The 72,089-nt window shown below is 38.3% G+C and overlaps 2 protein-coding genes across 2 annotated transcripts; both read right to left on the minus strand.

The window, feature by feature from the left end:
* Positions 1-4,554: 4,554 nt before the first annotated feature.
* Positions 4,555-29,754, minus strand: LOC116559878 (actin-histidine N-methyltransferase-like). The gene is given in 3 exon segments (XM_032291059.1): positions 4,555-7,275; positions 15,772-15,778; positions 29,750-29,754. A coding segment is annotated over 1 exon segment (1,785 nt). The 5' UTR covers positions 7,269-7,275; positions 15,772-15,778; positions 29,750-29,754; the 3' UTR covers positions 4,555-5,483.
* A 16,576-nt stretch (positions 29,755-46,330) lies between these two features.
* LOC116559879 (prorelaxin H2-like) lies at positions 46,331-52,485 on the minus strand. The gene is made up of 2 exons (XM_032291061.1): positions 50,783-52,485; positions 46,331-46,968 (listed from the first exon to the last, which is right to left on the minus strand). The coding sequence occupies exons 1-2, from the start codon at positions 50,991-50,993 to the stop codon at positions 46,625-46,627; spliced, it is 555 nt and encodes a 184-aa protein (XP_032146952.1). The 5' UTR covers positions 50,994-52,485; the 3' UTR covers positions 46,331-46,624.
* Between the last annotated feature and the right edge of the window lie 19,604 nt (positions 52,486-72,089).

The following is a 72,089-nucleotide window of genomic DNA, read 5'->3' on the forward strand; positions in this document are numbered from 1 at the left end:
GCGATCAAGAGTTGGAATTTTTTATTCCACCAACTTGGTGACATCATTCTCCAAATTTTTTAATTGAAAAATAAAAATTATATATTTTCATGGTGTACAACATGATGTTTTAAAATAGGTATACATTGGGAATGACTAATTGAGCTAATTTCCATACGGTTTATCTCACATAGTTAACCATTTTTTGTAGTGAGAACTTTTAAAATCTACTCTTAGCCAATTTCAAGTATGCAACACCTTATTGAGTTACTATATTGTATAGTAGGTCTCTTGAACATCTTTCTCTTATCTGAAATGTTGTATTCTTAGACCAACATGTTCCAACTCCCTCTCTCCACTGAATAATGTGCTAACCAGTATTCTACTTTCTTCTGCTATAATTTTGAGTTTTTTTAGATTCCACATAAGTGAGTTCAAGCAGTATTTCTCCTTCTGTAAATGACTGGATTATTTCCCTTCAAATAATGTCCTCCAATTTCATCCATGTTGATGATTTTAAAAATTCTGAATAAATGCACATAAATAAAATTATCACCTAAATCACTGTTAAGTGTACAGTTCAGGGGTATTAATTAAGTACATTCATTATACATATACAGAATATATATAAATATATATTTAAGTACTTTCCTCATTTTTGATCTAGGTTGTTTGTTTTCTTGCTGAACAGCAGTACCACCTGACAACCAAAATAGTGATCCTGATACAAGAATGATATGAATCCATTACAACACTACAAGCAATTTTTATAATCATATTCATTCATCTCTCAGTTCCTACTCCTTGTCCTCATCCTTGAAAATAATTATTCTTTCTTTCTATAATTTTGTTCTTTTGAGAACATTTTATAAAATGGAATCAACAGTATGTAATCGGTAGGGATTTGTTTTTTTTCACTCAGCTTAGTTCCTTGGACATTTGTTCAGGTTGTTATGTATATTAATACTTAGCTCATTTTAGTTAATGAGTAGTATTCTATGATATGAATGTACAGATTTTATTTAATCTACCTATATAAAGGATATCTGGGGTGTTTTAGGGTTTTGTTGCTGCAAATAAAATATTATGAACATTCATACATAGGATTTTGTGTGAACATATGTTTTAAAACATTTGGTAAATATCTACTGCAGTTTCTGTGTTTGTAAAGTAGTTTTGTATTAGTTTGGGGTATTTTTAAGAAAATAGTTTTTCATTTTTACTGTACCATTTTATATTCCTTGGAGAAATGTTTGTGTATTTCATGTCCTCTGAGGAATGGTTTATTTTTATTTCTAAGCAACTTGTAGACAAAGGGTGGAGATTCTTTTTAGCAGTGTCCCCTCTGAGAACCCTTCCCGGGTGTCCTCTGCCTGGATGGGCTTGCCTTCCAGTTCCCTACCTGCAGCTCTTGCCACACTGATTTGAACCTGTCCATGGACTTCATGGTTCTTTTACTGTGAGCAATTTGAGTCCAAAATGTATGTTTTTTCTTTCTGTACCCTTTCCAGATTTTCAGTGCCTAAGACATAGCACTCATAAACATTTATTGAATTAATCAATTAATTCAATAATTAAGAAATTGACCCTATTATAAGATATTATCAGGTTTTTCTTGTTTACTCAGTGTACTGAACACATAAGAAATGCTCAGTAAATGTTCTTTGAAAATGAACACATTAGCACACATTGATTTATATGATTATTGAAGTGTCAGCTTAGACACCAGAGAGGAATAAAGAAAAGACAGAGGACAGATTTTAAAGGTAGGGCGATCAAAAGGTTTAGATAGATGACACAGTGGTGAATGGATGAATATTTGGGTGGTGGCAGTCTGTTTTTCTAGACTGTATTAAGATCCATACAAGCATTTGAGCTTCTGATCTGAGCCCCACCTGCTAGGTACCAGAATAGTAGCAATTTCCATGATTTTTCACCTTCTCTCCATGCTGTCCTTGCCTTGCCAGAGCCTGGGTATGTCAGATTATAGTAATTTAAATTCACTTGTCTGATAGTTTTGTAATGGCTGGACCTTAAGTGAGACATTTATGTGGCAAATTTACTGTCTGGTTTGATTGACTCAATGCAGAGTTTTTCTGCTTTTGTGCTTTGGAGAGTCCATTTGAAGATACCTCTTTGTCTTTGATCTCATGAGGTAAAAACTAACAGAGCCACAAAAGTCACATCACCTCTTATAGTCCTATCATAAAAGAGAAGCCTCTTTTATGAGGACATGCACATATTAATTTAAGATCCCACAGAGGACTTCTGTGCATCAAAAAATGCATGTCTGTGTTAAAAGTTTCAAAAGCTTTCTAGATTATCCTAGGAATTGAGATCAGTAATAATGAGAGTGGTGGATTCCAGCCTAGACCAGCCTCAGGGCAGCAGATAAGCAGTGCACTCAAGGCTAACTGGGGCCAAGCACAGTGGCACACATCTGTAGTCTCAGCTACTTAGGATGCAGAGGCAGGAGGGTCCCTGGGGCCCAAGTCTACCCTGGGCAACATAGTGAAACTTCATCTCTAATAATAATAACAACAAATAGCGACTCCTGGATTCAGTCCTTTAAGAAATAAGAAAAACCAACTTGGGTTCAAAGCCTGCCTCCATTATTTCCCAGCTGTCTGAACTTTACCATAAGCCTCAGCTTTCTTAGCTGTAAAGATTGAGAATATGAAAGTATATACTTCATGAGCTGTTACAACACCGAAATGAGATAGAATCTGTGTGCCTGGAACATATTAAGTGTTCAATAAATGTCAGATTTTTGCTTGAAAAAAAGAAAACTGTAACTCGTTCCTTCCATCTGACTGTAACATAATACCCATTAACTAACTTCTTTCCATCTCCCTATCCCCCTATCTTCCCCAGTGTCTTTTGACAGGCTTCAAATTAGTCTTCGAAGGCTTTTGCCTTTGGCAAGATACAATATACCATATTTTTCTTGTACTTTTCCTGCTTTACATACAGAAATACGCATTTCTCAGCTTCTGGTACTCACACAGCTGCCGTGCCAGGTCCTGCTCGGCCCGCTGCAGGGCGGCCTCCCGTTCAGACAGCTTGGCGGCGGCATTCTTAAAGGCCAGCTCCCTCATTGCTCCGCATCTGAGATGGTGGCCTCCAGGGAAGCCCTTTGGCCTTTGAGGCCCTCAAGCTGGCCCTGGACATTGAGAGTGCCACCTACTTGAAGCTGCTGGAGGGCGAGGAGAACCGGCAGGAGTCTGGGACGCAGAACTTGAGTATTCATAAGAAGACCAGCAGCGGCTATGAGGGTGGTCTGAGCTGGGCCTATGGGGCAGCACGAGCCCCGGCCTCAGCTACAGCCTGGGCACAAGCTTTAGCTCTGTCGCGGGCACCAGCTCCTTCAGCTGCACCAGCACCACCAGGCCGTAGTTGTGAAGATCAAAACCCGCCATGGGAAGCTGGTGTCCGAGTTTCCTGACGTCTTGCGTAAGTGAACAGCTGCCCCAACCCCTCCCAGCCTTCCCCTCCTGAGGCTCCGCCAGAGCGCGGAAGGCAGGCCGCTGTGCAGGGGAGCACAGGGAACAGGAGAGCCGCCTACAGGAAGATTTTTAGGAGCAATTCATCCCCATCTGCTGCCTATTTATCCCTGCATATTACATAATATTATAACGTGTTTCCCTAAGGAAACTGATGGCTGATCTGCATCTTGAAAGACATCTAAGCAGAAGAGAGTGCAAAAAGGGATAGGGAGAAGCTCAGGAAAAAGCACAAACCCTGGAAGCACAGCATATGTGGAAATAGCCAGAGAGTCAGTAAGGCAGGAGGGGTTGTAGAGAAAAGGAATTAGCAAGATCTTGTTGGAATAGAGACAGGAGAGAGGATCTCAAATGATCCCACACAGTGCAGCAATGGGGTTTAGGCTGCATCCTGGATAATTGCAGGTCATCATACAAGTATCCAGGAAGAACTGCTCGTGATTTTAATGTCTCTCCTAAAGAACTTTTTCCTACCAATACTCTGTTGAAGATGAAGAGAGATCATGGGAGTGACAGGGCAGAACTCACAGATTATATTGTACCACCTCTAGACTCCTCTAGGTTGTTCTTTGAGAACAAAGGGGAGGAGCACATAAGATGTATTTCTTGACATTAGTGATGATCAATATTCTGAGTCTCTGCATTATTCATAATCAATGATTGAGTTTCTTCTATGTGCCATTCACTGTTCTGGGACCTTAGGATTCACGAGAGAAAAAATAATATTAATGCTTACATGGAACTTCTGCATAGGCACTTGACTGTGTCTAAACTTTCCCTTGGCACATGCGTTCTATACATGGTTCTGTTTTTTTAATTAAAAAAGGACTATGAGAAGGAGATAATAGAGAAAGCTCTATAATCTTATCTGCTGTCTATTATTGTCAGTCTCTTAACCAGGAAATATCCAAAGACTGCCTCCACATGGATTTTTAGAAGATGCAAATATTCCCTCATTCTTTGTGCTATTATTTATAAAGCTGTATGACAGCCTAATTAATTCATGAATACATGAATATATTAATCCATTTATGAGGGCAGAGCCCTCAGGATCCATTCACCTCTTTTTTTTTTTTTCTTTTAATAAGGGCTTTTACTCAAAAGTGTAGCTTTGAAAATCTCTAGCTTGTTGTGAATACCAGGAAAGCCAGGGAGCTGCCTCACACTGCACACCACCACGTGAAGCTGTGGGCCGCTGTGTGTTTGCAAACTCTCCATTACCAAGGCTGGAATCAAATGCACCACTTTAAAATCAGAGCCAACATTTAAAATTAGGAGGATGATGCACGTCCTACTTTGATTCAAGGAGAAAGGATAAGTTCTTAGTACAGTAAAACAAAACACAAAAGTAAACAAATCTTTAGAAATCACTAGATATATATATGTGTGTGTTTATATATAATTTTTTATATAATTAGGATTATCATCAACATTTAAACTATTAAAAATAAGGTTGCCACCTTACCTTTTCTTTTGGTAATGGGGTGTTATTTTTTAAGGAGAAAAACCAAAGATTTTACCCAGACTCTACAGTTTCCCAACTTCAATTCTGTTTTCTGCTGTGCAATTCCCCACCTTGATGCTGAATACCCGAGTCCCGCCACCAGCTCTGGCTGGCAGGAGGCAGAGCAAGCTTTCATTCTGGTCATCAAGATGACAGGCCCACAAAAGCACAGCTGAGAGAGGAACTGAATTCTTCCCCAGGAAGAAAATACCTTTGCCCACAGTGGGTCTGCAGATCTCCACAGGCACCTCTTCCCCATTTCTTACTGCTGTTTGTTAACTCGCTTGTTTTGCCCAAAAGCAAGATGGCAATCTTAATCAAAAAGGGAAGCTAGATTTTTAAAATAACTTAAAAAAACCATTTTTATATAAAGCAGCAAAAACATTATCTTCCTCTCTGCAGAAAGAAATATGTTAACAAGGAGACACAGCGATGTGAACGGACCGTCCGTCAACTCCTGCTCCACTGGGTGCCGACGACCCAGCTTCACCTCGGCGCTACTCCTTCACCGCGCCAGTGCTGTCTGAAGAAGACCCTTTGGCCTCTGCAACTGCTCTTTTACTTCCCTCTTGATTGAGATTTTCATTTTCGGACCTGGTCCCATGAGGGATAGAGTTTTCACCGTTTACAAGCCCGTTTTCTGTGGTCTTTGCTTTGCTGATGGCCTCTCTGATGTTCAAGGCATCCTGCACTCCAGCCTCCTCCTCGAGATTTCTCAAGACCAGGGGGAGCCTCGAGTCCCCCACGCTGCTCTCCAACAGCCCAAGGTTACTCTCTTCATATTTGGGAAGCGGAGCCTTCTCCATCTGCTGGCGGTAGTATTCCCGGTTGACAGCTGCACTCTTTACTGCTTTTTCCAAAATCTCTTTCTCACCTAAGGGCAATTTGATGGCCATTTTTGCACGAACAGAAAGATCCTGGTTTTTCAAGATGGATTTATCTTCCTCAATAGTTGTTTTATATGTTTTTAAAAGAAGCGAAGCTCTATCTTCAAGAAATGTCCAAAGTTTGACCTCATTGTCCCAGCTAACAGGAAATTCAGAGTTCCCCAAGGTGAAGATTCTATCAATAGCATTGTCTCCCAGCAAGTGTTCTTTCAATTCATCTTCAGTCATGCAGAATACTCGGAGAAAAGCCAGAAGCTGAGCAGAGATGGGCGGCTCCGTAAAATGCAACGCAAAAACGCTGGAAGTGGGGATGTCGGCATGCGCTAAGACCTCAGCCTTCATGGCGTAGAGTCTGTCACTTTTACTCACTCCAAGCTTTATTTTCACTCTGTCATGTGAGTTATTGTCAAAGAAAAAACCACTGTGGATCACAAACTCTGCATTTGATCGAGTGCCGTAAAAAATGTAAATCTGCTCTCCAGTCTGAAAATCCTGCAGAGCCACACACTCACAGCGGTCATCTTCCAGGTTGTAACCAGTAGTGATCAGGCCGTTGGTGTGGTTACACATGTCCCATAAAGGAATCAGGGCCAGGGTCACCTGGGAACCGTCCTCGGTGGGAATTTGGTTTTGCCTCGTCATAGCAGAAGAGACTGCCCACCTGTAGTCCTCATAAGTGAAAGAATCCTTCAAGGGCAGTTTGTTGGCATGAGGATGGGTCTGGATGACTTTACAGAATGAGGCATACTGTCGAGCTGTGTTTTTATACTGGCTGAAGACATCATGTATAGCTTGTGTGGACTGCAGATACCGAACTTCTTCTTCTTCAAAGTAGAGAGGAGTGTCATATTCACTGGGGAGAGTTTGAATGTAGGGCTGTCAGAAGGAGTTAGGACTGGCTCGCTCACACAGCAAATGAAAGGCCAGTGCGATGTTTCCCATGGCTTGAAGGATTCGGTCTTGAGAATATAAAGGCCCCAACACTGAATTTTTAGCAGATTCAACAGTCATTAGTAATTTTCGTGGATCCCATAAGAACAATTCTTCTGCCTTGATATCTCTTGTTGCTCTCAAACCAAAGCCCTCTTCTTTGAAGTTAACCATTTCAAAACCCTCGACGGAAGCCCCATTTTCAGAGGCCCATTTAATTAGATCAGGAAAGTAATCTTATCTTTTTCCATCAAAAGTAACGGACAGACCTTTTTGCTTTTTCCGTATTTTCTCGACTAGAGTCCGGATCTGCACATACTCTTCCCACTCTTTTCCTGGGCCAGGCGCAGGACTGCTGCATTTCTGCAACAGCTCACTGGTCAGGTTCAAGATTTCCTTCGGTGACACAGTTGCTGTAGCACCAGTGCCGGATTTCTGAGCTTTTACTCGACTTTTCTTACCCATTTTCTGACTGCCCGCTTGCCCTAGCGCAGCGGGAACGACGCACTCCGGCCCGGACCCCGCCGTCCGCCTCAACCAACCCCCAGGTGGTGGCAGTGGCGGCGGTGGCGGCGGCGGCGGCCCCCATTCACCTCTTAAAAGCTCCATATAATGTGTTATACTGTGTATACCAATTGTTATGGTTTGTATCTGTGTCCCCACCAAATCTCAAGTTGAATTGTAATCTCCACTGTTGGAGGTGGTGCCTGGTGGGAGGTGACTGGATTGTGGGGTGAATTTCTCATGAATGGTTCAGCACCATTCCTCTGTTGGTACTGTCCTCATGAGAGTGACTGAGTTTCTATGAGATCTGGTGTTTTGAAGGTGTGTAGTCCCTCCTCCCTCACTCTCTTGCTTCTTTTCTAGCCATGTTTCTGCTCCACCTTCACCTTCTGCCATGATTGGAAGTTTCTTGAGGCCTTCCCAGAAGTTGAGCAGATGCCAGCATCATGCTTCCTGTACAGCCTAAAGAACCATAAGTTATTAAAACTCTTTTATTTATAAATTACCCAGTCTCAGGTATTTCTTTAGAGCAACGTGAGAATGGACTAATACACGAATCATAGTAACACAGGATGAAATATGAAAGACGAGTAAAGGAGAACAAGCACCAAGAGTCACCACTGGATTTGGGCACTGGGGGCCATTGTGGCATCTGACAGTGCCAGGGTAACTTCTTGAGTTATCCTGGCTTGGTCTGTTTGTACCTTGCAATTCTGTCACATCTGTCCCAACCAGGCTTTTATGTCCCTTGGGTTATCATTCAGCTCTTGAATCAATGGTCCCAGCTCCACCCCTTTCCCCACCCACCTTCCTGGAATTTTCTCAGCTAATGTTTATCCTCCCTCCCTCCCTTCTCACATCCATGTTTGTTCATCCTCCCATTGTTCTACCTTTTGCTTATTTTAAAGTTCAGTGCTTATTCACATATTTGCAATGTTTTTCATGTTTATTTTCTAATTAAAAAACATGGCATTGTCCTGATAGAAAATAGAGGTGAGCAAAACATAAATATGACTTGTAAGCTCACTGTCAGAGCTTATCTCAGTTTAGTCTTGAGTTATAAACTTAAAATTTTCATCCAGCTCTCCTCACATTTATATAATATATAAGATATATATATATATGGTATGCATATATATATATATGATATATATATATATATATATCTTCAAAGCATTAAAAGATTATAATTGAAAAATCCTACAGGAAAATCTGAGAAATACCCTTCTTGACATTGGCCTTGGCAAAGTATATTTGGCTAATTCTCCAAACGCAATTGCAACAAAAACAAAAATTGACAAGCAGGACCTAGTTAAACTAAAGAGCTTCCACACAAAGTAAATAAACAACTATTAACAAAGAAACTATTAATAAAGTAAATAAACAACCTAGAGAATGGGAGAAAATATTTGCAAATTATGAATCTGAAATAGATCTAATATCCAGAATCTATAGGGAACCCAAATAAATCAACAAGCAAAAAACAAGTAATCTCATTAAAAAGTGGACAAAGAACATGAACAGACATTTCTCTGAAAAGACATATAACTGGCCAATAAACATATGAAAAATTCTTATCATCACTAATCATCAAAAAATGCAAATAAAAAACACAAGATACTAGTTACACCAGTCAGAATGGCCATTATTAAAAAGTCAAAAAACAATAGATGCTGGTGAGGCTGTGAAGGAAAGGGAATGCTTATACATTGTTGTTGGGAATCTAAATAGTTCAGCTCCTGTAGAAAGCAATTTGGAAATTTCTCAAAGAAGTCAAAACACAGCTATTATTTGACTCAGTAATCCCTTTACTGAGTATATACCCAAAGGAAAATAGATCATTCTACCAAAAAGACACATGAACTTATATGTTCATCACAGCACTATTCACAACAGCAAAGAGGTAGAATAACCTAGGTATCCATCAATGGTTGTTCAGGTGAAGAAAACATAGTACATATACACTATGGAATACTATGCAGCCATGAAAAGGAATAGAATTATGTCCTTTGCAGCAACATGGATGGAGCTGTAGGCCATAATCCTAATCGATTTAATGCAGAAACAAAAACCAAATACTGCATGTTCTCACTTAGAGAGCTAAACATTGAGCACCCACAGATATAAGCATGGGGACAATGGACGCTCTAGACTACTAGAGGGTGGATGGATGGAAGCAGAAAATGGGTTAAAAAACTACCTCTTGTGTATTATGCCACATGTGAATGCAGTATACTCTTGTAACAAGCCTGCCCATGTATACACTTTTTATTTAAAATAAAAGTTCAAAAAGAATTGTAATTAGATTATTAGATTCTTATACTGCTTGGTATATCCATCCATAGTATTGTGATGGGTAGATGAATACATTTTTCACCAATGAAAGAAAACTGATGATGTTTAATCAAGTCCTGTGAAAAGTATTAAAATTTCCAATAACATCATTTTAGGTTTCTATAATAATGTTTAAAATTTATAATGCACATTCTCACTCGCTATTGAAGAACACTGGAATCTTAAGCTTACAGGGAACTCAAACGTCAGTAATTACATCTGCTTTTCAAAGATCCTGACAAGGATGAGAAAATATAGGGGCCTCTAGGGTTGATCTTAAGTCTTGAGGAAGCATCAACTGGAAGTATTTTTACACTGGTCGGAAATCAGATTCCATCATTTTCTAGTAATTTCTTCCTCTCTTTTGACTCCAGTGGACAATTGGTTGATTGGTATCAGTCGTGTGATTTATTTAAATTGGAAATTATATTCAGTGAAGACTGGAGAACACACACACACACACACACACACACACACACACATACATACTCACCATAAAAGTACAGGGAGAGCCAATCATAATCTCAAAAGGCAATCCCAAACAAATCATATCAACTGCTGAAATCTCAAAAAATCAAAATCTCTAATGCTTAAGTTACTGAAAACCACAATCTTAGAAGATCAAAATCACCAAAAAACATAATTCTGGGAAAAGTCATATAAAATTCCTTAAGACACATTTATTTACATTTTTAGGGGGAGATTTATCTGAGTAACATAAAAATATGATGGAATAGTTTATAGGCCACTTCACACAATAAAATAGACAATAATAACATACATATTTTTTTCAAGCATAAACACCCAGTTATTTGGGTTGCATAGGTTGCTCAATGACAGATGCACAGGTATGAGCAGATGAACCATATTTCTAAAGAATGAGGTCAAAAAGTGAACTCTACAGTGTATTTCACCATGATCAATGATTGTGTGCACCCAGCTTTATAACTGCAATCATCTGAAATGCCATGATGAATACTTAAGTATTTTGAGGAGAACAAGTAAAAAAAACCATGAAGGATCGCTACAGCTCTTTTAGTGATCTCAGCAACGTTTTTACCTACATGCACAAAGCTAACACGCAAAGTTAAAAGTGTGATAAAGTGATGCACTTTAATGGAGTCAAATTTCTGATATCCAAGGAGCAGAAGAAAAGTCTGTTCCAGCTCTGAGAGAGAAACAAATTTGCCCTCTGTATTTGTTCTCTTCCTGCCCAGGCTGTTGGGTTGTTGCCCACCAACATTAGGCCAGATCTTCTCCACATAGTCCACTGAGACTCACACACTAACCTCCTTTGGAAAAACCCTCACAGACACCCCCAAAATAATGCTTTGCCAGATTTTTAGGTATTCTTTAATCTAGTCAAGTTGACACCTAAAATTAGGTCCACAAGTCCTCCCCTTGTCAGGTTGGCACCTACACACATCTTCTGAAATCATAGTTGATTTCCAAATAAAGACAATAACAAGGCCTGGTACGGTGGCTCATGTCTGTAATGCCAGCACTTTGAGAGGCCAAGGCAGGCAGATCACTTGAGGTCAGGAGTTTGAGACCAGGCTGGCCAACACGGTAAAAATCCATTTCTGCTAAAAAATACAAAGATTAGTCAGATGTGGTGGTGCATGCCTGTAGTCCCAGCTACTTGAGGGGCTGAGGCAGGAGAATCACTTGAATCTGGGGAGGCAGAGGTTTCAGTGAGCTGAGATCATACCACTGCACTCCAGAGCAAGACTCTGTATCAAAAAAAAAAAAAAAAAAAAAACAGTAACAAGGTAATAGTGTCACTTAATATAATATATCTATTCTGTGATAGTGCTTTCAGCGATTTTAGATATTAGAGATTTCAGACTTCAAGGATTTAGACTTTAGGGATATTAATCTTTAGGGATTTAAATATTTAAAATTAAGGTGTCCAGGATTGTCTTTTGGGATTATAATTCAAAGCAAGTAAAGGAAAAAAAAAACAGTAGAATCTCACAATCCAGAGAGAATGTGTTGGGAAAAACACGGTCTTGCAAAATAGTTAAAACACTTATGATCAACTTCTAGTATTCTCTGTGTGTTTTATGTGTGTGAGAGAGAATAAATTTTTATCATTTAAAATTCCTAAACAAATCTACATGGTTTTCTAGGCACTGTGCCCTGCGGATGACTATCACATCAGACACTGATCTGTATATGCAAACAGAACCAATGATTATAAGCCTGTTGTGTTTGCATTCAAAATCTTGTTAAACTAGCTCTGCTCCCTCAGGGGAGTCTAAAAACTTGATATAAGTTAGGATACTTCTCAGGCAAACTAGTAAATTCATTTAGTTCCAAATAAAATTAGGACCTAATTTTCTGCAAATTGGAGGAAGGTCTTGTCATCATTTCTCAAATGGTATGCACTGTGTAATTGGTCAAAGAATAACTGTTTAGAGCTAAGGAATAGTTGGAGTCAGGAAGTTTAGATGTGTTTTCCCTATGACGAGCAGTTTTGAAGAGGTTTTCCAGATCTGAGGTTCTGAAGGTGGTTTTACAGTGTGACTAACTTAGAAGAACAAGTCATTGCTTATTTAAAAATGAATTGCTCAATGTCTCTCCATTTCATACTGAAATTCTTTTTAAAAACTTATTTTTGGAAATTCAGTGTCCAGGCTAGCATGCATGGAGATGGAGGTCCCTACTTCATTCTGACAATAAGAAAAAAGCTTGGCGAATTAAAAAATTAACAACTCTTTACACCCATGACAGAAGTGAAGATTTACGGTAAACTGCTGCCCGCAAAATTGTAGAGAGGGACAGGCAAATACAGAGAATCACAAGTTAACATAAGAAGATATCCATGAGCAGAAGCCTTCATGATAACCAGTGCTGGGTAGGAAACCTCAACTGTAATGGATGAATTTCTGGAGGGTCCCTGTGGACAATTCTCAAAGTTAGCATCCCCATGAGGTTTTAGTTACAAGAGGCCTGGCACACTTTTGTGAGGCTTAACTCTAGGAGTTCTACCAGGTCCCACAGTGAATATTTGTGAAAAATCATCCATTTCTTCTAGCAGAGGAGAGGAAATATAATCTTTTTGCAATATGCCAGAGTATTCTGGTCTTCTTAACAAGGCCTGCCCTCAAGAGAAACTATTTTACCAGAGCCTAAAATTTCGGTTTGGTTTAGTTTTTCCAGAGCCTAGCAACCAAGGGAAAAGGAAATACCCAACTCAAGCCCACTCTAGCCATCCTGTCACACCTAAAGGGAAAAGGAAATAATGAGGAGAAGTTGTGAAGTTCTCAGTCCAGAGACAGGACTCACTATACACTCAGAGCTAATCTTAGAACCACAGGATGCTTCTCCTTCCCCTACGTCTTAACCATTGCAAGTTTTACTCTTTACCACAGTTTCTTTTGCTCAGTACATTATGACTGACCACCAAGAAAAAATTACAAAACATACTAAAAAGCAAATACACAGGTGAAGCAAAATAGCAGCCATCAGATCTCAGCTCAGTTATGGCAGGAATGTTGGAATTCATAGAGTAGGAATTTAAAATATCTATGATTAATATGCTATGGACTAATGGATAAAATAGCACGCATGAACTGATGGGCAGTATTAGCACAGAGATTTAAATTCTAAGAAAAAGTAAAAAATAAATGCTAAAATCACAAACATTGTAACAGAGATGAAAAATGCCTTTGATGGCCTCATTAGCAGATTGGACACAGCGGAGAAAGAGTCTAAAGCATTTATCTTTTCTTTGTGTTACAAACAATCCAATTATACTATTTTAGTTGTTTTTAAATGTATAACAAATTATTGTTGACTGTAGTCACCCTGTTGTGCTAACATATGGTAGATCTTATTCTATCTAACCATATTTTTTTACCCATTAACAATCTCCTCTTTCCCACCCAACCCCTGAACCTTCCCAGCCTCTGCTAACCATAATTCTACCATCTCCATGGGTTCAATTTTGTTGGTTTTTAGCTCCCACAAATAAGTGAGAACATGCAAAGTTTGTCTTTCTGTGCCTGGCTTACTCCACTTAACATAATAACCTGCAGTTCCATCCATGTTGCTACAAATGACAGGATCTCATTCTTCTTTATGGCTCTACTATGTATATATATCACCTTATCTTTACCCATTCATCTGTTGATTGACACTTACGTTGCTTCCAAATCTCAGCTATTATAAATAGTGCTCCAATAAACATGGGAGTACAGATATCTCTTTGACTGTTAGTTCCTTTCTTTTTGTTATATATCTAGAAGTGAGATTGCTAGACCAGATGATAGCTCTACTTTTACTTTTTGAGTTAACTCCAATCTGTTATTCATAGTGGTTGTACTAATTTACATTCCTACTAACTTTCTATGAGGGCTCCCTTTTCTCCACATCCACTCCAGCATGTTATTGTCTGTCTTTTGGATAAAAGCCATTTTAACTGGGGTGAGATAATATCTGATTGTAGTTTTGATATGCATTTTTCTGATGATCAATGATGTTAAGCACCTTTTCATAGAACTGTTTCCCATTGGTATGTCTTCTTTTGAGAAATGTCAGTTCAGATCTTTTGCCCATTTTAAAATCCAAATACTAGATTTTTTTCCCATAAAGTTGTTTGAACTCCTTATATATTCTGTAGCATTATTCTGGTACCCCTTGTCAGATGGGTAGTTTGCAAATATTTTCTCCCATTCTGTAAGTTGTCTCTTCACTTGGTTGACTGTTTCCTTTGCTGTGAAGGCGCTTTTTAACTTGATGTGGTCCCATCGATCCATTTTTGCTTTTGCTGTCCGAGTGTGTGGGATATTACTCAAGAAATCTTTGCCTGGTTAAACGTGTTGGAGATTTTCCCGGATGTTTTCTTGTAGTAGCTTAATAGTTTGAGGTCCTAGATTTAAGTCTTTAATCTATTTTGATTTGATTTTTGTGTATAGCAAGAGATAGTTGTCTAATTTTATTCCTTGGCCTGTTGATATCCAGTTTTCCTAGCATTGTTTATTGAGGAGACTGTCTTTTCCCAAATGTATGTTCTTGACACCTTTGTCAAAAATGAGTTCACTGTAGATCTGTGGATTTGTTTCTGGGTTCTCTGTTCCACTGATCCACGTGTCTGTTTTTATGCCAATACAATGCTGGTTTGGGTTACTACGTCTCTGTAGTATAATTTTAAGTTAAGTATTATCATTCCTTCAGTATTTTTTTTCTTTTTGCTCAGGATAGCTTTGGCTGTTCTGGGTCTTTTGTGGTTCTAAGTAAACTTTAGGATTGTTTTTTCTATTTCTGTGAAGAATGTTATGGTATTTTGATAGAGATTGCTTTAAATCTGTAGATTGCTTTGGGTAGTATGGACATTTTAACAATATTGATTCTTCCACTTTATAAACATAAAATGTCTTTCCAATTTTTGTGTTCTCTTCAATTTCTTCCACTAATGTTTTATAGTTTTCACTGTAGAGATCTTTAACTTATTTGGTTAAGTTACTTCCTAGGCATTTAATTGTATTTCTAGCCATTGTAGGTGGGATTATTTTCTTGCTTTTTTTTTTTTTTACATTGTTTGCTGTTAGCATATAGAAATGCTACTGATATTTGTGTATTGATTTTGTATCCTGCAATTTTACTGAATTTGTTTATTAGTTCTAATAGTTTTTTGTGGAGTCTTGAGGTTTTTCCAAATATAAGATTATATCATCTGCAAACATGAATCCTTTGACTTTTTCCTCTCCAGTATGGATGTCTTTTATTTCTTTCTCATGTCTGATTGCTACAGTATCATAACTAAGGTATTGACATTGATATAATTAAAACATTAAAACCGTTTTAATGCTACAAGCATCTTCAGAGTCACACTCACTTCTTTCCTTTACTTCACGCCTTTGCCCCTGGGAAAATGGTTCTACAGCTCTATAATTTTGTCCTTTAAAGAATGAATTATGAAGTTATCATATAATATAATATTTCAGCATTAGCTTTTTTCACTCAACCTTATTCTATGATGATTCTCCCAAGTTGTGGTTTGTGTTAATAATACTTGGTTAATTTTTATTACTGACTACTATTCCATGATATGAATATAACTCACTGGATTTTTTTATCTACAACTATTTATTAGAAAGAAAATCATAAACTTCATCCTGTACACCTGGATGCTCTTTTCAATAGCATGATGGGTACTTCAAATCTCCCAGTAGTCCATAGTACCCCGCTCCCAAACTAAGCAATAATTCTGCCCAATGATTCTCCAATGTCATGGCACATTAGATTACCTTGGCGAGCTTTTAATAAAAATCTCAATGCTTTTGATGCATGCTGAAATAATCAAATGAGTATGTCCCTGTGTCAGAGCTAGGCATAAGTATTTTAAAAGATCCCCTCTTGTCTCCAGTGTCCTAAGAAGCAAAAAACAACTGCACAGCCACTGCCAAAGACCCTGTTTCAGTATCTTAAGAGTATTTCAATTGCTTTTGTTGCCTATATATCCCTCAAGAATTGACAAAGAACCTTATACACAGACTCAGAGAGGAGTCAAGGGAATCTTTTTAAAGATGCTCTTTCTATCATTTCTAAATGTGAGATGGGTCAAAAGGTTTTCCAAGTATCTCTTACAAGGTACAAGGCAAAGAGAGGAACACAGAGGTACATATAAAAGGGATCAATTTTCATTTTGAATCTATACTTATATCAAGTCCTGGTTTCTGCTTTACACTGCTCAGTAGTGGTGCCATGGGGAGTTGAGGACCTCAGTGGGAGACATCTAGTAGTCTAGGGAATAGACACCAACTTTCGACAAAGTTATTTTGCACTTAGGAGGAGAGGCAAGCAGTGAGTGAGGGAACCATGCAGACTAACACTGAATGTGTTAAAGCAGGAGCCATTGAACACAGAGGCTCCATTGAGGCTAAATGGGTAAGTCACAAAAAAATCATGTATGTGGGTAAATTTTCCACCCAGTGACACCTTGATTTCTCTTCATTTGTTAAAAATAAAGAAGTAGGATTTTTTTTGCACACCAGAGACTGTGCTTATAAATTCATACCTTTATACACAGAAACAATCTCTTTAAGTCACCTTTTGTTTTTGCATTTAAAAATAATACCTGTGTTTCCTAGAAACATGAAAGAACCCTAGTTTGAACCATAATTGACCATTTACAAAAATTGCAATGAACTGCATTTTATGTCCAATTTGATTGTTTTCAAAGAATATGGCAATAAGACAAAGTCTGCCCATTTTGACTCAAGTAGAAAATTGCAAGGTTGTGGAATTATGTTTGAAAAAGTTTTATGAACCAATTTTGTTGACTTTTATGTACCTAGATGTAGGCAGTATAAATGTTATTATGTTGGTTAATGTGATAAAGACTTTATAATCACTTTAAGGTCAATAGGTTAAAAATAATTGATGTCAGTATGCAATTAACAAATAAGACAGACTGCATTTATTAAATAAAAGATTTATCTGTTGACAAAAATTACAGCCCTGGGAAGACTCTTTCTTAAAGAAAAATATAAATGCAAACACTAGGAACAACGGTTCATGTTTCTAGTCATCTATGATGATTAACCTGGACATCAGTGAAGGGATAATTGAGATTACAAATGAAGATCACATATCAATAATTACTCTAGTGATTTACAAAATTTCTTTTGAAGTGTTTGCACACGTTGTTTTTTTTTTTTACAACACTTTATACTAAATGAAGTAATAAAAGTGTTTAGGTCCCCTGAATCCTGTTGTTTCCTCAATGATGACTGCCTGTCAGAAAGTGCTGCCTTCATCTCCTGTAGCAAATCAGGAATGAATCCCACCAAAATATTTAAGGCTTCTGCATTTGTGTGGAAGGAGGACTGCAGGAATCCTGTCAGGCTAAAAAAGTGAGGGAGGAGTAAGTGTGAAAAAAATATTCATGTCAATGAGAGTCAAGAAAATTACTATAGTTTCATAGTGACAAAGGACACCACTGCCTCAATATAATGTAACACCAAGACAGTGCTGCAGTGCACCCCACCTCCTGCAGGTCTCTGAACAGCATCACCTCCTTTGAGGATTCACTCTAGATCCATCATTTTGCACTGGCTGCCATGAAGGGCAGCCAAGAACCTCACAGTGAGGCACCTTGCTATTCCCCAAGCTTTCCTTCCCTTGGTGAGATTCCTGGTGAAATCCTTACAATAGAAATAGAAGAAAAGTCCAGTCTTTTTTTTTTTTTTTTTGAGACGGAGTTTCGCTCTTGTTACCCAGGCTGGAGTGCAATGGCGCGATCTCGGCTCACCGCAACCTCCGCCTCCTGGGTTCAGGCAATTCTCCTGCCTCAGCCTCCTGAGTAGCTGGGATTACAGGCACGCGCCACCATGCCCAGCTGATATTTTTTGTATTTTTTGTAGAGACGGAGTTTCACCATGTTGACCAGGATGGTCTCGATCTCTTGACCTCGTGACCCACCCGCCTTGGCCTCCCAAAGTGCTGGGATTACAGGCGTGAGCCACCGCGCCCGGCCCCAATCTTTTACCACCACAGTAGAGTGGAAACTGAGTGTTGGCATCCAATGGGATCTCCTGAAGAGTGTGTAGACTGAGGTTGCAATTGGAGGTAGGGAAAGGAAAGGTAGGGAGTGGAGGGGTGGAAGAAAAGGTGTGGTCTGGGCTTTTCAGCCTTTCTCTGGGGATTGGGCTGCTGTGGCCTACAGACCTAGGCCTGTGTGCCTATCTTCGGCTTCAGGCTTGTTTTCCTACCTGGCTCAACCACGCTTTTATGTCCCTTGGGCTATCACTCAGCTCTCGAGTCAGTGGTCTCAGCTCTACACCTTTCCCCACCCACCTCCCTGGGATTTTGTTTCTCAGCTCATATTTACCTTCCCCACCTCCCTTCTCACATCCATGTCTGTTCATGCTCCCATTGTTCTACTCTTTGCTCCTTTAAAGGTGAATGTCTACTCAAATATTTGCACTGTTTTTCATGTTTGTTTTCTAACTCAGAAACATGACATTGTCACTATAGAAAATAGAGACAAGCAAAACAAAGGTAAATATGACTTGCAAGCTCACTGTCAGAGTTTATCTCTGTTTAGTCTTCCTGTATGAACTTTTATTTCTCATCCAGTTCTCCTCATGGTTATTGTATATTTCTCCTAAAGAGCATTAAAAGATTATTATTAGATTTTCCTACTCCCTGGTATAGCCATCCATAGTATTGTGATGAGTGGACAGGTATATTTTTCACTGATGAAAGAAAACAGATGATGTTTAACGAAGTCCTGTGAAAAGCATTAAAATTTGCAATAACATTTTAGGTTTCTGTAATAATGTTTAAAATTTATAATGAACATTCTCACTAAGTACAGTAGAAAACTGGAATCTTTAGAGAGAACTCAAAGGTCAGTAATTACATCTGTCCTCCAAAAATCCTGACAAGGATGAAAAAATACTTGGGGGAGGAGTGTGGAAAAAATATTCATGTCAAGGAAAGTCAAGAAAATTATAATAGTTTCATAGTGGTAAAGGAGAGTATTGCCTCAATACGATTGCAACCACCCGAGGGGGTTCTTACTGCCCACTGCATAAAGACCACAGCATTTTAGTAGAGAAAGAGTTTAATAGACACAAGGATGGCCATGCCACGTGGGAGATAGAATTATCTCATTCGAAACTCTTAGGTTAGAGGTTTCTCAAGGGCAGTTTGGGGGAGGGGGTGGGGACCCCCAGGTAACAGGTGCTTGCTGTTGATTGATTAGGGTAGAGAGGAAATCAGAAGGGGCTGAAACTGTCCTTTTGTTGGCCAAATCACTTCTGGGTGGGGCTACAGGAGTGGGGGTTGTTGGTCCAGGTAGAGCCATGGGTGTCAGACATTCAAAAAACCTGGAAAAATACCTCAAATGGTCAATTTACAATAGCAGTGTTTTTGTAGGAGTAATTGGGGAAGTTGCCTATTTTATAACTTCCAGAATAATGTCTGCACCTTAGCAGGACTCAGACTCCTCTCCCCACCTCAGCTAGATGGCCTCCTATTAGCTTTACATAAGTGGTTGAGTTTTGGGCAAAGCCAATTATCATTTAAACTGTAGTCTAAATGTCTTCCAAAGTTAGCATGGCTCAATAGCCCAGAAACAACAAAGGGAAAGACAAGATGGGGGTTGGGTTAGCTTAGCTTACTGTTATAATTTTCTCACTGATGTAACTATTGCAAAGGCAGTTTCACTAAGTTAGATTAAAACTCAAGTTTGAAATTGTATATCTCAAACTCTTGTTCTATGGTAGTGTGAAAGGAAAATAAATCTTGGGACCCCAAAATCACTAAGCCAAAGGGAAAAATCAAGCTGGGACCTGCTTAGGGCCTGCTGCCCATTCTATTTCTAAAAAAGATAGCTGCTAAGATAGAAAGCTACATACCTTCCTCATAAGAAAATTCATCTTGGACAAAATGACTCAATGACTCCAAGTCATCCCTCTGCTCAGTGGGATAAATGCACATCTAATTGCCTCCTTTGGAAAGGCTAATCAGAAACTGAGAAGAATGCTACTATTTGTCTCTTATCTAACTATGACCTGGAAGCTCCCTCCCCACTTTGAGTTATCCTGACCTTTCTGGTTGGAACCAATGTAAATCTTACATATATTGATTGATGTCTCATGTCATCCTAAAATGTATAAAACCAAGCTGTGCCCTGAGCACCCTGGGCATATGTCATCTGGACCACTTGAGGCTATGTCATGGGCGAATGTCCTTAACTTTGGCAAAAGAAGCTTCCTAAATTGACTGATACTTGTCTCCGATATTTAGGGCTCACATTTGGTAACAACAAAGGGATTCTGGGTTGAGGCGCCTCTGACCTTTGACAATCTCCTATTGGTTCTTGGTACTACCTTGAGTTGTCTTTATGACTCAAACCAATAAGACAATTTTCTGAGACCTGGAAGTGCCCTTCTAGACAATCCCTGATCTCCCAAAACTTAGTTGAGATGTAAAGTTTATTTTGCTGAACAACTCCTTATTTGAGTTTTACTTGCTTTTAACATGGAAGGCAAGTTTTCCTGCTTTGATGATGATGGAAGCAGGTAACTCCTTTCTGGGGTTTGAGCTTACTTCCAACAGGGAAGGAAAGTTGAATTTTTTTCCTGCTTTCATTACTGGTGGTGAAGCAGGAGCAGCCACGAACGAGGAAGGAAGAGGTGATTTATTTCAGCCAGGAGCAAGGCAACATGTTTGTTTAACAGCCATGCTCCCCTAACAAAGAGAAGCTCTGCCTTTATATAGGCTTACAGCTCTAAATATTACACATGAAAGCGTTTTGGGTTTACAGTTTTAGAAATTACATGTGAAGGGGTCTTGGTCCATGGAGTAGGTGTGGGGTGGGGGTTTGATCTTGTTTAAATAAAAACAATGCCTTCTGGAGAGATTCACCCATACTATGCCTGCTATCTATAGGAAGGTGATTTAGGAGGCACCAGTGGGTAAGCCTTTTCTTCTACTGAAATGCAGTGTGGAAGTCAAGGGGGAGATAATATTAGATGCTTTGGTCTCTTTCCTCACCGGCAGGTATCTGAGTTACCAGCGGTGAATCTTTATGGGTCTGCAGCAACTTCAGTTCTTGCCTCCCCAGTAGAAAGAATTTGACTGAGCGTCATAAGGTAGAAGAAGATACCAAGGGGAGTTTCAGAGCAGAATTAGAAGTCTTTTTAAAAGGTTTTAAAACAGGAAATAAAGAAAAGCTCACTTGGAAGAGATCCAAGAGGACACTTGGAGAACAAGTGCTAGTTCAACTGCAGTGATTAACCATGATCCTAAGACTTGGAGTGTCCCAAGAAGGTCATACTTTGCCATTTTGTGTCCTAAAGTGCATGCTCTGGAAGTTACTTCTCCCTGGCATACGCATTCAATTAACACTTTAATGCTAATAGCTGTGGATCATCAGGAGATTGTCTCTCCATGGTACCCTGGTTCCAGCTGCCAAATTATCATTTTTAGAGAGGCAGTATGATAATTATCAAATTGTCACTTGATATTCCTAGTTGGTGGGGGAGAAGAGCCCTCTACTGCTCTGCTCATGCCTATCTAACTACCTGTAATACTTCTAGAATAGTAGAGAGCAGTCTTCAAACTGAGACCCATCCCTAGGTACATAGCTGAACTGGAGTTTTGTCTTGACTAAAGTTAAGATTAACAACTAGCTGATCTTAATTTCTCCTTAACATCAGAGCACTCAGTGATCATCCTGTTTGGGTTTTTGTTGTTGTTTGTTCCAGTCTTTCTCTCATCAGATTTGACTGGTCAAATCCAAATGAGAATTCCAAATTATGGGTAAAAAGTTCTCTCTGAATTGGCTAAAATTCCTTGCAGCTGCAAATGAGGGGGAAAACACACACACACACACAAAAACCCAACATGTGCTTGGTTTCTGTTTGCTTCCTATATTAAAAAACAATTGTTCTTTCATTTACTTTTCTTCTACTCTATACCTCCTTCCCCCTTTGCCATCTTCAGTACCAAGAAAAACCTAAAGAAGGCTTCTTATGAGTTAAACCTTCTAAAGAACTCAGAAAAAAGGCACCACTCACCCTTTTTGGGTTGTTCTGTTTTCTTTGTGGAGTTTCAAGAGTCATGGGTACTTTCTTCTTAGGTCTAAAGCTCTACTCTCCTGTGTTGCATTACCTGACCCCTTTGGCTTTGGGGCTACCAGAGATTACCTTGTACTGTGAGAGGCTTTGACCTTGCTGTGTGTAATGGCAGATGAGAGCTACAAAATTAGGGGTGGCTAAGGACAGTTTACAGGAAATGGTCTTGGCTGTTGTTTTTTCCCCCCTTCTAGGAAGTTATTATTTAAGGATCCTACTTCAGGTTTGGTGATACATTCTAAAGGGTCTTCTCCATTGCTTTTTCTCCCCCAAATTAATCTTGATTTGGCTTGTCTGTGTGCATTTGCATGAGGAACTGAGCTGTTGTTTTCATAGATAAATGAGAGACTGAGTTTCCTCAGCTGTGAAGAGAAAGGGCATTTTGCTCCTACCACCCTAAAGGTGTCCTTGGGTGACCAGGGGCCTCATGGGAGTGTCTGGGGGCTTGATTCCCCATGACATGCAGCAGCCCTACAGGGAACACAAAACAAAATTAGTTTCAAAAAGACTCATCCAGGAAGCACATATAGGAGCTGGTCACTCCACGCTTTCAGCCCTCCTAGAGGGGCTTATACCTTTGGAGAGAGAAACTGAGATAAGTAAGAGGGTAGCAATGATTCAGTGGGAATATACTGTGGCATCTCATCCACAAGCAGTGCACTTCAACCCACTGCACAAAAACCATAGACCACAGCTTAGGTCCTCCTTTTTTTTAAAAAAAAAAAAAAAAAAAAAGGGAAAAAGTGAGAAACAAACAATCTAACAATTAAGAGAAAATAGGGAGAATGACCTTCTTTCAGGCACCCCATTGGTTTTATGGCATCTCTACTTGCTAGGGTTTGTGTAAAATGAAAATATTATGGTCTTTGTGAACATTTACATCAAGGAAAAAGAGCCCTAAGTTGACCTGCAAACTAGAGAGTTATCTTTTTCTCTATTTTCTTTTCTTTTAACAGTAAAGCTGCTGTTACCTTTCTAATAAGATAAAATCCACTGAGCTTTTGTTGTATGACTGTGTATGTGTGTGTTTATGTGTACTACATGTATTTTGTCATGCTCTGGCCACAAGGTACCAAATTGGCTTAAAAAGGATTCATAAATTAAGTAATATCCCAAATGCTTTTCAAGTTCACATAACTTAAGTAAAATCTTTAATAAGCTAACTTTAAAATTATTGCTAAAGTAACATTAGAAAGGTCCTAAGAATTACCAGCATACATTTTTGTTTGCACGTATTGATCAAGGAATTTCATACTTATTTTATCCAAATATGATTAAAAATTTTTAGCATAAGGGTTACAAAACTATAAACCCAGCCCAAAACGGAATAATTTTGCTTGTGAAATATTGGTTTAATGAAACTGGCTAAATCTTGCATTATTTAGTAAAGTAGCCATATATTTAATCTTAAGATTCTTACTTAGGTACACACCTGAAATTCACAGCCTATATAAAATGGTTGACAAGGAAATAACTAATCACCCAAGGGGTTCACTTCACCTGCTGCCTAGACACAGCTGATTTATCAAGACAGGGGAATTGCAACAGAGAAAGAGTAATTCACACAGAGTCAGCTATGTGGGAGACTAGAGTTTTATCATTACTCTCTGAGAATGCAGGGATCAGAGTTTTTAATGACAATTTGGTGGGTAGGGGCCCAGTGAGCTGGGAGTTCTGATTGGTTGGGTTGGAGATGAAATCATAGGGAGTCTAAGCTGTCCTCTTATGCTGAGTCATTTCCTGAATGTGGGCCACAAGACCAGATGAGTCAGTTTATCAATCTGGGTGGTAGCTTCTGATTCATCAAGTGTAGGGTCTGTAAAATATCTCAAGCACTGATCTTATATTTTACAAGAGTGATATTATCCCCAGGAGCAATTTGGGAAGATTAGAATCTTGCAGCCCCTGGCTGCATGACTCCTAAACCATAATTTCTAATCTTCTAACTTTAGGCAGTCTAGTCCCCAGGCAAGAAGGGTGTTTGTTTTGGGAAAGGACTGTTATCCTCCTTGTTTCAAACCTAAACTATAAACTAAGTTCTTCTAAAGTTAGTTTGGCCTATGAACAAGGAAAGATTGGAGGTTAGAAGCAAAATGGAGTCAGTTAGATGAGATCTTTTTCACTGTCTCAATTATAATTTTGCAATGGTGGTTTCATAACTTTAGATGATGACTAGCATAGTTCTATAAATAATCTAGATAAACTATTAAAATAATTAGGTAAATGTAATAGGATAAATACAGACAAATGCTATAATTTAGAATCTAAAGTTATATTAAATTAAATAATGGATATTTCATTAATCAGGTCTTTTCCAGTTTTAAAAAAAAATATTATGGGGAAACATTTTTTTCTGAAAAAAATGTGTCCCTTTAAAAGGTGAAAAATTTTTTTCTAATTGAAAGCTTATTTAAAGTTTATATGTAAAACAAAATAAAAGAAACCTGGAAATTTAAAAAAAATTACATGAGAAGGAATCTTGTATCGTAAATTTTGTCCTGGAATATGATGATTGGTTGTTTAAAAAGGAGGGATGTTCCAGACAAGCCAGACAGTCCAAAAATGTCATGAATGGTCTGTGTAAGTCATAAGAAGAGGATTTACGACCAAAAAAAAAAAATTCTTTTATCTGACCAAGTTGTCTATAATTAAAGGGAAATTATAAAGGTCTTTCTAAAGATTGAATTCTGATTTTTTAAAATGCACTAAAGAATTGGTTCAAACTATGAAATTGTCTTAAGGTATTGCTTTACCCTTAATAAATTACAAGATATTATTATTTTGTTTTTATAAAAAGTTCGACTTTTATTGCATTTCATACTTTTCAGCTTTCTCTCTTCTGGTAAAAGGCCTGAAATAATAACTCTATCCTTCAACTCATTTTCGGCTCCTGTAAGTTATTTCCCTCCCCCCACTTCAGATTCTAACTATTGTGGCCTGATGCAAAAAAAAGAAAAAAGGTTTTATCTTAGAGGTCTAAAGGAAATGTTTTCTTCCACAGTAATATCCCCCATAGAGAACAGCAGTCACACTGCAGATGGTCTTTTCTTTTGCCTTTACGTAACTGGCCTAATAAACAGATCTTGCTCTTTATTGAAATCATTTCTATGTAATTATTATTAAGTTTGATTTGCTTAGAAAAAAACTGAAATTTAAAAAAAATTTTAGTTAAGGCTATTACATTCATGTAACTTTATGCACTTTTAGAGTCCTTGTGGCATCAAGTTACAGAGCTTTGACTCCTGGATTTAAAAAAGACATGCTAAATCTTAAAAACTGACAGAATTTAAATCCTCATCTTCAGACCCAGTAGAAGATGCCAATCAAAATAAACTGCATTTGTGAGACACAGGAAGAGAAATTAAAACTATTCAACACCTCAAGGCCCAGGGATCATTGTAGAAGAGTTGCATGCATGAGATTGTAAGGCCAATTTTGCAAGATAAAATAAGTTCAGTTTCTCTATAAATAAACAATTAATTGTCAAAGGTACATATGCAAGACCAGCATATATGAGCCCCTGTATCAGATTAACAAGGTTTTTTTGGAGCACTAACTCACTCTTAAATAAAGATTATATAGGTTATAAAAATCCTATGAAAGTTATACCTTACAGTCAAGATGATTAAAATTTTATAGATTGTTTATAAAATTAAAAAACAAATTTAATTGGCCTCATGCTTTTTTATTAGGGCTTATTGTTTGGGAAATTAAGTCTCCTCTCTCAAAGAATAGAAAAAATTTCTGGAATTCCCTTATCTACTTTCTGGTTCTGGTCTGTCTGAGGTTCTATTCTGTTTGAGGTCTTTGTGACAGCAACCAGCATTTTTCATGTAGTGGAGGTCCTTGATTCTGAAAAAAGCTAAAAGATATATGTCAAGATGTTATCACTAGTTTATACAGGAAACCAAACATCTTGTGACTCTAATTTTCATAGGTGATGATTGTTTAGGTTATTAGCTTCTAGCTTAGCAGGTTACTCATTCATGTCACCAGTTGCTGGTTGCAAAGGTAGCTAAATGAATAGAATTTCCCTTGAAAGGACTCAAATCTTTCTTTATTCCCATGCTTTGAAGAGGCAATAGGAACCTGGCAGGCCCCTAAGAGGCATTTCTACTCCATCTAATTTGCAATCTCCCTCTCACTGTAGGAAAAATGTGCCAAATCTCCTTCAGCAATTCACATTTTGATTCGCCAACAGGAGCTAAAATAATGGTGTGCAAATGTGCTCTAGTGAAAAAAAGTCGGTAAGATGGATAATAATAATAAAAGCTAACATTTGATACCTTTTGTTGTAATGGAGTGGGCATAGAAAGTCAACACCAAGACAAAAGTATGCCAAATTGCAGGGTCTTTATTGCTGGCGGCCACAGAGGACTCATGTCTCTCCAACCCATGGCCCCGAAAGGAGGGTGTCACGACCTTTTATGCCCATAAAACCACCTCAGGGGTGAAGGTGAGGGGCAGGGGTGGGGGTGAGGGGCTTCAGACATTCCAAAGGCTAGTGGATTCTGTAAATCACATCCTGGGCCGAGATGAGGGTGAGGGACTCCGGACATTCAGAGGGCTAGGGGACTTTTGACGTTCCGATTGTTACTTAAGTGGTCCACAAAAGTCAAGATTCGTTTACACATTGTCTGGGTGGGGTGGAAATTACAGACCTTAATTACTTATTACAAGTCACAGGGGCCAAGATGGCATGGGTTTGGACTGCTTGCCTGCCACATTAGGGGTTACAGGGAGCAGTTTCAACAGACAGCCGAGTATGGTTGAGGTATGCAGTTTTATGGGGCTTTTACCATGTCACACTTTTTGCTAAATATCAAGCATTATGCTAAATGCTTAACATGATTTATCTAACTTAATCCTTTACAACAATACCACAGAGTACATATTATTGTCCCCATTTTCCCAATGAGAGGACTGAGACACAGTGAGGCAAAGCCAATTTCTTAGGGTAACACAACTAAGTGGTTGAGTAGGGATACAAAACGAGCAGTCTGATTTCACAGCTGTCACTCTCCAAAATTTTTTACTGCCTGCCAAATCAAATTTATCTATGTAACTCATTTCCATTTCACATATTCCTTAAGATGTTATCACTTTATAAAATAGCTTGCTCCTTTCTTTCCTCGGACCCTCCAGTAATCCAGAGTTGTTTGAATGGTGTCTCTGTATAGGTGAGTATAGTTCTCTTTGAGGGACTGTATTAAAGAAACTTCTCTTCCAGAGTCCACTAGGGGAGGGGTTTCAAATGCAGGAATTTCCTGGCTCCACACCTCCAGCGGGAGACCAGAGGGGTTTCAGATATAAAGTTCTTTGTCTGGTTTTCCTGGGCAGGCCAGGTAGGGAAAGCCAGGTGAGGCTCTTTTGTCCCAAATCTCCGGGAGGAGGGGGCTCTATAACTCAGGGTTGTAGAATAAGTAGCCAATCCGATATCACAGTCAAAGATCAATCACTCCAGAAGTTTGAAAGAACTCCTCTCATTGGACGAGAACATGAACAGTAAGGGAATAACTCAAGGGTTAAAACTTCAGCTGTTCCTACCTAAATGGATTTCTGTTCTGGGTTCCCCTCCCACAACAGTGTGGAAGCTGTCTCTCTGTGTCTCTGTCTCTGTCTCTGTCTCTCTCCTCTCTCTCTCTCTTCCTCTCTAACTCTTCCACAAAACTCTTTGTGTCCACAATATTTATTCCAACGGTAAGCTCACCATGCCTCCAGGGCCCCTTTTGCCATTCCTCTGGGTTAGACAGGCCAAGAACCTATGGGCTCTGGGAGTTGGGTACACCCCCCAGTTACATCTTTAAGAGGTCACCATGAAGTAGAATGGCGTTATATACATCTGCCTCATGAAAGTGGCAGATTTCAACTTTAGATATTTATATTTTTAGGGATTTAAACATTCAGAATTATGGCATCCAGGTTTGTGCCTTTTAGGATTATGATTCAAAGCAAGTAAAGGAAAAAACAGTAGAGTCCCACAATCCAGAAAGAACATGTTGGCAATAAATATTCTTGTAGAATAGTTAATACACATGATCACTTCCTGTATTTTCTGTGTGTTTTGAGTAAGAACACATTTTTATCATTTTTAAATGTTAAACAAATCAACATTGTTTTGTAAGCAATGGACCCTACAGAAGACTATCAAATTATACATTGGTCTTTTAAATGCAAAGAGGTTCAATGTTTATAAGCCTGATGTGTTTGAGTTCAAAATCTACTTAGTTTAGCCTTGTTGCCACAGAAAAGTCTAAGAACTTGATATGTTAGGATGCTTCTGAAGCACACTAGAAAATATATTAGTTCCCACTAAAAAGTATAATCTAATTTTCTGCAAATTGGAGGAAGGTCTTGTCACCATTCCTCAAATGGTGAGCTGCGGGTAACTAGTAAAATAATAACTTTAGAACTAAGGAATACTTGGGAGTTATGGCTTTTAGATATGTTTTCCCTATGGCAAGCAGTTTGGAAGCGGCTTCTTGGAACTGAGGTTTGCAAGGTACTTGTACAGTATGACTATCTTAGGAGAACAAGTAATTGCTTATTTAAAAATGAATTTCCCATTCTCCATTAATGTTACATTTTCTTTTTAAAAAAATATTTTTGGAGTCCAGGCTGGCATGTAAGAAGTCACTACTTCATTCTAACAATAAGAAAATAGCTTGACAAACTGAAAAATTAACAACTCTTCTTAGACTCATGACAGAAGTAGAAACTTAAGGCACATTGTTGCCTCCAAAATTGGAGAGAGAGACAGGTAAATACAGAGAATCACAAGTTACTAGAGAAGAGACCTATGGGCAGAAACCTCTATGGGAACCAGCGCTGGGGTAGAAAACCTCAACTGTAATGGATGAATTGCTGGGGGTCCCTGTGGACCCCCAAATCAAATTTATCTACGTAACTCCTTTACATTAATTCTGAGAGTTAATGCCTCCATGGGTTGGTCACAACTGCTGCAAAGAGAATAAAATACCTTGGAATACAACTTACAAGGGATGTGAAAGACCACTTCAAGGAGAACTACAAACTACTGCTTAAGGAAATAAGAGAGGACACAAACAAATGGAAAAACATTCCATGCTCATGGATAGGAAGAATCAGTATCATAAAAATGGCCATCCTGCCCAAAAGTAATTTACAGATTCAATGCTATTCCCACCAAGTTACCATTGACTTTCTTCACAGAATTAGAAAAAAACTACTTTAAATTTCATATGGAACCAAAAAAGAGCTTGTTTAGCCAAGGCTTTCCTAAGCAAAAGAACAATGCTGGAGGCATCACACTACCTGACTTAAAACTATTCTACAAGGCTACAGTTACCAAAACAGCATGGTACTGTTACCAAAACAGATGTATAGACCAATGGAACAGATCAGAGGCTTCAGAAATAACACCACACATCTACAATCATCTGATCTTTGGGGAAAGGATTTCCCATTTAATGAATGGTGTTGGGAAAACTGGCTAGCCATAGGCAGAAAACTGAAACTGGACCCCTTCCTTACACCTTATACAAAAATTAACTCAAGATGGATTAAAGACTTAAACATAAGATCTAAAACCTTAAAAACCTAGAAGAAAACCTAGGCAATACCATTCAGGACATAAATATGGGCAAAGACTTCATGACTAAAACACCAAAAGCAATGGCAACAAAGGCCAAAATTGACAGATAGGATTTAATTAAACTAAAGAGCTTCTGCACAGCAAAAGAAACTATCATCAGAGTGAATAGGCAACCCCAAGAATGGGAGAAAATTTTTGCAATCTATCCATCTGACAAAAAACTAATATCCAGAATCTGTAAGAAACCTAAACAAATTTACAAGATAAAACCAAAGGACTCCCTCAAAAAGTGGGCAAAGGATATGTACAGACACTTCTTAAAAGAAGACATTTACGTGGCCAAAAAACATATGAAAAAAATCTCATCATCACTGATCTTTAGAGAAATGCAAACCAAAACCACAATGAGATACCAACTCATGCCAGTTAGAATGGCAATGATTAAAAAGTTAGGAAACAACAGATGCTAGAGAGGATGTGGAGAAATAGGAATGCTTTTATACTGTTGGTGGGAAAGTAAATTGGAAATTCCCCAATGATCTAGAACCAGAAATACGATTTGATGCAGGAATCCCATTACTGGGTATATACCCAAAGGATTATAAATCATTCTATTATAAAGAAACATGTACACATATGTTTATTGCAGCACTATTTACAATAGCAAAGATTTGGAGCCAACCCAAGTGCAATGATAGACTGGATAAAGAAAATGTGGCACATATACGCCATGGAATACTGTGTAGCCATAAAAAAGAATGAGTTCATGTTCTTTTCAGGGACATAGATGAAGCTGGAAACCATCATTCTCAGCAAACTAACACAGGAAAAGAAAACCAAACACTGCATGCTCTCACTCATAAGTGAGAGTTGAACAATGAGAATACCTAGACACAGGAAGAAGAACATCACACACAGGTGCCTGTCAGGGGTTGGGAAAAGGGAAGGGGTAGCATTAGGAGAAATGCCTAATACATGCAGGCTTAAAACCTAGATTATGGATTGATGGGTGCAGCAAACCACCATGGCACGTGTCTACCTATGTAACAAATCTGCATGTTCTGCACATGTACCACAGAACTTAAAGTATAATAGAAAAATAAATAAGTAAATTTCATGAAAAAAAGGAAATCAACTCATGCAATACATCATACAAACAGGCTAAAGAGAAAACATCACATGATTATATCAACAAATATACAGGAAACATTTGATAAATCCAACATTCATGCACAATAAAAGCTCTCAGCAAACTAGGAATAGAGGAGAACATCTTCACTTAATAATGAATATCTACAGAAAAACAATAGCTCATATGATACTAAATGGTGGATACTAGAAACTTTCCTTCTAAGGTAAGGAAGAAGGAAAAGATGTTTTCTCTCATCCTTCATTACACATTGTTGGTGGGAATGTAAATTAGTACAGCCATTATGGAAAACAGTATAGAGGTTCCTCAAAATATTAAAAATATAATACTATATAATCTAGCAACCCCACTGCTGGGTATATGTCCAAAAGAAATTAAATCAGACTATCAAAAAGATATCTGCATTCCCATGTTTACTCTAGCAATATTCATAATTACCAATATGTGAGATTAACTTAAATGTCCATCAACTAAAGAAAATGTACTCTATATGCACAATGAAATAGTCATAAAAAAGGAGAAATTCCTGTCATTGTGACAACATGGGTAAACCTGTATGACTCTATATTAAATGAAATAAGTCTGACACAGAAAAATAAATATTTCATGGTCTCACTCATAAGTGGCATCTTAAAAAGTGGATTTCATAGAAGTAAAAAGCAGAATGAGCTCACTAAAAATAAGAGGCCTAATTCTAGGACTATAGAATGTATATCTCTTCCCCCTCCACACACATACCTTCCAATCACATCAATTGCACCCTAAATAATAACAATGGCTTAAAAGCAAAAGAACTATAAGCCTCAGACCTTACTTAAGAAGTCTTTGGGAATATTTAAAGATAATAAGGGAGACAAAAGCAAAAACATCAGAGAAAATTTTAGCCTCTGACACCTACAGCTACAACATAAGTTAAATATGCCAAAGACCTATTTACATTGGATCCTTTACCCATCATGTTCAGCTTTAATCAATATTACAAAGCATACTAAAAGGCAAAATGTACAATTTGAAAATACAAAAAGCATCAGACCAGACCCAGATAAGGCAGAAATTTTGGAAATATCAGACTGGGAATTTAAAATAACTGTGATTACTGTACTAAGTGCTCTAATGGTGTTGACTACATGTACGCACAGACGGGTAATGTAAGTAAAGTGATAGAAACTGTAAGACAGATTTTTTTTAAGTGACAGAAATTTAAAACATTAACAGAAATAAAAAATGCTTTTGATGGGCTTATCAGTAGATTGAATGCAGTCAAGGAAAGTACCAGGGACTTAAGAATATGTCATAGAAACCTCTCAAATGATAAGGCAAAAAGCAAAAAGAACCTTTAAAGAATGGAATACAATATACAAGAACTGTAGAATGAGCACAAAGGGTATAACATATGTATTATGAGAATGCCACAAAGAGAAGGAAAAAAAGAATGAGAAATACTTCAGTAATAATGACTAATAATTTGCCCCCAAAAATATTAGGCACCAAATCACAAATCCAGGAAGTGCAGAGAATGTCAAAGAGGATAAATACTAAGCTACAGCTAGATATAACATATTCAAAGTGTAGAAAATTAAAGACAGAAAATTTTGAAATAAACCAAAGAAAAAACCCTTTACCTATAGAGGAGCAAGAATAGAAATTACACTAGACTTCAGAAGAAAGCATTACCCACCTGGATGTTGTCTAAGAGAAACTCTTTTAGACCTAAAGACACATACAGATTGAAAGTGAAGATGAAAAAGATATGCAAATAGTTTACAAGAGACAGCTAGAGTGGCAATAGTAGTAACAGGCAAAGCAGACCTTAAGTTAAAAAGTGTAATTAGGACGGGTGCGGTGGCTCACACCTGTAATCCCAGCACATTGGGAGGCTGAGGCGGGTGGATCACGAGGTCAGCAGTTTGAGACCACCCTGGCCAACGTGGTGAAATCCTATGCCTATTAAAAATACAAAAATTAGCTGGGCATGGTGGCAGGTGCCTGTAATCCCAGCTATTTGGGTGGCTGAGGCAAGAGAATTGCTTGAACCTGGGAGGCGGAGATTTCAGTGAGCTGATTGCACCCCTGCTCTCTAGCCTGAGTGACAGAGCAAGATTCCATCTCAAAAAAAAGAAAAAAAAAGAGTTATTAATAAAATGATTAATTCATCAAGAAGATACAACAATTTAAAATATAGATGCAGCCAACATTAGACATCCAAAATATGTGAAGCAAATATTGACAGAAATAAAGACGGTGCTACAGTAATTATTGAAGTCTTCAATACTTCACTTTAAATAATGGATAGAACAATTGGACAGAATATCAATACATAATAGAAGACTTGAACAACATAGTAAACCAATTGACCCCTGTGTATTTATGGCATGCATACATAGAGCACTTCATCCACTAGCAACAGAATAGAAAATTTCTCAAATGCACATGGAACATTCTCCAAATGAATTACATATTAGGCCATAAAACAAATATTAATAAAAATTTAAATGCCATAGATATGGTTTGGATCTCTGTCCCTACCCAAGTCTCATTGAATTGTAATTCCCAATGTTGGAGGTGGGGCCTGGAGAGAGGTGATTGGCTCATCAGGGCAGTTTTTCATGAATGGTTTAGCACTATCCCCCTAGTGTTGTTCTTGTGATAGAGTTCTTATAAGATCTGATTGTTTAAAAATGTGGAACACCTCCCCACTCTGGCTCTTGCTCCTGCTCTGGTTCCTGTTTCCCCTTCACCTTGCATCATGTTCAAGTCTCCTAAGGCTGCCCCAGAAACAGAAGTCACTATGCTAACTGTACAGCCTGCAGAATCATGAGGCAATTAAATCTCTTTTCTTTATAAATAAGCTAGTCTCAGGTATTTCTTTATAGCAATGTGAGAATAGACTAATATAGCCATATAAATAATATTTTCTGATCACAATAATATGCAACTAGAAGTCAATAAAGGAAAATTGAAAATAGCACAAATAAATGGAAATTAAATACACACTCTTAAGTGAACAATTCCCAAAGAAATTTTTTTTCCTCGTCTGTAATGAGTGTCTTTATTGCTTGTACCGTACAAATATGAAGACGAGGAGAAAAGCCAGTAGGCACAGATGAGAACTGTCAAATACACGACATCGCGCACAGAGAAAAAAAGACCCTGCTTGCTGGGCTGCCTAAGAAGAACCCCAAGCAGAGGCTTGGTGGGGGGCCCAGCAATGCCCAGGAGGTCATGGAGCACAGGTTCTTCCTCAGCATCAACTGGCAGGACATGGTCCAGAAGAAGCTCCTGCCACCCTTCAAACCTCAGGTCACGTCCGAGGTCGACAGACTGTACTTTGATGATAAATTCACCGCCCAGTCCATCACATCCCCCAACCGCTATGACAGCGTGGGCTCACTGGAGCTGGAACAGCGGACACACTTCCCCCAATTCTCCTACTAGGCCAGCAACCGGGAGGGAGCAGTCCGCCCATGCACAGATGCACCCACGCTGCCATCACCGCCGGGTGGCTTTTTTCCCCCTAACTTTATACTTTGCGTTTTTGGTTAGTGTCCCCACCTCCCGCCTTCTCACCTGTTTTCCAGTTCTTCAGGCGCTCCCGAGACGCTCCCCAACTGCCTCTGCAGCCCCTGCTTTCCCTGCTTCCAGCCTCACGTTTGTGCCTGTACTCGAATTTGGGAGACTCCATCTCCCACCCAGGCCTGGGCTGTTGGGCGGCTGGAGATATTCAGTTCTACTCTACACAAGCCCCAGTGAGGGGTGAAGCATGGCACCTGGGGCCTGCTTGGGTTTCTGGCCCGGGTGCCGCCCCAGTGGCGGCCTCCGCGCTGCTGTTTCCGGAGGAAGCCCGCCTTCCGGTGGGACGCCACACCCGGCAGACAGTGGTGCTGCCTTCCAGGCCCGAGGCGTAGGCTCGAAACGGCCAGGCGCGGGGCGGTCCAACCCTCCACCCGCTATCCTCCCACGGGGGCAGAAAAGCAATACTATCCAGGGACAGGCAGGAGCCCTGGGGAGCTGCAGGGTGGGGTTTAGGGCCGCTCTCTGGTGAATAGAGCCAGGTCCTAGGTTCTGCTCCATGGGGAACCAGGAGGGGCCGGCTGGGTGCTGCCTCCTGGCCTTGCTTCCTCCCCACCAAGCTGCCATCGTCACCCTGTGGATAAGGCAGGAGGAACATTTGGGGGCAAACCTCCCTGCCCCCAGCCCCGTGCCTTACCAGGGCTTCCTTCCAGCTGGCCTTTCCTCCTGCTGGACCCTGGGCCTGGACTGGCCCGGGCTGGCCCCACCCCATTGGGGGCTAGGCTTGCCCCCTTCTCTGTGGGGGCGGAGGGACAGCAGGCGGCTGTTCAGTCTTACACCAGACAGTATTGGGCCCCATGGACTTGGCCAGGGAGGGGTGAGGGTGGGCGTCTCTGGTACCTATTGGAGTGGAGGGGCCTCTGAGAAGAGTGGCTCCTAGACCCTCTCTTCCCTCCTCCTCCCCAGGGCCCCACGTTCTTCAGCCTTAAGGTTGAACGTGAGTGCACGTCCATGTCAGTGCTGTGGGACCCCTGTGCGTGCCTCAGACTGCGTGTGTCGACGTGACTCAGGCACACGTGGGTGTGTGTGTATGTGTGTTGGTGTGTGTGAGGGCAGCGTGTCCTCCAGCGTGCATGGTGTGTGGGCTTGGGACCCATCTCTGGCCCAAGCATGTCATCCTGTGGGGGAAGGGTGCCGACCTAGTGGGAGGAGCCCCGCCACCGGGATCCAGGCGCTGCCACGCCCACGCCTCCCCTCCCCTCGGCAACACCTCCCCGCGGCAACACCTCTGGGTATTTGGAGTCGAGCTTTTGTGGGTTTGATCTCCCTACCCGACCTCCAGTACTATGCAGTTCCTGACAGGTGGGGTTTTGTTGTTGTTGTCTTTTGGCTGTGGGCAAATCTCTTTTTAATTGCAAAAGACTTCATTTATAGCACATTCAATAATGAACCAACAGGAGAGTTGCTGATATTGGAACATATAAATATAAAAAATCCCTTGCAATTCAGGTAGCCAAGATAATAAGGACATACAAGGAAAACAACCTTCACTTTTCTGAAAACATTTACATTTTAAAAAGTCACTAGTCATACTTGGAAGTTCAAAGCAGTAGAATGTACCTTGCAGGGAAGGAAGAAGGAAAACCCTTTTCCATATTTTCAGGCAAATGTATATCAAATATATCCCAGTTCCGCTTGTTAAAGTCAGCTGGATGACTTCCTTGAACCAGGCGAGGGCAGAATACTTAGTAAAAGCGGGCCCTGGGAAGGGATGTGAATCCAGGAGAGGAGCACCAGATCCCATGCAGTGCCAAACACATTGGTCCCACCCTCTAACACAGACGAGGCACGTCACCCCATGTCACTGGACCCAGATGCATGAGAACAGTCATCAGATGGTTACTGCTCCCACAGCCCAGCGCTTTCTAATGGTCTTAATTTAGGCCATATGAAATGGTGCTCAACATCATTGATTATCAGAGAAATCCAAATCAAAACTACAATGAGATATCATCTCATCTCAGTTAAAATGGCTCATATCCAAAAGGTAGGCAGTAAGAAATCCTGGTAAGGATTTGGAGAAAAGGGAGCCCTCATACACTGTTGGTAGGAACGTAAATTAGTACAACTACTATGGAGAACAGTGTGAAGGTTTGTCAAAAAATAAAAAAATAGAGCTACCATATGATCCAGCAATCTCAAAGCTGGGTATATACTCAAAAGAAAGGAAATCAGTATATTGAGGAGATATCTGCACTCCCACGTTTGTTGCAGCACTATTCTCAATAGCTAAGACTTGGAAGCAACCTGAATCTCCATCAGTAGATGAATGGATAAAGAAAATGTGTTGTGTATATATACATATAAATGTGATATATATATACCACATATATATATATATATCACATTTATATATATATGCACACACACACTACATTTTCTTTATCCATTCATCTACTGTATCTGGAGTACTATTCAGCCATAAAAATGAATGAGATCCTGTCATTTGCAACAATGTGGATAAAACTGGAGATTCTTATATTAAGTGAAGTAAGCCCGACACAAAAAGACAAACATTGCATGTTCTCATTTGTGGATCTAAAAATCAAAACAATTGAGCTCATGGAGATAGACAGTAGAAGGATGGTTACCAGAAGCTAGGAAGAGTAGTGGGGGGCTAGGGGTAGTTGGGGATGGCTAATAAGTACAATAAATTGAGAATGAATAAGACCTACTATTTGATAGCACTATAGGGTAACTATAGTCAATAATATCTTAATTGTACATTTTAAAATATTCAAAAGAGTGTAATTGTATTATTTGTAACACAAAGGATAAATCCTTGAGGGGATGGATACCCCATATTCTGTGATATAATTATTTCACATTGCATGTCTGTACCAAACATCTCATGTACCCCATAAATATATATATCTGCCATGCACCCACAAAAATTAAAAATTAAAAAATGAATAATTGATGCAGAAATCTTCAATCAAATATTAGCAAATCATATTGTGCTACATGTTAAAAGGTCATATACCATGACCAAGTAGGATTTATTCTTGGAATGCAACGATGGTTCAGCATCTTAAAAATAAATGTACTATACCATATAAATAGAATGATGGAGAAAAGCTCATATGCTCTTTGCAAGTGATGCAGAAAATAAATGTACTATATTTACATTTAAATATAGTACATTTATTAATAAATATATATAGTACATTTATTTATTAAATATTTATAGTACATTTATTTATTAAAAATAAATGTACTATACCACATAAATAGAATGATGGAGAAAAGCTCATATGCTCTTTGCAAGTGATGCAGAAAAGGTCTTTCAACTTTCCCTGTTTGATATGATGTTAGCTGTAGATTTGTCTTAAATGACCTTTATTATTTTATGTTCTTTCTGTATCTATTTTTTAAGTTTTTATCATAAAGTGATGTTAAATTTCATCAAATGCTATTTCTGCCTCTATTGATATGATCATATGATTTTTGTCATTTATTCTGTTGATGTGACATACCACATTTACTGATGTGTATATGTTGAACCATCTTTACATCCCTGGGATAAATCCCACTTGATTATGGTGTATGATCTTTTTTACTGCTGTTGAATTCAATTTGCCAGTACTCTGTTGAGGATTTTTGCATCTATGTTCATTGGAGATATTGGCCTTTAGTTTATTATTGCTGTGTCCTTTTCCGGTTTTGGTATCAGAGAAATGCTGGCCTCATAGAAGAAGTTTGGAAGAACCATCTCCTCTCTGTTTTCTGCAAGAGTTTGAGAAGAATTAGTTTTAGTTATTCTTTAAAACTGTGGTAGAATTCAGCAAAGAAACCATTTAGTTCTGTATTTTTCTTTGATGGGAGACTTTTTTTTATTATTACTGATTCAATCTCATTATTTGTTATTTGATCTGTTAAGGTTATCTAGTACTTCTTGATTTAATCTATGTAGGCTATCTGTGTTCAGAAATTTATTTATTTTTTCCAGGTTTTCCAATTTGTTGGTGTATAGTTGTTCATAATAGTGTCTAATGACCATTTGTGTTTCTATAGTATCAGTTATAATGTCTTCTGTATTGTTTCTAATTTTATTTATTTGAGCCTTCTCTCCTTTTTATTAGTCTACCTAACTTTTAGTGTACTTGTCGAACTTTCAAACCCAGGGAGTGCTTCTCTCATAAATGAGTTTGGAAGTACTTACTCTACTTCAAATTTTTGGAAGAGTTTGAAAAGGATTTTTCAAATCTTTGGTTCTGTTTATTCACCAACATAAACAGAACCAAAGACAAAAATCACGTGATTATCTCAATTGATGCAGAGAAGGCCTTTGACAAAATTCAACAGCCCTTTATGCTAAAAACCCTCAATAAACTAGGTATTGATGGAACGTATCTCAAAATAATAAAAGCTATTTATGACAAACCAACAGTCAATATCATACTGAATGGGCAAAAACTGGAAGCATTCCCTTTGAAATCTGGCACTAGACAAAGATGCCCTGTCTCACCACTCCTATTCAATATAGTACTGGAAGTTCTAGCCAGAGCAATCAGGCAAGAAAAAGAAATAAAGGGTATTCAAATAGGAAAGGAGGAAGTCAAATTGACTCTATTTGCAGACGACGTGATTGTATATCTAGAAGACCCCATCGTCTCAGTCCAAAATCTCCTGAAACTGATAAGCAACTTCAGCAAAGTCTCAGGATACAAAATCAATGTGCAAAAATCACATGCATTTCTATACACCAATAACAGACTTAAAGGGAGCCAAATCAAGAATGAACTGCCATTCACAATTGCTACAAAGAGAATAAAATACCTAGGAATACAACTAACAAGGAACGTAAAGGACCTCTTCAAGGAGAACTACAAGCCACTGCTCAATTAAATAAGAGAGGACACAAACAGATGGAGAAACATTCCATGTTCATGGTTAGGAAGAATCAATATTGTGAAAATGGCCATACTGCCTAAAGTAATTTAGAGATTCAACGCTATCCCCATCAAGCTACCAATGACCTTCTTCACAGAACTGGAAAAAAACACCTTAAACTTCATATGGAACCAAAAGAGAGCCGACATAGCCAAGTCAATTCTAAGCAAAAAGAACAAAATGGGAAGCATCACACTACTGGACTTCAAATTATACTGCAAGGCTACAGTAATCAAAACAGCATGGTACTGATACCAAAACAGAGATATAGACCAATGGAACAGAACAGAGGCCTCGGAAGTAATGCCACATATCTACAACCATCCGATCTTTGACAAGCCTGACAAAAGCAAGCAATGGGGAAAGGATTCCCTGTTTAATAAATGGTGTTGGGAAAACTGGCTAGCCATGTGCAGAAAGCAGAAACTGGGCCCCTTCCTGACACCTTACACTAAAATTAACTCCAGATGGATTAAAGGCTGAAACATAAGACCTAATACCATAAAAACCCTAGAAGAAAATCTAGGCAAAACCATTCAGGACATAGGCGTAGGCAAGGACTTCATGACCAAAACACCAAAAGCATTGGCAACAAAAGCCAAAATAGACAAATGGGACCTAATCAAACTCCACAGCTTCTGCACGGCAAAAGAAATGGTCATTAGAGTGAATCAGCAACCAACAGAATGGGAAAAAATTTTTGTAGTCTACCCATCTGACAAAGGGCTGATATCCAGAATTTACAAAGAACTAAAACAGATTTACAAGAACAAAACAAACAAGCCCATTTAAAAGTGGGTGAAGGGTATGAACACTTTACAAAAGAAGACATACGTGAGGCCAAGAAACATATGAAAAAATGCTCATCATCACTGGTCATTAGAGAAATGCAAATCAAAACTACATTGAGATACCATCTCATGCCAGTTAGAATGGTGATCATTAAAAAATCTGTAGACAACAGATGCTGGAGAGGATGTGGAGAAATAGGAACACTTTTACACTATTGGTGGGAGTATAAATTAGTTTAAACATTGTGGAAGACAGTGTGGCGATTCCTCAAAGACCTAGAAATAGAAATTCCATTTGTCCCAGCAATCCCATTACTGGGTATATATCCAAAGGATTATAAATGGTTCTACTATAAGGACACATGCACACAAATGTTCATTGCAGCACTGTTCACAATAGCAAAGACCTGGAACCAGCCCAAATGCCCATCGATGATAGACTGAACAGGGAAAATGTGGCACATATACACCATGGAATATTATGCAGCCATCAAAAACGATGAGTTTGTGTCCTTTGTAGGGACATGGACGAACCTGGAAACCATCATTCTTAGCAAACTGACACAAGAACAGAAAATCAAACACCACATGCTCTTTCTTATAGGCAGGTGTTGAACAATGAGAACACATGGACACAGGGAAGGAACCATCACACACTGGGGTCTGTTGGGGGGAAATGGGGGAGGAACAGCAGGGGGTGGGGTGTTAGGGAGAGACAGCATGGGGAGAAATGCCAGATATAGGTGAAAGGGAGGAAGGCAGCAAATCACGCTGCCATTTGTGTACCTATGCAACAATCTTGCATGTTCTTCACATATCCCCCAAAACCTAAAATGCAATTAAAAAAAAAAGAAAAGGGTTGGTATTATTTCTTCTTTAAATGTTTGTTTATAAAAGCAGTGAAGCTATCTGTTCATGAACGATTCCTCATTGAAATACTTCTTATTACTGATTTAATCTCCTTACTCATTATTGGTCTGTTTATATTTTTAATTTATTTATAATTAAGATTTTGTAACGAATTTCTTATTTAGATTCTAAATTGTTTTCCTGATTTCATGTTATTATCTATGTTTATTCTTTTGCATTTCACTGAAATTTTTTAGATAATTATTTTGAATTCCTTTGCAGATATTTCATTGATTTCTTTGTCTTCAATATCTGTTACTGAAGAATTATTATGTTCCTTTGGAAGTGTCATGTTTCTTTGCTTTTTCATGTTTACTGTGTCCTATGTTGATATATGCACATCTCCTGGAACAGATGCTTTTTCTAATTTTATGGAATAGCTTTTGTAAGGATAGACATTTTCCCATAGACATGTCCTATAGCATCATTTGGGTAGAGAGCTTTGGCTTTGGTGCTATGTGGGCACAGTAGTGTAGTGTCCATGTAATTTCATTGGCTGTAATCAATGTCAGAGGTGACTTTGAGTGCTTCAGTGGCCTAGGCTATGTGTTTTTGTGGAAGCTATGTCACAGCTTTACTGGAAGTGGAGACCACCAGACAAGCCAGTCCTTGGGCCCTAGGGGGACATGTGTGGGCACATGACAGCTCCACAGTTTAGGATAGTGGGGTCACTGGTGGCAGTGGGCCTGAGCAAGCCACTCTTGGGACCTTGGGAAAATGTGAAGAGGCTCCACTGCTGTGGGGTAGATTGTCACCAGTTGGTGCAGGCCCCAAGTGGTCTGATCCTTGGGCTCCAGTGGGGTCCAAAAAAGTGCACAGTGGCTCTCCTGCTAGAGAAGGTCACCTCTCAGTCTCTGGGTAGCATGTGCATCAGCTCCTTCTGTTTTGGGCTTAGCCTTGCCCTTATCCTGGATAACGTGTGCTGGGTTGCTGGGTCATGATGTGTGGGCTCAGGTGCCCACACATGGGTTCATGGCTGCACTGGTAGGCCCAGCTGGAGCCATGGTACTTAATGCCACTAAACTTACACTAAAATATAATTTAAATGGCACATTTTTGGTATGGGTATTTCATCATCATAATAAATGCAAAATTATAAAACTCTTAGAATATGACATAGGAAAAAACTCTAAATGACATTGGGCTTGTCAATGTTGAATTTTATCAAAGGTCTTTTCTGCATGTATTGAAATAATCATGTCGTTTTTATCTTTAGTTCTATTTATGTGATGAATCATGTTTATTGATTTGTTTATGTTGAATCAACCTTGCATCCTAGGGATGAAGCCTACTTGATCATGGTAGATAAGGGTTTTGATGTGCTGCTGGATTCAGCTTGCCAGTACTTTACTGAGGATTTTTGCATTGATGCTCATCAAGGATAGTGTCCTGAAGTTTTCTTTTTTGTTGTATCTCTGCCAGGCTTTGGTATCAGGATGATTCTGGTCTCATAGAATGAGTTAGGGAGGAGTCTCTCCTTTTCAATTTTGGGAATAGTTTCAGTAGAAATGGTACCAGCTCTTCTTTGTACCTCTGGTACACTTCAGCTGGTACCATCAGACCATCCATCTGGTCCTGAGCTTTTTGGGTTGGTAGGCTATTTATTTCTGCCTCAATTTCAGAACTCTTTGTCTATTTGTGGATTCAATTTCTTCCTGGTTCAGTCTTCGGGGGGTGTATGTGTCAAGCAATTTATCCATTTCTTCTAGATTTTCCAGTTTATGTGCACAGAAGTGTTTATAGTAATCTCTGATAGTTATTTGTATTTCCGTGGAGTCAGTGGTGATATCCCCCTTATCATTTCTGGTTATGTTTATTTGAATCCTCTCCCTTTTCTTCTTTATTAGTCTTGCTAGTGGTCTATCTATTTTAATAATTTTTTCAAGAACCCAGCTTCTGGATTTGTTGATTTTTTTGAAGGGCTTTTCATGTCTCTATCTCCTTCAGTTAAGCTCTGATCTTGGTTATTTATTGTGTTCTGCTAGCTTTTGGGGTTTGTTTGCTCTTGGTTTTTTAGTTTTCTTAGTTGTGATGTTCAATTGTTAACTTGAGATCTTTTTAGCTTTCTGATGTGAAAAATCCCAATTTAAAAATGGTCAAAATATTGAAGAAATACTTTACCAAAGAAGATAGGCTGATGGCTAATAAGCAAGTGAAAAAAAATTTAATATCTTACATCATTTGCAAATTGTAAATTAAAACAATGAGATACCACTATAGAACTATTAGAATGGCTAAAATCCAAAACACTGACAACACCAAATGCTGATGAAGATGTGGAGCAACAGAAATTCTCATTCATTGTTGGTAGGAATGCAAAATGATACAGCTATTTTAGAAGACAGTTTAGCAGGATTTTTTCAACTAAACATATTTTTAGCATATGGTTTAGCAATCATATTTCTTGGTATCTACCCAAGTGAGTTGAAAATTTATTTCAGCATAAATACCTGCACATGAATGTGTATGGCAGCTTTATTCATAATTGCCCAGACTTGGAAGCAACCAAAATGACTTTTAGTAGGTGAATGAATAAATAGACTGTGGTGCATTTAGACAAGGAATATTATTTGGTGCTAAAAGGAAAGAGTAAACAAGCCATGGAAAATACATGGAGGAACCTTAAAGGCATGTTACTAAGTGAAAGAAGTCAATCTGAAAAGGCTATAGCCCATCTAATTCCACTTGTATGAGGTTGTGGAAAGTCAAAACCATGGAGACAGGAAAAAGATCAGTGATTGCCAGGGATTTGGGGAAGAGAGAGGCACGAAGTAGGGAGCATAAGGAAATTTTAGGGCAGTAAAATCTATTTTGAATACTACTTTAAGGAGAATACATGTCATTATACATTTGTCAAAACCCATAGAATGCAAAACACAAAGAGTAAACCATAATGTAAATTATGGGCTTTGATTAATAATAATGTCAAGGTTCCTTTATCAGTTGTAAGAAAGGTACCACATGCAACAAACATACAGATAATGGAGACTGATGTTAGGGGAAGTAGTTGGGGGAGTATGGAGTAACAATCAGCATTTTCCACTTAAATTTCCTGTGAACTTGAAACTACTTTTAAAACGCCAATTAATTTTTAAAAATCCATAGAACGTACTCTAAACAGTATAATCCAAAGAGTGAACTCTAATGTAAACTATAGGCTTTAATTAATAATAATAATATATCAATATTGGTTCAATTGATGCATAAGTATCACACTAATGCAAGGTGTTATTTATACCTAAAACTATGTGGTGAAGTGAGGGGCCATATGGGAATTGACTGTACTTTCTACTATATTTTTCTGTAAACCTAAAATTACTTTTAAAAATGATTTTATAAATTTAAAAACAAATATAAGTATTTTCTGTCAAAAGAAACAAAGACACCATTTTAAAGACAAAAAAAAATATGATCACACATACAGCTGGTTAGTGCTGAGGCTGCAATTCTATTCATGTCCACTGGATTCCAAAAAGTTCTTTTTTCCACAGCATCCCATGGATCTACCTGCTGTTGAAGTTAATCTAATAGTGAAGGGCAATAGACAAACATGAACGTCTTTCAGAGAGTCACTACAGACACAACAACAGAGCATGAATGCATCTATAGATTAACTGTGCCAACGTCTTTTTTTGGAAACTTCTCCCTGGACTATCTCAACTCTGGAGGTTACAAATGCTAGCTATGATTTCCCAAAGTCTCTTGCAGGTAGCAGTGTCCATGTGACACAGCTCTTGCCAATATATCATGAGTACAAGTGAGAAGGTTTCTGGAAAAGCCTTTGCTTTTCTCTTTCAGGAATTAATCCCTCTTGTTCCTCCTTTCTTTATTGCCTGAAATGCAGACTAAGAGAGAAGCAGCAGCCATCTTGGGACCCACCATGAAGTGGGGAGCATAAGGAGGAAGGCCTCTGTGCTAGGCACAGGTGACTGGAAAGTTGGGAGGAGGCTGCTGCTACCATTCAGCGGCTAAACAGGGGTAGATGCTTATTTGCTCCATGGGCCTCTTAGAAGTACTTGTGTAGGGTATTCTGTTATTTACAGAGAACACAGTCCTAATACATATGTATCAACAGAGTAAATGTTTTGAGACATAAACTTACAATCATCAGTTTCTCATGACCGTTTTAGGTAGACTTTAGTAGGACTTGAAATATACATATTAAAGACTGAAGTAATTATTTGCATATTCTTAGTAGACAGTTAACCACAAGTTATCTTTGAATCACTCAAAAAGTGGACATACCACCAGAGCTGGTCAATATGGATTCTAATTCAGTGACTGCCTCCATGGATTTTGTGAAGGAACAGACGTGAAACATGGGCTGGAACAGGATCTGGGTCTGGAGGTGCCTCTCTGTCCTATAAGGGCTGTATGTTTGCTGGACATTACCCTCATTCTTCTAGGTTGAAATCTCCACATCAGACAGCACTCTTCCTTGCATCATCCAAGTAGGCTATGATCCGTGAGGTTTTGCAGTCATTTATGAAGTTTTGCAAGGTGCCCTTGGTGAGGAATGAATAAATCCTAGAGACTTGGTTATTATTAGTCATGTATGGGACTTTGAAATACAGGAATTACTGTCTTCATCTCTTAAATTTGTTTACAGGCATTTGATGGAGGAGATTCACTTGTCATTCACCTGTATTTCTTCTATAAATGCTGGGTAAAATGCATGCATATATAACAGACGAAACCAGTAAAATCCTAAGTTGATAACTATGTCGATTTACTTTTCTAACAAGTGTTCATATTATTTCAGTAATTTTGCTTACAGAAATAGTTTGTAAATTCTAAAGAAGTGAACATAAAGTATGTTCCCTATACTATTTCTTCTGTAACATATGATATCGACTTGTTTGTTCTCTTTTACATTATGTCTATTCATTTTTCTCCTTAAAAATAATTTACTTTTAAGTCTCTTAGACACTAGAACTGAGAACAGAACCCTAGCTTGAAAAGCACTTGAGTTTCCTTCAGACTATACTACAAAAAATTTTTTTAAAAAAGAAAAAAAGTACTTCAATTTATATGACCTCAACTAAATTAAATTTGGTTTAGTGTCCAATCTGATTGTTTGCAATGAATATTTCAATACAAAAACATTTCAAAATCTATTAGGAAAGTTCAAGTGTTATGGCTTTATGTAACTGGTATTAGGTACTATGTTGTTATTACATAGTTATACATGGTAAAGTTATACATGGTATGGTTAAAGTGGTGAAAGTTTTATTGTAATTTTAAGTTAGCAGCATTAAAAAGAATAACACAACATAATCATTCTGTTAATAAAAAGACAAAAAGACATTTCAGCATAAAAAGTGTCATTTATAGAAAGTACAATCATATGAAGTCTTTTCTTATACATCAAATGAAAAATCTAAACATTAATAAAGATTTCTTAAATTTAAATAATTAATGGGACCTGACAGAAGCATCAGTGAAAATGTCATCAAGAATATGTGTGAATATTAGATGAGATGTGCACAATCAGCTTCATCTCAGCAAAATTCAGCAAGAGCTCTTTTGGTACAACCAATTAGGCAACATTGGTCATACAGTGCCAGGGAGAATTGTCTCTTTCTTCGAGAATGAGCATGCAAGCCTAAGTATTTTAGCTCTGAAGGACTGCTGTGTGGGGCTTCACTTTGTCTATTGTGAATAATTTTCTTAAATGCTTCAGAGCTAAGATCTGAATCCTTTAATATGGGTACATGTTGTTGTAGCTCTGGTAACAATGACTGCCTCCCAGATGGGGCTGCCTTCAGCTCCTGTGGCTTAGCAATTAATTCCGACATCATATTTATGGTTTCTGTATCTTTGCTGTTGAAGGATGGCACAATTTCTGTTAAAGTAAAAAAAAAAAAAAGTGTATGTGAGGTCATATTCATGTCAAAGAGCATCCAGGAAAACTATGAATGTTTACATAGAAAAAAGAAAGCATTGCCTCAATATAAACATTGGAACAAAATAAGCAAGCATCCTAATATCTAAACAACTTAGCTTTCTTACAGTTAGACACCTTCGAGTACCATAATTTTACCAAGGCTCTGATCTACCCCATTGGTTCTCTCTCATCTCTCTTCATGATCCCCTCAATGCTTTTATCACAGTACTTTTGACTCTGACATTAATCTGTCATCTGTCTGAAGTCATGTAAGTCATTGAAAACACTCAGTTTGACCACAGTTAGTGTTCATTTTCTTGGATTCTTCTTAAGTCATTTTCTTCCATTGCTAAGCTATGATTTATGATATTATGAGTTGTAATAGTAAGCCTTGAAAAAGGTATTATTTTAAGCTATTGAGTGTTTCATGGTGGCAAGTTACTCCTGGAGGATAAAGTTAAAGAGGCAGAATTTCCAACACCTCTGATCTAATTAACAGGAGAAGGAAGTCTGATGTTCCTCAACTATCTATTTAACAATTTGTCTTCCCCAGAGTATGTACTCCAAATCAATAGTATTTTATATTAAAGAGAGAAGTGGGTTAAAAGAACACTAACCAAAAATCACTGACTTAAGAAGAGATTCGTATCTGCTGTGGTGTAAGTGTACTGATTAATATTTTGTTTGATGTTTGTTCCAAAGCTGCGGATCATGCACTAAGCAAGATTTGTGTGTCCCCTAGAAAGGGTGCCTGTTCTTACAAGCAACCCAGGCTGGCCAAATGTGAAGGCTGGGACTTGGGCTGGGAACCTGCTGAACACCCAGCTGACATCTTCCTCCATCTTTGTACCCATTCAGCTCAGTTGAACATTCATTAACTGTTTCCATGTCTCTAGCACTGCTAGTTAGGAGACATAATTTTTTTATTAATGTTTCTTGCACTCAAAAAACTTACAGTGAGCTAAACTCTCTCCTAACTATCCTAATTACACAATTTGAGAGTTTTATTTCACAAAGAAATTGGAAACACTGATGGTGTTTAAATTATAGTCTAAACCTAGATCAGGTCTTGCTGCTCTTCTTCCTGGACAGCAAAACTGTCCATTAACAAGGCATTACTCTTGACGTAATGAAAAGAAAGAGATGAGAGGAGTAAATCTAAGTGTGGGAGGCAGACACCTGGTTAACCACTGATGCCTGCTGATAGAGAAAACCATGTCCCTTCACCTAGACAGCACTAGTTTTGGGGCAGAGCATTTCTTGAGTTTTGTAGCAAGTGACTCAGTTGTTCTCCTTTTAGCCCACAACAAACTTCAACAGTTGGAGTTTGACAGAAGAATTAAAAAATAAAACATTTTGTCTTTCTTCCTAACACTCTCCCTCATTCACATTCTTAACTGGAAATGACAGATGTGAATTTATATCATTTTTGGTTAAATAAGAAGTTTTGGTATTTTCTGTCAGTAAGACATCCTAAGTTTAATTCAATTTAATTTTCTCATAAAAACCTCTCTTTACTCCAACCTAAACTTTCTGTAGTTGGGCCTTATCAAATGCTGAGAAAAGCTGAAGGTAATTTTCTGTATACTTAAAGCCAGTTAAATGAATCAGCCAAAACAGTTATAGCTTGTACAGTATTAAGTTGATTCATAGGCTGTGTGTTTTGTACTCTTTTATTAAAATTATATTTTAAACCTGTTTTGAAATATTTCATAATCCATAACACTTTTAGCTATGGATCCTAGGCTCAGAGAAAATATTCTGTCTGAATTCATATAAATACCCTTAATTCACTGTATTATGGATGCAAATCTTACTAAAATAGGCCTCTTATGGTTTAAAGTGTATCTTATTTTTAAAAGGGATGCAGCAAATATTACTTTGGCACACATTGTGGGATAAAATGATTAGCTAACAGTGTAATAATGTGAAAGCAAATAGTAATTACCTTACAGTAGAAGTCTGAAAACTCATAGGAATCACAAATCACATGTACTTCCTACCTAGTAATGGTAAACATTTATCTTACTCCCACCTGCAGGCAATATTTTCTTAGATTACTTTCAGTTTAATTATACTGCATAGCAATAAAGAAAATTCTTTAAAAATACTTTTAAATCTCATGTCTCTTGTAAGGAAATAAAAATATGGCCAAATATCTATATATAAATGTGCTCAGTCAACTATTTTCAGCAACAATTTAGAGATAAACTACATATCCCCCAAAGAATGTTTAAGTACATGTGGCAGATTTATGACAAAAATACTAAACAGGAATTTTGAATTATGTTTTAGGATAATAACAATGTGAGAAACTGCTCAAAGTATAATGGTGAGTGAAAATTCAAAAGATACACCTATCCAAATGTTAACATTTCTTTCCACTTGTTTAATATAATTTCATTTTCTCATAAAATTCACATATATTTTTCAAAGTCTTTAATATCTACGTGTGATTCTCATTTTACTCCCTTCATTAATGTACATTTTTTGTCTTTAATATGAGCATTACTACTTTTATAGTCAGAAAACGTGGAATAATAAAGCAAATGCAATGCAATCTGGTCTTCTCTACTTTGAATCAGTAAATTCCTAGACTTTGTGGTACTTTTGTCCTAATGTTATACAAAAGACATGTAAAAATTGCCATTAAATCGAACTCTAACAAACAATGTAGAAAAGTAAATAACTTTAGAACTATACTTTAAATCTCGTAAAAATAAATATATTTACATTCGAGTCATTTATATACAGCATATGCATATAGCCTATAAAATTTAGTTGTGGTTTATCATAAAATTACATGTCATATAAACATAAAACAAGTTATTGGTTGCAAATTGAGGTTACCTTCTCCGAATTTAATATGATCCATTACACTTTTCAGGCTAGCGTATACCTCCATGAGTTTTCACTGCTACTTTATAAACACAAAAATATTTTTTAAAGCCATTCTAGAATGAGCTGTACTCAACTTGCTTTTAAAGCAAACCCACTGCAGCTCTCAAATGCTTAAAAGCATCAATAGAGTCTTCAGCTGTGATGGTCTGAAGGCCTGCTTCCCTTGTCTCTGATCCTCTTAAGTTTCTCTTGTAGGCATTCAAGCCTTTCCTTTTCTTTCCATCCCAAATGAACTTCAATACTCAGATCAAAGAAGTGGGAGGCCAGACTCTTTCCTTTGGAATTTGTTTTGTTTTGTTTAAAGAACATTTCCAATGGCATAAGCCACAGCCCAACTTTTGGACGAGGAGAGTAATTAAGTGCAAGGCCCTTCCCATCTTCCCATTACCGGATCCTCACAGAGACCTCAGAGTGCTGCCCTGTCCTACGGTACCCAAACAGCCTTGATAACCAGCGCACCGCCTCAGTGTTTACCCCCTTTCCTCTCAATCCGGGATGCCCTGTCCTGGTGCCCCCACCAGCACACCCGCTGTCTGGCCGCCCGGCCACCTTCTCTGACGCTTCCCCTTCCTTTCCACCCTGTCGCTCTGGCTGCCTGGTGGGAAAGGCACCAAGGAACTCAGATAAAGCAGCTTCCTATTCTCAGCGCTTTCCCTCGCTCTGGTGAGATTCCCAGGGAGACTGTTTGAATAAAATCACCTGGCAAAGAAAAAGCCCAAACTTTAGGCACCGGCCGCGGCGGAGCAGGAGCTGAGCGCTGGCAGCCAATGAGATCTCGAGCCGGGTGTGCGGGCCGCCGTTCCGATTGGGCAGCCGCCGGAGAGTAACCAATGGGAAGTGCGGGAAGGCCGGGAGGGTCGGGAGCTCTCACCTGTCACTAGTTTAGGTTGCGGAGGAGCATCTTGGCGGCTCAGAACCCTTTTGTCCACGGTACTCATGCCGCAAGCGTCGATCTGCGCGCGAACCAACTCTCGGCCGCATACTTTAATAACGTCGTCCTTCCCGTTGGCCACCACTGCTCTGAAAATTTGATTCAGGAGTAAACAGACTCCTAGTAGGTGGAACAAGAACAGGCGAGACATCCTGGCCCTGGTCGCTCCTGGAGGTCTGGACGTTGCTGCCTCTCTGATCTGCAGCTGCTGTGGCCTACAGACCTGGACCTGTGTGCCTGTCCCCGGCTTTTGGCTGCTTTCCCTACCTGGCTCAACCAGTCTTTTATATATCTCTTGGGCTATCACTCAGCTTTTAAGGGAAGAGTGCCGGCTCCACCCCTCTCCTAACCCCCTCCACAGAATTTTCTCCCCCAGCTCTTTTCACCCTCTCTGCCTTTCCTTCATTTGCCCATCCCTCTGTCCTTGGCCCTTTTACAGTTGTATTTTTCTCTCTTTTGTTGCTCTCAAACAATTTTGTATATTTAGGTAAAGTTATTTTAGATATGAAGCCTTTCCTTTTACATACATAGAAATAAAATTGAGATCGCCCATATTCTTACACCCCAGTTTTCCAGAGTGAACATTTGCCAAAACCCTTCTAACTTAAATAAGATTATAGTTAGATTATCTTATAAATTGGATTAATTAGTATGGTGTTGGGCATTATCAATCCATAAAAATATAATGGATAAATGAATAAATTGTTGATGAGAGGGAAAACTGATGACTTTTAATCTGAATCCAGATAAAAACATTTAAATCCCCAGTAACATCATTTGAGGCTTGTGCAGTAATGTCTTTAATTTACAACACAATTTCTCCATTTCCTTCCACTCTCTGGGATAAGTTAGATTGTAACTAATCTGAATATTTTAATTTAAAATTCTACTCTGCATCTCTACAGACTAGAAAACACACCACACACATACACACACACACAGAGCGAGAGAGAGAGAGAGAGAGAGAGAAGGAAAAAAAGCAGTGGAAATCCCACAACCCCAGAAAGAATAACAAATTATAGCACAAAGATATGTTTGTATGTTTGTTTGTTTACTGTATTTTGTGTTTGCTGTACCTGTAAGAGGTGATTTTTTATTTACCAGCATCTAATTTAACGTTTTAAAGATCCACACACTTCTGGATAATATGTTTAGTAGAGAACTCTTCTAGCTATAAATTTTTAGTACAAATAGGTTCATTTTAAAAAATAACTTGCTTGTGTTTATAATATACTCAGATTAGTTCAGCTCCACCAGATAAACTGGAGACATGCAGGAAGTTAGGGTAGCTTTGAAATAAAGTAATAACAATCTTTTAGTTACAAACATAAATATGGAATAAAATAATTCTAATTTCTAGATTGCTGGTGATTTCAGTAGGCTCACTTAGTATTGATCAAATACCAAGCAATGTGTAATTCTTCAAAAAATCCTCGACCAAAGCTATGAGATGGTCAGAGGCAATGCTTTCAAATGGATTTTCACTAAAACACACAGTTCGAGAGAGGCCTCTCAAAACTGAGGTTTGAAAATATTTCTGTGGGTTGACAGTCCTTGTAAAAACAATCCACGTGCAAGGCTGTACTCCAAAGTAATTACTTGTTAAAAATGTAAATTTCCAGGGATTTTTTTGTTTTTGAGGTTTTCTTTGAGCAGAGTTTGGCTCTTGTCACCCAAGCTGGAGTGCAATGGCACAATCTTGGCTACTGCAACCTCCACCTCCCGGGTTCAAACGATTCTCCTGCCTCAGCCTCCCAAGTAGCTGGGATTACAGGCTTCTGCCACCACACCTGGCTAGTTTTTGTATTTTTAGTGGAGGCGGGGTTTCATCATGTGGGACAAGCTGGTCTCAAACTCCTGGTATAGGAGGTGATCCACCCCCCTCAGCCTCCCAAAGTGTTCAGGGATGTTTTGTTTTTTTATGTTGTCTACATGGCTTTATACGGTCCCTAAAACTGTCCAGTACAGTACAGTGGCCACTTTCCCATTTTACAGAAAGAAGAAACAGATTGAGAGTAGTCATGCACTTATCCAGGGTAATTTTGGTTAGCACATGTGCCAGATGTGAGCTTACCCTACTGCTATGGATCACAGGCAATGCCAGTTTCAGTCTTTACAGGCACAGCTAAAAGGCATTTCATGTCCTTTAAATAAAAAGGAAACCTTTTTAAGGAGAAACAGTAAATACATCCATGCATACAGCTGTCAAGTGCTGGAGCTGGGGATTCCAACCCATGTCTACTATATTCCAAAGCCCCCTTTCTGATTCAAACCATAAGCCTTGTTTCTCCTTTCTTTTATTCCTGAAGCAGACACAGAAAGGGAGGTGAAGCAGCCATCTTGGGACCACGAGGTGTGGAGCATAAAGAGGAAGGTCTACATGCTTAGACACAGCTGCCTGGGAGGGTGGGAGTAGCCTGCTGGCATCACTGAGGAGCTAAATGGGGTTGGATGCTTTTTCTCATAGGCTCTTATAAGTAACTGTTTAAGGGTTTTCTGTTATTTACTATATCCTGAGATATAGATAGATAGAGATATATGTATGCATGTATATATATGCAGAATACATTTTTATTAAGAAATAAACTTACAGACATCAGTTTCCTATGAGAGCTTTAGGCATACTTTAGCCGTACTTGAATTAGATATTCTACAGATTAAAGTGATTGTTTGAGTGTTGATACTAGATGATTTACTACAGGAAATCTTTGTACCACTGAAAGAGGAGTCAATACTCTTTAAAAAGCAGTGAATACAGCTTCTGGGTCCAGGAGCCCTGCCTCCATGGATTTTGTGTAGGACAGGACGAGGTATGTGGGTCAGGATGGGGTCTGCAGAGCTGCCTTCTACATCTGTGGGTGCATCTTTGTCTTGTCCGAGTTGCAAGTTTCTTGGGCATTGTTCTCGTTCTTCTGTGTTGGAATCTCCATTTCATAGAGCACTCCTTTTGGCTTTGTCTCAGATGGTCTCTGAGCTTCTACAACCCCGTATTAAATTCCCTTGCTTGTGGCCTTCTACCTGCCCCATCTTCCATTCCCGACTTTGTCTATTAGGGCTTGGCCAACAGTTCTAAGAGAAACTTATTTATTTATTTTTTTTTAAGATATAAAAGTCTGCTCGTTTATATTTTACCACTAATCTCTTTTCCTAGCTTTGTTTGTATTTTCTACCAAATTCTTGTTGTTTTCTCTGATCTGTCAACAACAGGCAACTCATACCTGATTCCAATGACAGTCAGTGCTACACTGGATTTGTTTTTGTTTCTAGTTTTTTTTTTAATTATTTTTTCATTGAGATTTGGGGAAAATGGAGTGGAAATTGTTGTTTTCTTTTTTTTTTTTTTTTTTTTTTTTTTTTTTTGAGACGGAGTTTCGCTCTCGTTGCCCAGGCTGGAGTGCAATGGCGCGATCTCGGCTCACCGCAACCTCCGCCTCCTGGGTTCAGGCAATTCTCCTGCCTCAGCCTCCTGAGTAGCTGGGATTACAGGCACGCACCACCATGCCCAGCTGATTTTTTTTGTATTTTTAGTAGAGACGGGGTTTCACCATGTTGACCGGGATGGTCTCGATCTCTTGACCTCGTGATCCACCCGCCTCGGCCTCCCAAAGTGCTGGGATTACAGGCGTGAGCCACCGCGCCCGGCAGGTAAATGCTTTTATTCAGGCCTCCCGAATAAGAAATCAGTGCCGACTCCCCCCACGTGCCTTTGGAACCGCTCCAGATGTTTATGCTTTCCTTTCAGATTATCATGGTTCTTTATCAGAAGAGTCAAACAAGAAATGAAGGGATGTCGTGATCTTCAAAAAGACTTCTTCTCAGCAAACTGCTGGAAATACGTTGGTTAAGAGATTAGGAAAGATAAATAATTTCCTTAGTTTTTTCCTCATTTCTTACTTCTACTCAAGTAATACTGCATGTACTGAGAGAAAGTTCAGAAAGAATCACCCCTGGCCAGACCTGGTGGCCCCAGTAATCATCACGCAGGCCCCAGAGAAATTGAAAAACAAAAACAAAACAATAAGATGTCACTGTTTGCTTTTATTGTGGTTTGTGGTTTTACTGTTATGCTGGGCATTGGCTCTCATGTGTGATCCCCAGTTTGACCATACAATCCAGCCATTGCCACAAGCCACACGTGGAACATCACAAGGGTCCCCTGAGCCTGGCTCCTCCATCAAAATTTTGTTTAAAATTAATGTCAAGACATCAAGCGTTGATCTGTGGTGTAAGGCCTAATTAATCCCAATATTATGGGCTGCCTTGGCATCTGGTAAGACTGGGAAGGCCTCACATGGCCTGACCACAAGTTTCCCTCCTCACTCTGCTCCTGCAAACAACCCTCCGCATCAAGAGAACTAGACACAGTTCCTGCTTATTCTTGAAGAGCGAGTTTCAGTTCTCTGCCAGCCCTGGAATTATTCAAAGAAGGCAGTCACATCCTTTCATGGTAACCAGGGGTCACCTAACTCTTTTGCTACTACAAAGCCTGCCTCACATGCCCCTCTTACTCAGTTTGTTCCCAACTGCAACCCGCATGTGGCCCTGCATGGCATTTAGTGTCCTTGTCCTCCACCCTGTAAGTCTATGTAATTAATAAATTTCTGTCAGTCTCGTTAGGCCAGTGTCACTTGTCATATGTTTGGCCATGTGCACAATTCTAATGCAGGAATCCCTCCTGCTCCAACAGGGTGAATAGGAGGTGATTAAAACAACCAGCTACTACAACAGATCTCCTCCTCTTCTTTGTTCCTAGAGGAACAGAGGAGTCAGTTCAGACTGTATAATGTGTTCTATGGTTCTCAGGAACTCTTTGCTACCTCTTTCCATATCCCTTCTCACTCTGCTCAGTGTTGATAGAAAGTCAGTCTCTCCAATGCAGAAATCATGATCTCTTTGTAACCCCTTCAGCTGTTTCCCATTACCCCCAGCATGTAGTCTAAACTTCAGCGGACTTTAATATCGCCTCTTTCTGTCTTCTCTTTAGCAGCATTTTCCTTTCCCTCTTCCACAACCCAGTCCTCAGACCTACTGACTCACTGGCAGTTCCATCGGCCTTGCCACTACCTTTGCCTTTCCCTGTTCCTCCTCTGCCTCTTTTTCTTTGCTTATTTTCTTTTCAAAAGCAGGTCAAGTATTAACTACATGATGGATCTTTTGCTAACCATCTCTTCCATACTCAGCACCCCCTTCCCAGTCCCTCTACAGATTGTTCCTTCTATCACAGCACTCACAACTCTTTACTTGTAGGTCTTTCCTACTAGACCATGAGCTCTTTTTGGGCAGTGACAAGCACACAGTGGCTGCTCAACACATCTTGTTTGAAGGAAATTTATAGATCTCATAGTGAGGTGTGGCAGCTTCCCTGGCAGTTGTGGGTAGAGGTATGGGAACAACTAGTAGGTCCTGGCTACAGAGTAAAAAATTAACTGAGTCCCCAGGTTACTAGAACTAGGGAAAGGCAGAGCCCCTGTAATTAAAGATCCTGTGACGCAGTGAGGAGATCCAGGCTGCCACAGGAGCACTAATTTTGGAGTGAGTCATATCTTTGAGGAGGGGGAGTGGAGTAGTTGTGATGGATAAAAGAGGAATCCACAGGATTGCGGATGAGAGCAAGGAGCAGGAAGCAGGAGGAATATCTTAATTGGGCTAAGGTCTAAGGAAGCAGGGTTTTAGAGAGGGCTTGGGGTTATCTCAGAGCAATCATGCCTAATCCCTCCCTCCTCCAATTTTTGCACCCTGTTTAGTTCTGGACTTTAGGTAGAGAAGGTTAGCTGCTTTAGCTCTTGCACTCTTTCTACCCTAGAAAGAGAACAAAACCAGGAGATTCTTGTGTGTGAAGTTGTGTTTGTGTGTGGGACTTTTTGCTTTCAGTAATTTCATACCCTTCCTCCCTAAACCTCTTCCCTACACCTTCACCAAAACAAGTTTCACAGGATTTAGGATCTATATTTGTTTCCTAGAAAAAAACTAACATTCCAATGAAGTCCCATTCCTATCTCTTCCCTGCTAGGGTGACTGATCTTTCAGATCCCCTAGTCACTCATGGCTCCCATTCCCAATTGTGCATGGCTTTAATGGAACCTTTAATGTTATTACCTTTTCTCTTCTTTCTTAACATATCATTTATAACTCTTTTTGAACTATTTTTAGAGGTTGCCCAAGAATTTGCAATATACATTTACAACTAATCCAAGCACACTTTCAAATAACACTATCTTACTTCACGGCAGTATAAGTATCTTACAATAAAAAATAATTATAATTCCTCCCTTCCATTTCTTGTATCATCACCGTCATTCATTTCATTTAAAAATAACATATACTAAGATATATATAAGCATACATAATCTAATACATTGTTCCAACCATTTTGAACAAAGTGTTCTATCAATTAAAAATAAGAAAAATGAAATTTTTTTTACCTTCACTTATTCCTTCTCTGATATGCTTCCTTTCTTGATTTAGATCTGAGTGTTTGCTCCAGGAAGTCCCACTTTCAGAAACAAATGTGATTCTAGCAGGAGCTAGATCTCAGTCCAAGACTTCACCATGAGCTCATCTGGCTGGAGAACAAATGCACTCTAAGATGACAGGCCATCACCTGACTCAGATAATTGCTTCTTGACATACCATAACCTGCAACAATGTGAAATCTCTAAGGTTAGGAAGAACTGAAGATTGGACCAACAACAGGAGTAACTGAAGGCCCAAACTAAGATATTTTGAAGAATTTATTGCACACATACAAGATGAGGGTGTGGAGGAGCATGTATGTGTGTGCATGGGCAGGCATGTGATGGCAGGAAGGATAAAAACCTGGCTGGAATTAATGTAGCTGGTAGGGAAAACATCTGGGGTTCTAATTGAACACATTCTTAATATAAGAAAAAAATTTTTAAGTTGACCTTTATTTTTAAAATTTACATCTTTAATTTTTAAAATTCACAAAATTGTATATATTTATTGTGTACAACGTGATGTTTTGAAACATGTACACATTGTGCAATGGCAAGATCAAGGTAATTAACATATGCCTCGCCTCATTCTTACCATTTTTTTGTGGTGGAGAACACATAAAATCAATTCTGTTAGCATTTTTCTAGAATATAGTACATTGTTGTTTACCATAAACATGATGTACAGTAGATTTCTTAAGCATATTTCTCATTTCTAAAGGAAATTTTGCGTCCTTTGACTAACATCTTGCCTATTCCCTCACCCCTCAACCCCTGGTAACCACCATTCTAATCTGCTTCTTTGAGTTCACTTATGAGTGAGATTATGCAGTATTTGTCTTTCTCTGCCTGGTTTATTTCACTTAACATAATGTCTTTCAGGTTAATCTGCATTGTTGCAAATGACAGGATTTTCTTCTTCTTTAAGGCTAAGTCGTATTCCATAGTGTATGTATACTACATTTTCTTCATCCATTCATCAGTTGATGGAGGCTTAGGTTGATTACATACCTTGGCTACTGTGAACAATGCTGAAGTGAACATGGAAGTGCAGACATATCTCTGACATACTTATTTCATATCCTTTGGAGGTATACTCCATAGTGGGATTACTGGATCATATGGTTCTATTTTAAATTTTTTGGGGAACCCCCCCATACTGTTTTCCATAAAGGCCATAATAATTTACATTTCCAACAGTGTGAAAGGGATCCTTTTTACACATACCCTCACCAATACTTGTTATTTTTTGTCTTTTTATAATACCCACTCTAAAAAAACATAAGGTTGTATTTCTTCTCATTGTGGTTTCAGTGAGACGGTTTTCTTGATTTCTTTTTTTTGGATAGTTTGTTGTTAATGTATAGAAATGCTTTGAATTTTCATACATTGCTGTTGTATCCTGCAACTCTAATGAATGTATTAGTTCTGATTGTTTTTGGTGGATTATTTAGGATGTTCTATATATAAGATCATTTTGTCTGCAGTCAGAGACAATTTAACCTCTTCATTTCTGATTTTTATTATTTATATTTCTTTATCTTGCCTACTTATTTTAGCTAGACTTCCAGTATTGTGTTGAAAAATGTGGTGGAAATGGGCATACTTGACTTCTTCCTGATCTTAAAGGAAAAGGTTTCAACCTTCCACCATTGAGCAGGATGTTAGCTATAGGCTTGTCATATGTGGCCTTTATTGTACCAGGGTAAATTTTTCTATACCTAATCTGTTGTGAGTTTTTATCATGCAAGTATGATGAATTTTGTTGAGTACCCTTTTTTTTTGCATCTATTTAGATGATTATATTGTTTTTGTCCTTCATGATGTTAATGTGGTATGGCACATTTATAGATTTAGATGTATTGAACTATTGCAGGGATAAAAACCACTTGATGATGACAAATTATCCTTTAATTGTGCTGTTGAATTTGGTTTGCTAGTATCTTATTCAGAATTTTTGTATGTCTGTTAATCAGGGTATTGGCCTTTACTTTTTTTTCTTGTAGTGTCCTTGTCTGACTTCAGGTTCATGGAAATGCTGGTCTTGTAAAATAAACTGGAAAGTGTTTTCTCCTTTTCAGTTATTTGGAAGAGTTTTTAGAAGGATTGGTATTAGTTTTTCCTAAGTTTGAATTCATCAGTGAAGCTATTTGATCCTGAGATTTTCTTTGATGAGAGGCTTTTTATTAGTGATTCAATCTCCTTGCTCATTATTGGCCTGCTTGGATATTATATTAATATTTCTTCATGATTCTTTAACTTGATAGGTTGTGTCTCAGTATTTCTCTATGTTTTCTAGGATATCCAGTTTTTGACATGTAATTGTCCATAGCAGCTTGTTATAATCCTTTGTATTTCTGTTATTGATTATAATGTATCATTTTTAATGCCTAATTTTATTTAGGTAGTCTCTCTTTTGTTCTTAGTGTAGTTAAGTTTTATCAATTTTATCTCTTAAAAAAAACCCAACTCTTAGTTTTATGAATCTTTTCCATTGTCTTCTATTCTCTATTTTATTTGTTTCTGCTCTGATCTGTATTATTTTCTTCCTTATGCTCACTTTTGGCTTAGTTTGTTCTTTTTTTCTAGTTCCTTGAGATGTAAGTTAGGTTGCTTATTTGGGATCTTTCTTTTTTTTCTCAATGGAAGCCTTTATTGTTATAAGCTTTCTTCTTAGAATTGCTTTTGCTGAAGAAGAGGTGAGAACAACCTAAGGACTGACCAAAGCCCACGCGCCACTGCATCCGGTGCTGAACGCCTACTTCTCGCCACTATCGCCACCACCACCATGCCCTAGAGAAAGTCTGAAGGGGATGATAAAGGAGATAAAGTCAAAGTGAAGGAAGAACCACAGAGAAGATCTGCGAGGTTGTCAGCTAAACCTGGTCCTACAAAGCCAGATCCCAAGCCTAAAAAGGACCCTGCAAAGAAGGGAGAGAAGGTTCTCAAAGGGAAAAAGGGAAAAACTGCTGCTGGCAAGGAGGGGAATAACTGCAGAAAATGGAGATGCCAAAACAGACCAGGCACAGAAAGCTGAAGGTGCTGGAGATGCTAAGTGAAGTGTGTGCATTTTTTATAACTGTGTACTTCTGGTGACTGTACAGTTTGAAATACTATTTTTTTAAATCAAGTTTTATTAAAATGCAGAATTTTGTTCTACTTTTTTTTTTTAAGCTATGTTGTTAGCACACAGAACACTTCACTGTTGTTTTTGGAGAAGGGGCATATGTCATTAATAGAATGTCTCTCAAGCTGGGTTGATATGGGGAAAACACCTTTCCCTTCTAGTTTTGAGAGACTTCCTTTTGGCTCCCAGGAGGAGTGATTCCCTGACTTTGACACACATGGCCTCCCTGGCACACAAAAGCCTTGTGGTATGGAAAAACAAATTCATTTTTATGTCCTTTTATCCTTGCCATCTTTCAGCATAGACTTGACTCCCTTAAACCCAGACATCTGTTGGGACCTAACTGACCCCCAATCATTGGTTAACAGTGTGTCAGGCAATCTGGACTTTCCAGTGATGCCACTGAGATGGCACCTGTCAAAAGGGTGGCAGTTCCATTTCTAGATTGTGGATCTTCATATAAATTCTGCCATTTTTTTTTCCACTTCCTGAAAGTCAGGTTTGCCTTGTGAAAAGTTGTTAAACAACATGCTAAATGTGAAAAAAATGTCAACCCTCACTCTAAGCTTTCCCTGTTCAACACATAAGATGAAGACTTAATTGGGTTTTATAGTGGCTTTCTGATTTTTGGTAGTCCATTGAAGAAGGGAGTTTGAAAGTTGTTGTATAATGTTAATGACTGTCTGCCCATGTCCTGCCTGAAATACCATGATTGTTTATGAAAAGTATCTTTAATAAAATTGGATACAGAGAAAGATCCAAGATGGCCAACTAGCAGCAGCTCAGGATTCTAGCTCCCAGTGAAGGTGCAGGGAGTGAGTGGACGCCAGACTTCCAGACAAATTTTTGTTGCCTACCGACCAGGAGATTCCCAGTGGAGGAGCCCCACGAGTCGCCAGTGTGACTCTTTTGACCGGCACAGCTGTTTTGCTGGCATACCGGCTTGGCGGTTCTCAGTGTGGAGTGTGTGGGACTGGGTGCCCTTTTGGTTGGCATTTGGAGCTCTGGGAAGGCAGAGTCGCCCATTCAGCTGATTGAAAAGGGGACTGAAGCCGGGAGCCAGACCAGGAGATTCCCAGGCAGAAAAGCACCACGAATCTCAGTGCCGCTGTTTCAGCCGGGGCGGTTGCCCCATGGGAAAATGCATAGATCCTGGCACCTTTTCAGCGCACAACTGGGGCATCTGGGAGAGAATCAACCGTTCAATTAGGAAAAAAGGGGGCTCTGAGGTGGGGAGCCAGATAATTGGGCTCGGCTGGTCCCACCCCCACAAAAAAAACAGCAATTGGAAACACTGACGGTTGAGAGTTTCACAGCAATCACAGCTGAACCCAGGAAGATCCAGCTCTGTGGGGGAGTGGCGTCTGCCAAAGGAAAACAAAGAAACAGAAATAACATCACCACCAACAAGCTGGACATCGACACAGAGACCCAATCTGAAAGTCAGCAATTATAAAGATGACAGGTGGATAAATCCACAAAGATGGGAAGAAACCAGTGCAAAAAGGCTGAAAACATTCAAAACCAGAATGCCTCTCCTCCTTCAGGAGATCACAGCTCCTCATCAGCAAGGGAACAAGGCCTGATGGAGAATGAGTGTGATGAACTGACAGAATCAGGCTTCAGAAGGTGGGTAATAAGAAACTTCTATGAGCTAAAAGAACATGTTCTAACCCAACGCAAAGAAATTAAGAACTTTGAAAAAAGGTTTGACTAAATGCTAAGGAGAATAGACAATTTAGAGAGGAATATAACTGAATTAATAGAGCTGAAAAACACAATATGAGAACTTCGTCAAGTATGCACAAGTTTTAACAGTCGAATTGATCAAGCAGAAGAAAGGATATCAGAGGTCGAAGACCAACTCAGTACAATAAAACGAGAAGACAAGATTAGAGAAAAAAGGGTAAAAAGGAATGAGCAAAGTCTCCAAGAAATATGGGACTATGTGAAAAGACCTAATCTATGTTTGCTAGGTGTACCTGAATGTGACACAGAGAATGAATCCAAGTTGGAAAATATTCTTCAGGATATTACCCAGGAAAACTTTCCCAACCTAGCAAGGCAGGACAATATTCAACTCCAGGTAATACAGAGAACACCATAAAGATATTCCTCAAGAAGAGCAACCCCAAGGCACATAATTGTCAGATTCACCAGGGTTGAAATGAAGGAGAAAATGCTAAGGGCAGCCAGAGAGAAAGGTCGGGTTATCCACAAAAGAAAGCCAATCAGACTCACAGCAGATCTCTCAGCAGAAACCCTACAAGTCAGAAGAGAGTGGGGGCCAATATTCAACATTCTTAAAGAAAAGAATTTTCAACCCAGAACCTCCTATGCAGCCAAACTAAGCTTCATTAGTGAAGGAAAAATAAAATTTTTTCTGAACAAGCAAGTACTCAGAGATTTCATCACCACCAAGCCTGCTTTACAAGAGCTTCTGAAAGAAGCACTACACATAGAAAGGAACAACCTGTATCAGCCAATCCAAAAATATACCAAAAGGTAAAGAGCATCAACATAATGAAGAATCTACATCAACTAATGGGCAAAACAGCCAGCCAGCATCAAATGGCAATATTAAACTCACATATATTATTATTAATCCTAAATTTAAATCGACTAAATGCCCCAATCAAAAGACACAGACAGGCAAATTGGATAAAAAGCCAAAACCCATTGGTATGCTGCATCCAGACCCATCTCACATGCAAGGATACACACAGACTCAAAACAAAGGGACAGAGGAAGATTTACCAACCAAATGGAGAGCAAAAAATAAAATTAAATAAAAAGCAGGAGTTACAATTCTTGCCTCTGATAAAATAGACTTTAAAGTAACAAAGATCAAGAGGCAAAGAAGGATATTACATAATGGTAAAAGGATCAATGCAACAAGAAGAGCTAATGATCCTAAATATATATGCACCCAATAAAGGAGCACCCAGATACATAAGGCAAGTTCTTAATGACTTATAAAGAGACTTAGACTCCCACACAACAATAGTGGGAGATTTTAACATCACATTGTCAGTATTAGACAGATCGACGAGACAGATATATAACAAGGATATCCAGGACTTGAACTCAGACCTGGAACAAATAAACTTAATAAACATTTATAGAACTCTCCACCCCAAATCCACAAAACATACATTTTTATCAGTACCACATCACACCTACTCTAAAAGTGACTACATAATTGGAAGTAAATCACTCCTCAGTAATTGCATAGCATTTCACAGGTTTAAATGAAATATAAAGAATTGGTTCCTTGGCTACTCAGAGCAGTCATAAACTAGAAATCAAATTGTCGATTTGGAGAAGGAATTGCAGAAAATTCAAAAATACGTAGAAATTAGACACCCTCATCCTAAACAATGGGTCAAAGAAGAAACTAAAAAGGAAATTAAAAAAATATATTGAGACAATGAAGATAGAAACACAACATACCAAAACTTATGGGATGCAGCAAAAGCAATTCTTTTTTTTTTTTTTTAAGTCAAACTGTATCCAGTTTTTTTTTTTTAAGAGAGAAAAAAAGAAAGAGAAAAAAAAAGAATGAAAGAGAGAAAGAAAGAGGAAGAGAAAGAGGGAGAGAGAACAGGAGTCTTGCTTTATTGCCCAGGCTAGAATGCAGTCTAAAAATGGGTATTGAAAACCTCTTTTATGCCAATAATTGTACTTAACAATGGAGACAAGAAGGAATAAGGGAGGAAAATAACAAACAAGCAGCCAGCCAATATTTCATTTAAACCTGTGAAATGCTATGCAATTACTGAGGAGTGACATTGTGGTATCAAAAAATAATTGATACGATTTCAATTTTCTTACATTTGTTAGGACTTGTTTTGTAGCATAACATATGATCTAGCATGAAAAATGTTTTGGGTGTGCAAGAAAAGAATCTGTATTCTGCTGCTGTTGAATGGAATAGTCTATATATGTCCGTTAGGTTCATTTGACCCAAAGTGTAGTTCAAGTTTCCTTATTTTCTATCTAGATGATTTTTGTGTTGCTGAAAGTGAGATACTGAAGACTTCTGGTATTATTATATTACAATCTATCTATCTCTTCTGATCTTTTAATATTTGTATTATAAATATATAGATTCTCTGATGTTGAATGTATATGTATTTACATTATATTTTCTTCATGAATTGATCTTTTATCTCATTATATAATGACCTTCTTTGTCTCAATTTAGTTTTTGAAAATGTCTGTTTTATCTGATTTAAGCATAGCTACCACTGATTTCTTTTGGTTTCCCTTTGCATGAAATGTCTTTTTACAACCTTTCACTTTAAATCTATGTGTATTCTTAAAGGAGAAGCAAGTCTCTTGCAGGGAGCATAGAGTTGGGTCTTTTTAATCCATTCAGTGACTCTATTTCTTTAAAACGTTTATTTTATTGAGTTGACAAATAATAATTACATATATATTTATTGGGTACAATGTGATGATTTGATACATGCAAACATTGTGAAATGATCAAATCAGGTTGATTAATATATTCATAGTCTAATATAGTTATTTATTTTTGGTGAGAGCAGTCATGTACCCCTTTTCCTGAATCAAAGCAGCACCCTGCCTCTAGGAAATCAGTATCACGGCCAAGCCAAATCAGTTGCACATCTCAGGGATAAGATGACATGGTACCTTACATCTTAGATAAACAGAACACTGACTGAGCTGGGATGCCCCACAGGTTGAATGACTGTAGTACCCTGCTTCCCTGGAACTGAACTAGCCCATTACAGTATGAGCTGCTGAGACACCCCCATCCCTAAGGAATGGAATCATTGCTGCACTGTCCCTTCCTTCCAGGGCCCAAGTGACAGCTACCCTCTGCTATTCCAAGGTCCTTGCTGCTGTCACACCTGGCTTCACAGATTCTGGGATACTGCCATGCCCCACTACTCCTGGGTCCAGAATCCTGACTAATCCTCATGTCCTGGGGCCTAAGATGCAATAGCTATCCCTCCCCTAGCCTCCCACCCCCTATTGGCTCTGTTTCTCAAATGCAACTGTACCCTCTTTCTGGATCCTAACCTTTAGCTGGGCAATGCTATGCCCTGCCTTCCAGAGTCAAAGTCTTTCCCTACTAATGCCACTCTCTAAAGTTTGGAAGAGGTGCTGTTTCACTAGATGCACAGACATCATTTCAGGGACATAAGAAACACTAAAAAGCAAGAAACGTGACAACCACAAAAGACAATGTGCCACTAACTGACCCCAAAGAAAAGGAAGCTTGGGAGTTGCCTAAAAAGGAATGAAAAATAATAATCTTAAGGAAACTCAGAAAGATCTGAGAGAATATGGAGAGACAATTCCGCAAAATCAGGAAAGTAATTCATAATCTTAATGAGAAATTCAATAAAGAACAAAACAGAAATCTGGAGCTGAAGAATTGAGTGAATAAAATAAAAAATATAATAGCTTCAGCAGCAGACTAGATCAAGCACAAGAAAGAATCTCTGCATTTGAAGATAGGTCTTATTAAATTACCCAATCAGAGGGAGAAAAAAACAAAAAAGTGTGAAAATAGCCTATGGGATGTATGGGACATTATTAAGCAAACAAACTTTTGCATTATGGGAGTTCTACAGAGAGAAGAGACAAATATAAGTGCAGAAAGCTTATATAATGAAATAATTGCTAAAAACTTCCCAAGTTTTAGAAGAGATATGAACATCCAGATCCAAGAAGCTCCAAAGTTCACAAACAGATTGATCTCAAATAGGTTGCCTCCAAGGTGCATTACAATTAAAAAGTAAAAAGTTAAAGACAAAGAGAGAATTTCAAAAGCAGCAAGAGAACAGCATCAAATCACATATGAGGGGATTCCCATTAGACTATCAGCAAATTTCTCAGCAGAAACCTTGCAGGTCAGGACACATGAGATGATGTATTCAAAGTGCTGAAAGAAAAAAATGTTCAGGTGAGAATACTAAACTCAACAAAGCTATCTTTTACAAATGAAGGAGAAACAGTCTATTCCAGACAAACAAAAGAAGTTGAGAAAATTCATTACCATTATACCAGCCTTACAAGAAATGGTTAAGGGAGTTCTTCAAGTGGAAATAAAAGGACACTAGTTACTAAGATGAAGACATAAGAAAGTATAAAACTCACTGGTAAAAGTAAATATGTAGTCAAATTCAAAATACTCTAATATTACTATGGTGCTCTGTAAGTTATGTCTATCTTTAGTATGAAGGTTAAAAGTCAAGAGTCAAAAATAATAACTATAAGAAATAATTTTTTGAGTATATATTTGTAAATCTGTATTTATTGAGTATATACTTATCATTGATATATATTATATATGTATATATATGTGCACATAACATCTTTAGGAGTTTATTATTTTATTTTTCTATTGTTTTTATATCTGTGATTTTTTTTTTAATTATACTTTAAGTTCTGGCATACATGTGCAGAACATGTAGGTTTGTTACATAGGTATACACTTGCCATGGTGGTTTGTTGCACCCATGAACATGTCATCTACATTAGGTATTTCTCCTAATGCTATCCCTCCCCTAGGTTCCCACCCCACAACAGGCCCTGGTGTGTGATGTTCCCCTCCCTGTGTCCATGTGATCTCATTGTTCAATTCCCACTTATGAGTGAGAACACGTGGTGTTTGGTTTTCTGCTCTTGTATTAATTTGCTGAGAATGATGATTTCCAGCTTCATTCATGTCCCTACAAAGGACATAAACACATCCTTTTTTGTGGCTGCATAGTATTCCATGGTGTATATGTGCAACATTTTCTTTATCCAGTCTATCATTGATGGGCATTTGGGTTGGTCCCAAGTCCTTGCTATTGTGAACAGTGCTGCAATAAACATACATGTGCATGTGTCTTTATAACAGAATGATTTATAATCTTTTGGGCATATACCCAGTAATGGGATTGCTGTGTCAAATGGTATTTCTGGTTCTAGATCCTTGAGGAAGTGCCATACTGTCTTCCACAATGGTTGAAGTGATTAAGAAATACATAATTTAAAAATACATAAATTGTGAAATCAAAAATATAAATAAGGAAGCTTAAAGTCCAGAGTTGTTGTATGGGTTTAAAATTAAGTTGCTGTCAACATAAAATAGACTTATAACTATAAGATGTTTTATGTAAGCCTCACAGTAACCAGAAAACAAAAGACAACAGCAGATACACAACTGCTAAAGAAAAAGGAATCAAAACTTAGCACTACAGGAAATCATAAAATCACAAAGGTAAACAACAAACAAAGGATCTATAAAACAACCAGAAAGCAATTAACAAAATGGCAATAGTAAGTTCTTATCTTTCAATAATTACTTTGAATGTAAACGGATTAAATTCTCCAGTCAAAATATATAGAGTGGCTGAATGGATAAAAACCAAGATCCAACTATGTGCAGCTTATACAAGACATGCTTTAGCTTTAAGAACACATATACCCTAGGAGACTGAGGCAGGAGAATCGCCTGAACCGAGGAGATGGAGGTTGCAGTGAGCCAAGATCACACTGTTGCTCTCCAGCCTGGATGGCAGAGCAAGATTCCATCTCAAAAAAAAAAAAAAAAAAAAAAAAAAAGCTGGGATAGATCACTTGAACTCAGAAGTTTGAGCCTGCAGTGAGCTATGATTGCACCACTGCACTCCAGCCTGGGCGACAGAGTAAGACTCTGTCTTAAAAAAAATAAAACATAGTTGGGCTACACTGAGAAAGAAGTGCTCTGAGAGAGAACTGACCCTACCAGATATTACACCATATTTTAAAGCCCATATAATTAAAGCAGTTGGTACTAGTATGAGATAGAAAGCGCACACACATTGTAATCAGTCAAAATATGGTATTAAATTGAAAGAAAATATTTGCCACAAATATTACAAATACACATAATAGTTCTAACATACAAAGACCTTTTAAAAATTGAGAGGGGAAAAGACCAAAATTCTAGAGAAAAAATGGGTAAAAGACACAAATAGGCAAGTTGCAAAAGACATAAATTGGTCTGTGAACATGTGAAAAAATGCTCAGGTGTGCTTATAATAAGAGAAATGCAATCTAAAACCACATTAAGATAACATTTCTGAGTCATTAGAATAGCAAAAATTTTCAACTTAATATACTGTTGATGAAGTATGGGAGAGGCATAGATATGCCAGTGGGCTGGTGGGAATGCAAAATCGTACGACCCTTTTGGAGGAGAATTTCACAATATTTAACAAAACTGTGTGTGTGTGTGTGTGTGTGTGTGTGTGTGTGTGTGTGTCTGTATACACAGAATTAACAAAGAATTTTTCTACGAAGGGTAGGTGGAGGAGAGATGAGGAGAGATTCATTAATATGTACAAATACACAGTTTGATAGAAGAAATAAGACCTAGTGTTTAACAGGTCAGTAGGGTGACTTTAGTTTATACATCTTTTTTATATTTCGTAATGATTAGAGAATAATTGCAATGCTTCTTGCATAAAGAAAAGACAGATACTTGTGATGGATATCCCAATTATACTGATTTCTTTACAAATTATGAATGTGTTAAATTATCACATGTGCCCCCAAAATATGTATGTCTGTTAGGTATCAATAAAAAATTAAATTATAAAAAGAACACACATATCCTGATATTGAAGGCATGGAAGAAGGTATTTTATGCAAATAGTAACCACAGAGAGTAGGAGTGGTTACACTTACATCAGATAAAATAGACTTTAAGTTGAAAATCGTAAAAAGAAACCAGGTTATTATATAATGATAAATGGCTCAATTCATCAAGAGAACATAAAAATTGTAAATATATATGCACCCTATACTGAAGCATCTATATAATAAAGTGAGTATTAATGGACATAAAGGAGGAAATAGACAGCAATACAACAGTGATAGAGGACTTCAATACTCCAATCTCAACAACAGACAGATCAAACAATCAGAAAATTAATAAGAAAATATTGGAACTGAATTGCACTGTGGACAAAATGGGCCTAACAGATATATACAGAACATTTTATCCAACAGCAGGACACACATTTTTCTCCAGTGCACATTCTCCAGGATAGACCATTTGGTATGGCATAAAGCAAGTCATAATAAATTTAAGATCAAAATCACATCAAGTACTATTTCTGACCAAGATAGTATGAAACTTATATTAATAACAGGAAAAAAATAAGGAAATTAAGCAACATGCTCGTGAACACCAAATGTGTCAAAACAGAAACCAAAAAAGGAAATTAAAATATTTTGAGACAAATAACACTGGAAACACAATATACCAAGACCTATGGAATGCAGCAAAAGCAGTTTTCAAAGGGAAGTTTATATAATAATAAATGCCTACATTTAAAAAGAAGAAAAATCCCAAGTAAGTAACCCAATATTACAACTCAAGCAAGTAGAAAAAGGAGAAAAAACTAAACCCAACTTTAGAAGAAGGAAAGAAAGAATGAAAAAAATAATAATAAATAAATAAGAAACAGAAAAATCAATAAAACTAAGAGGGTTTTTTGGGGTTTTTGTTTTGTTTTGTTTTTATTTTTTGAGACAGAGTCTCATTTTGTCATCCAGTCTGGAGTGCAGTGGCACGATCTTGGCTCACTGCAACCTTCACCTCACAGGTTCAAGTGATTCTTGTGCCTCAGCCTCCGAAGTAGTTGGAATTACAGGCACAAGACACCATGACTGGCTAATTTTTGTATGTGTAGTAGAGGTAAGGTTTCACCATGTTGGCCAGGCTGGTGTCAAACTCCCGACCTCAGGTGATCCACCTGCCTTAGCCTCCCAAAGTGCAGGGATTATAGGCGTAAGCCATTACGCCCAGCCTAAGAGTGTTTTAAGTAAGCAAACCTGACAAACCCTTAACTAGACTAAGATAACAAAAGAGAGGGCTGAAATATATAAAATCAAAAATAAAATTGGAGACAGTAGAACAGATACCTCGGAAATAAAAAAGGATCATAATGGACTAATTATGAATAATTATATGCCAAATAAATTGATAATCTGGAGGAAATGTATAAATTCCTAGAAAAATACAACCTACCAAGATTGAATCAGGAAGCAGTAGAAAGCCTGAAAAGATAATTAACAAAGAAATTGAAATAGTGATTTAAAATCTCTCAACAAATAAAAGCTCAGGACCAGATGGCCATACAGCTGAATTCTACCAAACTTTCAAAGAAGAATTAATGCCAATATTTCTCAAAGCCCTCCAAAAAATTAGAGCTGGAGGGAATACACACCACCTTTACAGTATCACAATATTCTGAATTTGACTATGCACTTTTACCAGTAAGTATTATACTTTCATGTTTTTATGTTACTTTCAGCCTAAAAAACTTCCTTTAACATTTCTTATAAGATAGGTCTTGGCTGGGTCTGGTGCTTCACACCTGTAATCCCAGTGACTTGGGAGGTTGAGGCATGAGAATAGCTTGAACCCTGTAGGTAGAGGCCTCAGTGAGCCAAGATGGTGCCATTACACTCTAGCCTGGGTAACAAAAGGAAACTGTTTCAAAACAAACAAACAAACAAACAAACAAAGACAGGGCTGGTAGTGATGAACTTCCTCATCTTTTGTTTGGCTGGGAAAGTCTTTAGTTTTTCTTCATTTCAGAAGGACTGCTTTGCCAGGTACAGTGTTCTTGGTAGGCAGATTTTTCATTAGCACTTTGGAAATATCATCCCACTCTCTCCTGGCCTGTAAGAACTCTGCTGAGAAATTCTCTGCTAGCCTTTGGGACTCTCTTATAAGTGTTTTATTCTTTTATTTTACTGCTTTCAGAATTATCTCTTTGTCTTTGATGTTTGGCAGTTTGGTTATAATATGTCTTGATATAGTCTTATTTGGATTGTATCTGATTAGAGACCTTTCATCTTGTTCCTGGGAATTTACATCTTTACTTAGTTGGATGGTTTTCAGCTAATATTTTAAAAATAATCTTTCTGTTTCTTCTTTTTCTTAAATTCCTATAATTTGAATATTTGCTTTTTTGATACTGTCCCATAAATCCTGTATGCTTTCTCTATTCCTTTCCATTCTTTTTACTCTTCTGACTGTATATTTTTAAATATCCTGTCTCCAAGTTCAGATTGTTTCTTCTGATTAATCAATTCCCTGTTGATGCTTTGTATTGACTTTTTCATTTTTCATTATTTTTCATGTCCAGATTTCTATTTGTTTTTTTAAATAATTTCAATTGCTTTATTAAATTTCTCATTTTGTTTATTATTTTTCTGATTTCATTGAATTGTTTGTATTTTACTGAAGTTCACTGAGCTTGCTTGAAACAAATATTTTGAATTCTTTGTCAGAAAGTTCATATAGTCCCATTTCTCTAGGGTCAGAAACTGAAAAACTACTGTGTTCTCTTGGTGGTGATATGTCTGTTTTTTTTTGTTTTGTTTTCTTTTGTTTTTGGTTTTTTTTTTTTTGTTTCCTATTGCATTGCATTGATGTCTACACATTTGTTAAAGCAATTGCCTCTTTCAGACATTTGGGCTAGTTTCAATGTGGAAATGCCTTCCTCAGTAGGGAGAAGTAAAGGCTTTGGATGGATGGAGTGCAGTTCCTTGGTAGTAACCATGTAGTTCTGTCAGCTGAGGTAAGTGTTGTTGAAGACTCAGCAGCTAATGCTGTGAATGTCCACCGTAGCAGTGAGGG

This window comes from Sapajus apella, unplaced genomic scaffold (assembly GCF_009761245.1).
Source record: "Sapajus apella isolate SASKATOON/1434 unplaced genomic scaffold, GSC_monkey_1.0 scaffold24, whole genome shotgun sequence".
Taxonomy (NCBI): Eukaryota; Metazoa; Chordata; class Mammalia; order Primates; family Cebidae; genus Sapajus; species Sapajus apella.

What these genes read in the sequence shown, in the direction of transcription:
- LOC116559879 (XM_032291061.1), bottom strand. Translation starts at nt 50,993, where the DNA reads ATGTCTCGCCTGTTCTTGTTCCACCTACTAGGAGTCTGTTTACTCCTG. An exon ending in GCAACCTAAACTAGTGACAG is followed by an intron (nt 46,969 to 50,782) that starts GTGAGAGCTCCC and finishes TTACTTTAACAG; the next exon opens with AAATTGTGCCATCCTTCAAC.